Below are 72,089 nucleotides of genomic sequence, written 5' to 3'. Positions count from 1 at the left end.
GAAGAACCGTATATGACACTTCTTCCTCATTATGATTATCATAGCCATTCATCATCATATGGTAAACATACATTTGAATTGCCTTTTTTCTCTCATCATTTTATGGTTGTAAAATTTGCAGTTATAAGAGAAAAAAATTATGATTTTTTATTAATTATTTTGTTTATCATTTTTTTGTAAATTTTGTATAGTTATAAGAGAAAAAGAAAGATTATTTTATTAAAAAAATAATGATTTTTTAATTATTTTGTTTGTTTACTTTTTCAAATTCATGCCTGCCACACCACTTTTATATCCCGGCCTTGGCACCGGCCGTTTCGATAACATGGTAAAATCATTAATTGATATACAATACGTGTAAAGCGAATTATGATTTAATCGGTTATCGCCTCGGGGGGTTTAGGGCGGCCCTGAAAAGGACCTTTTTATCAACGCACAATGTAAGATTGTAAGGACATGAATCGTGACCTGCACTCATTAAATTAATGCAACACACACAAAATGTGTGTCCACAATCAATCAGTGCAACGCCACCAGACAGTTAAGACACAAAGAACACCGAAGAAAGTGTTGATCTCTTCGACATTACTTGTTACTCGCTGGACTCGATTACCTATGCGCCGTATCGACTCGCTTATGTTATTTAAAAATCTTATATCGTGTATTCGCGATCTGTTTATAGCACGCGCTAGATGTCGCAAAGCCCTCAGTATTCTTAATTGTGCGACACGTAGCGGTATATTGTCCTCTGTAATGGTGATCATGTTTAATAATGAATGCTACTAATTCATTAGCTATATATATTAGCAAGTATATATATTAGCAATTGGAAATAGGAAGGTATACGAATCGATCTCGCCACATGTTATTAATCCGACACTTGCACCTAAAAGATTGGCTCTTAGGATTTATATGAGGGTGATGCTGATTTTATTAGGTGTCAGAGTTGTCGAATTAGGTATGTGGACTGACGATGATGAACCTTTTGTAGAACATCTTTGTCGTATGCCTTCCTGTCCATTCTTTAGATAACCATTATCATTGTCATCATGATAAACGGTCATTTTAAGGACCACCCCAAACCCCTTTGAGTCGATAACCGATTAAATCATAATTAGCTTTACACGTGTTGTAAATCGATTAATGGTTTGACAATGTTATCGAAACGGTCGGTGCCAAGGCCGGGATATAAGAGTGGTGAGGCGGGTAAAAAATAATAATAATAAAGAAATAAAGATCCTTTCCTTTTTTATGTAACTATCCCCCCCCCCCCCAGAATTAATATTCTCTTCCCGTTCTTACGAAATATAATCATTTTAGAAATGAGTGTCAAAGCGTCAATAGCAAAAAAGCTTCAGCATCAAGCTCGACGTAATTACCCTACACCAAGAGTAGAGTTGAAGGGTATACAAGACCTATATCAGGCCGATGTGGTTGAAATGATTCCTTATGCTAAAACAAACAAAGGATATCGATATATATTGACGATTATTAATTACTTGCTTTTCAAAACTAGCTTTTGTTGTTGCGCTAAAAAATAAAACGGGAACCGAAATTGCTGAAGCCCTCAAACCTATACTGGATAAACATCCAATGCGTCATTTTCATGCCGATTTGGGTAAACAGTTTTACAATCCATCGGTGAAAAAGTTGATAAAATCGTACAATATAAACCACTATTCTTCACATTCGGATAAGAAAGCTTCGATCGTAGAACGTTTTAATCGCACACTAAAAACAATGATGTGGCGAAAATTTACGGAACAAAGTACATACAAGTGGTTAGATTTACTACCAAAGTTAATCACAAAGTACAACACTCATCACCGCACCATCGGAAACCGAAAGATGTGAATAAGAAAAACGAAACGATTATCTTGAAGCGTCTGAATACGATACTGTACCGAAGGCCTGTTACTGCAAAGCCGAAATTCAAAGTTGGCGATCGGGTACGTATAAGTAAATTTAAGAAAACTTTTGCGAAAGGCTATTTACCAAACTGGACAAATAAATTATTCACCGTACATAAAGAACACGATGATACACGTCCCTGTACGTATTCACTGATAGACATTCACGGACAAGTGTTGAGTGGTAAATTTTACAGCAAAGAGCTCGCTATAACTAACGGTAAAAACAACGTATATTTAATTGAGAAAGTCTTACGAAGAAAAGGTGATTGTTTGTAAAGTGGCAAGGGTTCGACGGGAAACACAACAGTTGGATAAATAAGAAAGACTTGGTCAAGTAGTATTGTAAAGCAAGCATAAATCTGTCGTAATCAAGAGGTTGGAAAGACAACATTTCGATGATGGTGGTATTGCGTTCCAAAATTTCTACGAATACACAACTGGTGGGGGATTAACATCATGAGAAAAGAGGCGGCGGCGACACGGACCTCTTTTACCACACACAATAAGATGTATTATTTGTGGTCCATCTAATTGCGATAAAACAAACCATCTCTTCAACTTGTTTTCACCGAACGGTGTACGTTTCAAAATTATTTACGTTTTCTCCAAATCATTGTACCAACCGAAATATAAATTTTTGGAATGCGTTATGACTGGTGTTGTACCCGAGATCGGTTATTTCACGTATTCTGAAAACGATCATGTTACGGCTCCTGATGAGGCCGAACCGAATTCAATGATTTTCGACGATGTAGCGTTCAAAAAGCAGCATAATATACGCAAGTACTTTTCGATGGGACGACACAACATCGATAGCTTTTACCTCACGCAGACGTATTCCAGTGTAGGAAAGCACCTTGTACGGGATAACGCCAACTTTCTTCTTGTATTCAAACAAGGCGCGGACATGCGTGGAAAACACCGTACGGATTCGTGTCAATCGATAAGGAGAGTGACATTAACAAAAGACGGTATCGAATAGGTTTCGACATTTTTGTCACAGATATTAGTTGAACGATGGCCGCGGCGCCGACGAGTATATACATCTACGAGGACGGTATTCCCTACGCAAACGCGATACATTTTAGAAAAAAACCACAAAATAATTTATGCTCGAAATATTTCAGTGAGCGTAAAACGTTTTGCGGCAACTATGTGTGTCGAAAGGTAAACTACTGTGAAAATAAAGATCGCCGGTGTTGGCGTCATGTTAAACGAATGAATCGCGGATATCCGGTAGTGATACTGTTGATGATCACCAGCGAAGGAAAGATTTACAACAAAAGGATATGGATAAAATTTTTAGAAGAACGCGACAAGTATGAGCTGCCTATCGAGTTAGTGATTTACGATAAAAATATGTTCAACACTACAGTCCGACATGGGTGGAATTTCATATCAAGATTTAGACTATCACCACACGTGTAAAAAAATCCGTTGATAGATCTGCGAAATTGACACGGATCTATAGATTATACAAATCTTTATATGCACATGTTGGAGTATGGTAGCCGAGTGGAAAGTGCGAGATGTTGTATTGTAATAACGGAACGTACGATACCTTTAAGGTCACCAAAATCTTTGTATCGTTTAGCGCTATCGTACCGTCGTGGTAAATGTTTTGTGGGCACCGCGTACGGAGTACAATTTACCGATGAAACTGATAAAATTGAAGAAATTGATAAAATACGAGATTCAATTAAAAGGAAACATCGTAAAATTACGCATGGGATAATGGAAACGGCATTTCAAAAAATGCCAAAAGCATTTTAAACCGATTGTCGAACCTTTATGTGAACTTAAGGAAACGTTTAAAAAAGAACATAATAGAAATCTTATAAAAGAAGGAAAAGTAAAGGAAGAGGAAGGAGAAGAAGAAGTGGAGATGGATGATGATAAGAAAAAAGAGGTGGAAGAGGAGGAGGAGGAAGAATTGGAGAAGGATGAAGCTGGAGCTTCTATTTCACCAACAGTTATTAGGAGACCTTTTGATACACCAGAACACAAACCTATTGACTTATCATCTCTAGGAACACATGTAAAGGATTACCTTGATCTAGCTACAACTGATACAAATAAGAAAATTGACAATGTATACGGTGTGAAAAACGTAAACAACCAATGGATGATTGGATACCGCTAAGTTGTCTTTAAAGGAAATAGAATTATTATAGACAAAAAGACTTTCAAAGGTACCAGAGGTCTATATCAATTGATATTTTTGAAGGAACCCAAAGACTATTCGCCAACAGATTTATATAATCATAAAAAGATATTAGAACATACAGAGGCGCATAAAAGTAAAATTACCGGACGAGTGATTTCTAGCAGATCCTTCAAGTGCAATAATATTATTAAAGAATTATTTCCTCCGAAAAGAATGGTAAGCAGAAGTAATGAAGTAGAAGAAAGTCCTATAATTGGATCTGGATTGCTTATGAGGGCAAAGAAAACGCAATACAGACCCGATTATGTGTACTGGGACGATCCGAACGAACTATGTGATAGACTTCGGCTTTTAATAGATTAAAATCGTGCCGGACATACTGGTCATAATAAAGAGATCGTATCCATTATCGAAGAATTGCGCGAGGCAGGATATATAACGGGTGGTAAGATTGTATTTTAATCACAGTCTTAAGATGAGCATCGACAAGTTTGGACGTTTTAGTGGAGTAGGAGGGGAAGGAGGAGGAAATAGACTACCTCCCACGCGAATTATTGAAACTTTTCAAAAAACCGTCGATGGGAATTTCAACATTCAAAAATGTCGATTGTGCAATGTAGGCAGCCCTGTTGAAGATACGCATGCTGCCACTATGGGTTTTGCGAACAAAATTTACGTACGACAAAGCGATTTGACCAATCGATACGTATCATCAAATTTACCAAACACCAACTCGTCGAGCGGACTAGACTTTTCTAATAAACGTGTCATATCAGTGAACCCATCGATAAGAATGATGCTGTTACACTCGGTTACTTATGCACTCGCCTGTTTACCGAAAAGGACGTAATTAACGCCAGAGAAAGCCGAATCGGTAACTATGCCGAACCGAAATATCCAAAAGATTTGGTCACAAAATCCTATGTGGATTCAAGAGAGTTATTCACGAGTAAAAAGGCTGAGGGAGAAATTGGTGCAAAAGGAAATGTTATTGGTAACGCAGGTGAGCCGAAGAAAAAGTCAGATCTTACAACAAAGTCCTACGTTGATAATAAACAGTCAGATATAAAGAAAATGTTTGTTGGTCTGATACAAGAGTTTTTGCATAACAAAGAGGGTAGGGTGGACGTGAAAGGAAGTATTGTTACAAACGCCATGTTGCCAAATGAATCAAGAGATTTTGCCATCAAAGGGTATGTTGACAAATATCTCTTAAGATGATTATACCGATTAATAATGAAATTAATAAATAAACTTTCCGTTCACAACTTTGATCGGAAAATGATTACAGGATTTTTAGATAGTGATTAATACTACCATGGTGATTACGATGATAGAGATTACCAAGCTGATTCACCTAAAAATAAAGAAGATCCGCCGCCGCCGCCGACATCGCCACTACAACCACCACCACCACCACCACCGCCGCCTATCGCAAATAATGAAGTACGAAGTTGAATGGTGGTAAATCGTTCAGTCTTACTTCATCATGGTCAAAGTGAGAAGGTCGAAGAAGAAACTCCAACGCAGCGGAAAAGCTCTACAGTCACTTGTGAAAATGATTAAAAGAAAAGGAAAAGGTTTGTACCTTAAATCGTTCCCTACCACCGGATCGGGGATTGGTGGTGGTAAGAGAAAAAAAATCTCGTCGTCGTCGACAACTATCATAAATGGAATATCGATTAAACCGCTGTCGAATATCGAACTGGCATTGTACGCAAAGGAACTCGGATAGTGGATTATTTCGGCAGTTTCGGTAATTTGCGTCCACCGATCGAGTTGATACGTTATTTTCCTTCAAATTCGACAATAAATTATAATTGCCAGACGAGAGAGCGTGTAAACACGGTTATTTGTGGACATTTGTCTTCAATTTCTCACCAGCGGTTATTCATCGAAATACCAGTGAGCACATCATACCTGTATACGTGTAAGCATCATACATAATGTTCTGCATAAGTGGAAATACTTCGTTAATACACTCAAGATTTTTCCCGGCTCTAGATGTTTCCAACGGTGAATGGGAATTACCATTGATAAACCTAACTACATACAACTCGATACCAAATATCGAAGGTGTCAACAACTTGTTTGCCGTGTCGTTGAAGGAAAAAACAAAACCGTGTTGGAAAAGATCGTATGAAGTGGACGACATTGCTAAAAATCTAAGCGAACAGTTCCAAGAAAAACATGGAATAACGCTGACTATGCGACCGAATAACAACACACTAAAATGTGAAATTAAATGTTCCGCGACTGTCGACTTAACATCAAAGGACAGCTTAGCACAAGTGTTAAGCTTTGAAAATACGTGTCTATCGTCCGATATATGGCACACGTCCTCGAGACCGGTCGCCATTAACAAGGTAAACACCGTACGCGTCGAATGCAATCTTATACGTGACTCCTACACAAACGGATCTGAAGGTCACGTTTTGCATGAGTTTACTCTTAGCGTCCCGCCCGGTTTCAAGATAATCGAATCGCCAAAAAATATCATATACTTGCCGGTTAATGCAAAGAGTATAAACGAAATCACATTAAAGTTAACCGATCAGAACGGAAAATTGATCAATTTTCGCGGAGAGACTATAACTGTGAGGTTGAATTTAAAACGTCGTAAAGTGGAATATGAGGATAATATATATAATTGTAGCGGTACAGTTCGTGGTTCAGCACCACCGGTGGTCAGTCGACGATCAAACGCCAAAGTGTTAACATCAAGGAACGTGCTTTTCCTTCGCAAACTCGGTTTTACAGTAAACCGTAATGGCGCATATACTGGACGTTGGTGAAAGTATTAGCTTTGACAACACAATCACTCAATTTGAATATCACACTCATCTGCCATACGCTTCACCAACTTATAGTTTTCTGGTTATCGAAGGAACTTTAACGAAAAAGGATGGTACTACATAAGCGATTGATACACATCTGTTGAATAACGTTCCGTTTCACTTTGAGGAAATACGATACGAAATAAACGGAATGGAAGTGTGTCGGGTACAAAAACTGGGAATCACCACAACAATAAAGAATATTCTTTCTCTGCGTAAAAGTGATGAAAATATCTTGGAAAACGCCGGTTGAAAGTTTAAATCGTCAGATGAATTAACTTTGAATGCAAATACTGGAAAGTTTTGCTTCTACGTACCACTACGTATGAAGACTATAAGTACATCATATTGAACATGAAACAAGAATTGGATTTGCTCCGTTCTTCGTCCGACGTAAATGCGCTTGTATCTGAAAAGATAATCCCGACTCTAAGTTGAACATATTGAAAGTCGCATGGAAAATTCCTTATGTTCATGTCACCGACAGTGTGCGCTTGCAACTATTAAAAATAGTAGAACGAGATAGACCGTTGACAGTCGCTTTTCGTACATGGCAGATCCACGAGTACCCGGCTCTACCACTTACAAACGTACACTTGTGAACGGTAAAAATATGTACGCAAATGGAGAAACCGAGATACATTATATTCGGATAGCAGACTGGAAGAAAAGACAAAAAGACATTCCATGACTCGTTTCGATATGTGCAGGTTGAAAAACATACGTCTCTATTTAAATTCACAATACTACCCGTACGACAATTTACAGGGCGACGTGAATATGAGTACGAAATATTCGCCAGATTTCGCTCGTGTTATTACAACAAGGTAGAAGATGAGTGTCCAGCTTACAGTTTGAACGACTTCTAAACGGAAGTACCGTTGATTGTAATCGATTTTTCCAAACAGAACGAATCACTTAAAACGGGAACCGTAGACGTACGTATTGATTTTGAAACCAAAGACAATATACCGGCCAAGACGGCTGCGTACTGTCTCAATATTCACGACACCATTGTCACGTACACTCCGCTTACAGGAATAGTTTTTTTTTTTTTTTAGGGCGAAAAACGGTTGGTCGTTATCATCGCCCGGAAAATAAATAAATAAATAAAAGTAATTAAAATTGTTACATAAAATTAAAACTTAAAACTACTATCACAGGAAGCAAAATCCGGAATGGGTGTAAAAGGCCCAATAACAAAAACACTAACATGTAACTTAAAACTACGTTAAAAACTATCATATTAAAAATAAATAAAACTTAAAACTAAAAAGAAATAAAACTTAAAACTATTATGTTTAAAGTCTTACAACTAATATCACAAAAATCTTACAACTAATATCACAGACGAATTTAAAAAACAAACAAAAAAAAAGATATATATATATATATAGAAAAAAACAAAATTCCGATAGGGAGTGTAAAAGGCTCTCTACTCGGATAACAAAAACAATACATAGTAATACATTGTAATACATACAATTACAAAACAATACATACTAATTAAATTTTTTGTATTAACCCTATACTACGTAAAAACAGAAACATCCGGTTTAAAACCTCCTTATCATCACGCAAGATACCACGGATGTTACTAGGTAGTTTAAATTTGCGACGTACTGCCGCATAACATACGCAGTCCACGAGTATGTGGTGCACAGTCACGCGGCAGTTGCATCGTGTGCATAGAGGTCCTCTTGTAAACAGGTACTCGTGTGTGACCCTCGTGTGTCCTATCCGCAATCGACAGAAAACTACTTCCTCATGCCGGGGTTTTCTGTTTGAGGAGTCCCATGGTAACACAGAATCTTTAATCTGACGGAGTTTATTATCAATGGTAGGTGTCCAATCACCTTGCCACCTTGCTCTTAATAATTGTTTTACATAGTTTATGAAATCAGAAGTAGCAACTCGGGTGGTGAAAGGAGGCTGGTTACATGCTTCTTTGGCAGCGGAATCTGCATGTTCATTACCTGGAATCCCTACGTGGCTAGGGACCCAGCAAAAGCTTAATTCTGTGTTGCGATTATTCAACTCAGCGATTGCGTTATAAATTTCAATGACGATAGGATGTTTAGAAAAAGTTTTTTAAGGCATGGGAGCACTACACGAGTCACTGCAAATAAGAATTTTTCTATATTTAGGGTTAATGATGTTTAGAGCCTTATTCATAGCGTATAGTTCAGCGGTAAACACACTCGTAATACCGGGGAGACCAAACATATAAGTTCTCTCATTGACAACAAAAGCACACCCAACTGTATCGTTTTGTTTCGATCCATCAGTGTATACAACCGCGTCTGGTTTCATCTTGGAGAGAACACACTGAAACATCTGCTGAAAGACAATAGATGGTGTTGATTGTTTATTGTATGTAGTCAGGTCAAAATTAAAATTTATGAGGTTTATTCTCCATGGAGGATATGAGCAAGAGTACATAGGAAAGGATGAGGTGTGTCAACATTTATATGCTGCAGCAGACGCCAGGTACGGACACCTACAGGTGCAGTACGACGTGGATGGTCCTCATACTTTCCTAGATTAGGATTTCTAAAGACTGACTCAAGAACCGGGTGATTTGGCTGTCCTCTGAGACGAGCAAAATAAGATAATAAGAGCTGGTCTCGTCTATCCCAAAGTGATTGTTCACCACAGTCTACAAGTAAGCTTGCGACAGGACTTGATCTAAACGCGCCTGTGGCAAGCCGAAGGAAAGCATGATGTACACTATCCAGCATTTTAAGCACGGTTTGACGAGCTGAAGAGTAGGCGACACAACCATAATCTAAACGGGAGCGAACAAAGGAATAGTAAAAACGTATCATACATGATCTATCGGCTCCCCAGTTGGTGTTAGTAAGGACTCGCATCATATCTAGAAGTTTGGAACATTTTGTTTTCAATTCTTTTAAATGTTTGACCCAAGTAAGACGGCTATCAAAAAATAAACCTAAAAACTTGACGTAAGTAGAGATAGTAATAGTCTCTCCATTCAGAAAAATTTGCGGAATAGAAGGGTTTCGTAGCCGAGAAAAAACTACACATTTTGTTTTTTCGGATGAAAATGTGAAACCAGTAATCCTGGACCAAGCTTCAAGGTGAGATATAGTGTTCTGCAGTAGTCTCTCTGCTGTAGGTGCTGAACGGCTTGCAATGTAGATAGCAAGGTCGTCAGCAAATAGAGACCATGAGACAGGAGCCTGCACACATTTGGTAATATCGTTTATGGCTACAGAAAATAAGGTGGCACTTAATACACTACCTTGGGGCACTCCATTCTCCAAGATGACACTATCTGAGAGCGAATCATCCACACGAACACGAGCCGTTCGGTGATTTAAGAGTCCCCGGATAAAAGCAAGCATATTGCCCTTGATTCCCCATTCTTTGAGAGTGTTAAGAATACCACGTCGCCAGGCTGTGTCATACGCCTTTTTTATATCGAAGAAGATAGCGACGAGGTGCTGCCGATTTAGGAAAGCGTTTTGTATGGCTGTTTCTAGTGACACTAAATGGTCAATAGAAGATCGTCCTTGTCGAAAACCACACTGTTCTGGAGATAGAAAGCCATGTTTCTCCAAGTACCATGTAAGTCTGCGGTTTACCATTCTCTCCATTATTTTACACAAAACGCTTGTTAATGAAATAGGGCGATAGCTTGAGGGGTTCGTCTGGTCTTTACCAGGTTTTAGTACTGGTATAATAAATGCTTCTGACCAGCCGGGTGGGAAGACTTGTTCGGAGAATAAACCGTTGAAAATATTCAAAAGTTGTTGTAGTGCCGGATTAGGAAGGTATGAAAGCATGGAAAGGCGAATGTTGTCCGGTCCAGGGGAAGTGTCCCGTGAATTTTTAAGTGCATGTAACAATTCTTCAAATATGAATGGAGTGTTTAATTCACCAACCGAATCACCAATGTTTAACGATAATACTTCTATTTGTATCTTGTACCGTTGAAAATCGTTATTATATGATGAGGTGAGAGACACCGAGCGGAAAGATTTTGCTAGACTATTTGCCACTTCCGAGGATGATGAAACATCTCCTTCATCAATAAGACCAAGAATAGGTTGTTTCGGTGATCCGAAAATTGCACGAATTTTCTTCCATTCAGTAGACGTGGAAGTAGTGCGTGAGATAGTGCTCACATATTTCGTCCATGAATTCCTCCTAGCGTCCAAGAATACTCGACGGCATACCGCTCTAGCCCTGCGGTATAAATTTAGATGTTCTGTTGTAGGCCTACGATTAAATTTACGTAGTGCCTGCCGTCGATTCCTAATAGCATTTTTGCAATCACCGTTCCACCATGGAACGAAAGGACGTCTAGGATTACCCGATGTTTGTGGGATATATCTGTTGGCATTCTCAAGTATCATGGACGTAAAAGAAGAATACTGGTCGAGGATGTTCGCTCCATCGTCATACTGAGATTGGAATGCTTTATGGTATCCGTTCCAATCTGCCTTTTCAACAATCCATCTCCGTGGCCTTCTTTTAATCTCGCAGTCTACACCGAAACCAATAATTGGTCTATGATCACTGCCGTGAAGTCATCACAAACCGACCAATTAAAATGAGGGAGCACATTCGGTGAGCATATGGAAAGATCAAGGTTAGATACAGTACCAGTTGATAAGGACATGAATGTGTGTGATCCATTATTCAGTAGGCAAAATCTTGTCTCAATCTGTTTATCATATTTCCTCGAGTGGAGCAGAAGGTTGAGCCCCAGGAAATATGATGGGCATTGAAGTCTACTATTAACGATGGAGATGGTATTTGTGTGAGGAGATTTGAGACATCTAAAGCACTGAACTCAGTGTTCGGTGAGAGATACAGATTGCAGATATGCAATTTGAAAGGAATAGAGACCTTTACTGCAATAGCAGGAATGACAGTGGTTAGTTGAATTCTTGTAGCTGACACCCCATTCTTCATGAAAATCGCTACTCCACCACTCTCCCTACTGTCTACTAGGCAGTCGTATCTCTCGCAGAAGTATCCTCTGAGTGTAATTCGGTCATGTTGTAGAAGGTGAGTTTCTTGGAAACACATGATTAGTGGATCATGTGTGTGCGCTAGTACTCTAATATCTTCAATGCGGGACCGAATACCTCTAACATTCCACTGAATAATGTTCATAAGTGTAAAAAATAAATAAAAAAATAAATTTCGGAAATTATATAAAAATTAGTTGTACGTGATTCGGTTTTTCTTTTTTGTATTTTTTATTTTAAAGAACTCCGATGCCCTAGGGTCGGGTGGTTCTTCAACCATATCCTCCAGTATATGAGGTGATGGTGGAGGAGATATATTTGAATGGGATGCTGTAGTTGACATCCCAGAGGAGATAGTTATGTGGGTTCCCTTTATGGGGAGCTTATTAGGTGGCTTACTGCCAGCTGTGATAGTCGCTATTCGTGGCGGTACGACTTTGGGAATAGGAACTTTCGTATGTATCATACTGTTTGATTCACTAGCTGCGACGGAGGACTTTTTATTAATTTTTGTCAGCTCTGAGATAGTGGCTGTAAGTGAAGCTACTTGATCAGATAGCATCTGAATAAGTTTTTTAAGCTCATTGCAGGATCCGCACTGCTGATTATTAACATTTGTAGGAATTTGTTTAGATGTAGCGGTGGCAAAAGATACGTCTGGTTTAACCAGGTTCCGTGAATTGTTTATCTTTTTATATTCTCTACGTGCAGCCGGAAAAGATAGTTTTTGCTCCGTACAGATTTTGAGAATTGCCTTTTCTTCTTTAAAAGTTGGGCAATCTCGGGAGCGGGTTGTATGTGGACCACTGCAGTTTGCGCATTTTTCACTTTCTTCGCAATTAGTGTCATTGTGACCTTCTTTAGCACATCGAGCACAGATCTCAGTTTTTGTACAAGATGTTGTAGTATGACCAAAACCTTGGCATCTGAAACATCGCCGTGGGTTGGGTATGAATGGTTGTACCCGAACCGAGAGGTAACCCACTTTAATCTTCTCTGGTGGAACAGGGAGATTGAATGTTAATATAAGAGACGGTGTCGGTTCTTCTGTTCCGTTCTGCCGTTTCATTATACGTTTCACTTCAACAACATCTTGGTGGCAAAGCTCATCAACTATTTCCGAGATATCTATATCTAGAAGGTCTCTACAAAAAATTACACCCCGGCTCGTATTTAACGTTTTGTGGCATTCTGCAATTATATTTATACCACCCATATTACGGAGACGTAAGATAGATCGACTCTGTTCATCGTTGAATGTTTCAACCAGAATCGATCCGTCGCGTAATTTCCTGATATTCTTCGGGGAGCCACTTGCACCTGTTATGGTTTTGTTAATTAAGAAAGGTGAAACCTTTTGAAGGGAGCCACCTTCCTGACTATTTCTAAGAACAACGAATCTAATATTTTTATATTTCGATTCTAAGAAGTTCTCTTCAGTAGGACTTTTATCCTCGTCAGACTAAGCTGATCGAGGTCTCTTCGCAAGACTTAATTTGGTGGTTTTTTCAGATGGACCACCAACCATCTTGGGATTAATTATAGGATCAGGAATTTTGGTCCCACGAGTACCGGCGAAAAATGGACCACTCCAGCAGAGCGCACGCGTACTGGAGCTAGAGCTAAGTACAACTGGGTTCGCCCTGGTGCGCAGAGGACATCGTTCAAGACTCACTACGTAGAGCCATTCACCCATCGGCACGATTTGTTCCCACCTTGGGTTACGGTTGCGTTTCGTAAGATGTCGCAACACCACCGAGTGTTAATGTAAGAAATATCAGTGTAGGATGTTGTTGTGTAAGTGTGTATGTTGTAATTTATATAGTGTTCTTGGTGTAGTATATGTGTATAATGTAAAGTGTTCCGCAGCTCATTGTATAGTGGGAAGGAAAGCTGCGGAGGCTAGGCCCGTGGGGACGCCAACCCCCAAAGTCTTAAAGAATAAGACTTCCTTTTACAGGAATAGTGAAAAAGGTTTTATATTGTTTATGAACTTTGAACAAGAAGAACAGAAGAAGAAAAATATATTTCCACGAAGATGGTCATCATGGTGGTGGTTAAAACGATGGTTTATAATCGTATGCACATTCAAAGCGGGCATTTTATGTAGAATTATTTTAACACTATTATCGAGCAGCAGCAACAATAAACCCACCACGTTTAATCCGTAAAGGTGTACAATTGCTTTTTCACCGGATAACAGCAAAACTCCTCCGATAATTTTGTATAATTCGTCAAAGGTAGAAACAAGATTTTTCTACAATAACAATACTCAAGAACAACCTATCGTTAATAGTTTAACAGTGACCGGTGAAAACAACACCGTTTGGTGTTTTTTTCACCACACGTTGTTTAACGTTACCAATTTCTCATTGGTAGCAACAACAACAACATCGTTACCATTTGGTAACTTAACCAATTCCTCCTCTTCATTGCCTAAGAAAAGGTTAACTATTTTAGATGATTATGATTTAGAAATGTTTACGTTGGTTATGGAGGAGGAGGAGGAGATAAAAACCTTCAAGAGCTCTACTGTTAACAATACGCTTGATATTATAAAGAATTAGTCGATTATTTAAAAGGCGGTGAAAATCCCCCCACTCCACCATCCCTTTTGTGATGCAATAAAGGTATATGAAGATCGTGTTTGACCTCATTCACAGTATTCAGCCCAGCAGAGATGCGTCCCGAAAGGCAGCCATCACAGAAGTGGATGAAGAGCTTCTACTCAACCTCTCCTTTTAAAACTTACATTTAAATTAACTTAAATCAGCAATTGCGACTCCTCCGGAGAAGGGGGCGCATTGCTCCCTCCATACAGTTAGTGCCCCGTTGTGGCGTATTCCTGCTAGTCTATGAAGCGTTAGCACCGAAAGGACTTCAGTGGACGGTCTGAAGGGGAATTACGTCGGGATGACAGGTTTCATAAGCCTAGCCTTCCGCGGTCGGCCCATAAAATGGGTTCGATAACGCTGGTTTAACAACGGATTGGAATGCAATTAAATCTGTCCTTTAAAAACACAAAATATTAAATAAGACAAAAATTGAAAAATTAGACTCGTCACTTAAAATAAACCTTTAAAAACACGCCCGATAGAATCATCCAGCAGTAAGGGACACTGTCCAGGTTCTGCGATCCGTAGGGAGAATCTATAAACTCCCGCCAACTTTGCATTACATTCCATTCCATTCACAGTTTAGAGTTATCGAATATCACGGCTTCCTTGGCAATCGTGGTGAGTTTATACAGTAGTTAAAGAACTTGCCGTTGTCAGCGAAGGATTCTATACGATTATTCATTTTCGTTCGTTGTACCCAAGGTCAGAGTTGAAATCCAAATACCGAAGGATGGCCGCTTGGTTAGAGAGGAACTTTCACAAAATAGATTGGGATTATGGTAACGCTATATTCACCGACGATGTTATGAAGGCGTTCTGTTTACAGTTTGCTACAATATACACCAAGGGACTGGAGAAAGTGGAATTTCTGCGTCGATTTCATAAATGTTCGGATGATACCGGAAAACTCACCGAAGCCGACTTCGAATTACATCGTAAATTGTCCGTACCATAACCTCCTCAATGTGAGCAGAAAATGCGCTTTACAAACCGGTTGTTTCTACATGGGGTGGTTAAAGTTATGTAAAAAGCAGTTGTATCAAGTCAGAGAAGCGGATCGCTTGCGTTCGTTTGAAAAGACAAACGCAGAAAACAAAGAAGAATTGGCCAAGAACGGTTTCTACTATTCTTTCAATGACTTGTGCATAAGATGTTGTTGGTGCAACGAACCAATTAACTCACACAATTCACCACAATGTAAGAACTGCGTCAAGGAGAACATTCCGCTTTCATTTGATTCTATTGTACCACGAAAACGACTACTGCTGTAGAACTCATTCTGCTGCAAGATGTTAATGTGTGGCTAGAGGTCTCAATTATAGTTGTAGCCATCCATTTTGTAAAAAAAATAAAAAAATTTTAAAAATGGTAACCAAGCATTGGTATACCTTAAACCCCCGTTCAGTACTCTATAAAAATAATTCACGCACACAAAACACTGAATGAAAGGTCCCAAGGCCTGTGCTGCGATCTATTGGTTCTCTCTAACAGATCGTATCACGAATGGTGAAGGAGGTGTACGATGTTTGGTCTTAGTCTCAGTCGTCATGATAGATCAGACGGAGAAGCATGTTCTGTCGGTTGACACACATTTAAATGTGTCTAAATTCATAATGGTTGGTTTGATTGGTAGGCTTGATTTTAAAGCGGGAGTAATATTTACTAATGGATCGAAGAATTTAATACTAGATGGGTTTTTATGGAACAAGTTGGTAGCATTATCTTTCGATATAACAGCTTATATAGAACTACACGAGGAGAAGAAGAAGCAGTTAATTTTGAAAAACGATAAAGACGAATTTTGTATCGGTATTGATTTAAAATCCATTTTCGGAAAATGGTATGTTCATATATACGATAATATGTGTACGCGAATTCATTTCACATTTGTAGAGTGGAAACATTTAACGGAAGTGATGCCAATGTTTTCTAATTACTTGGATAATATAAATCGTGATGTTGTACTTGAATATATACAAAATCACTCTTGTTGTTGAACGACAATGAAAAAGCTTCTCCCCCTCCAACAGTTCTTAGTACACTTTGGGCAGAGCTGTTGAGAAATGAAATAAAGTTGTTGGTTACAGGTAAAAAATAAACTGTGAATATATTATATAAGGTTTACGATGGATCGCCAGGGTCGCAGTGTAACAATGGACGTAGATTTATCATCATCGGTGTGGTTGATTAGATATTACTCACTATACCATGTAAGAACTTTAAAATATCTGATTAAGATTGTGACTAAAGCTTTTCCGCACGCTTTAAATATAAATATAGATGTTGATCGGTTCAATACTTTACAAATACAGCTAAAGGTGTCAAACTGTTTACACCATCTACGAATGTTATTTCACTTGGGGGATTACAACAGAATGCACAGTGAACAGAAATTATAGATTCACAATTTGTAAACTGCCAAACACAGAACACTTTCTGTTGTGGGGGGGGGGGGTTTGCTATCTTTTCTTGTAGTACTTTCAAGCAGAAAGTACAGGAAACAGTTTATCAGATTGTGCACAGCTAAAACTGTTTGAGTTTCTCTTTCATTTCATATATAATTTAATCAATGTATGTGAAATTTGAGAAGTATTACACAGCTTTAAAACTTTGATATTCATTTTGAAACACACAGTAACTTTTCGATTTTTTATAGATTTCACAAAATATCAATAAATCAAACAAAATAATTCATATAAGATTTTTAAATATATATTTACAGTTAGGTATATATTACAGTTAATTTTTCGTTCTTGAAAAAGTTAAAATGGGTTTTTTATGCTTATTACACCAAAAGACAGACTTAAGGAAAGTATGGAAAATAAAATTTGAAGAGGAGGAACCATACATACTAACAAGTTGATTGAATACACAACACGGAATTTTTCATCGAGTAAGCATCTTGAAACAAATGTATGTGAAATAAGAATTAAATGTCAATGTAACATTTAATAGACCAATTTCTACAAGTTACTAGACAGATTTTCAATTGGCTACCAAATTACACACAGTTATTATTTTTAACCAATGCGATAACAATCAATATCTCAATACCAACAACTTAAATCATTTGACTGACAGAATTATCAAAGCAAGGTCATAAAGTCCAAAAATTATATTTATCATTAACAACAATCATAAGTGTTCAAGTATGTTATAAAATGGAATGTATAAAAACCCAGAAAATATTTGCTGAGAGGACCACAAAGTGTAACAGAAATATACTGTAGCACAACAGATGACATATAATTAAAAAAATATTGTACTTTAATAGATGATCCTGCAGGATGTAGTTAGTACAATTAGTTTTCCTTAAAATCCAAATCGCTTCCAAAATTCTGTAGCTAAAATATATTTATAAAAATATTTCTAAAACCTAAGTTAAAACATCATACCTAATTGTAAAATTATAAAATCAATTTAATTTAAATTCAATTATTTAGTTACTAATATATGCAGAGGTTAATTTAATATCAGTTATTAAGACATAAACCCATTACACAGAAGTAACAAGTTAACTACATGAGGTTGATCTAATAGTTCCCCAATTTTTTATACTTAATTACATCACTGAAATAAAATAGAAAACTTTTCTCATCTAAAAGAGTATTTAACCCTTTGGCTCCCAGAAAGTTTTTAGAAATATCTTCCATAAAATCCCAAGGTTTATTATTGTGATATCTGCATAAAATCCCAGCCCTAATAGTCAGAAATTTGTGTTGTAAATTAAAAACTTTCGGTTTTGCAGAGAGGCCTTCATCAAGTTAGGTAAGAATGGAATTTATAACTCAATACAGGTTTTAGCACTGCTGAAAAATTTTTATAAAAAACATAATTTTTCAATAACAAAAACAGTTTTATTTTAATGCAAAAACATCTAACCTACATATTATACAAAATAACTATATAGTGTGTTTGAGGAAGAGTAATTCTAGCATTTGTGTTGTGAATAACACATTGTACGTAGACCTTTTTTGCACTTGGCACATATAAAGGTAGATTTTTTCTTTTTCCACCCATTCTGGTGCTAGTTGCACTGCAAACACAGCAATTCTTTTACCTTTTATTGGGCACGTTTTTCAATAAAAATAACTACAAAAGTGTCAGCATCACTTGCTCTTCGACATCATTATCAGTCACCATGTTTTCATTTTTCTTTAAATCAAACCATTCAGATGCTAATAATTAACTAATGCAACTGTAAATTTACATCTAGACATAGGATTTGTGGTATTTTCTTTATACAAAATACATATATTTAATCACATTCTTGTGAGCAAATTAGAAGTTATCTTTTTCCAGAATTTAACACTTTTACAGTCATTCATGTATTGAAGTAACATTTGATCATTACAGTCCTCCAACTCCCCCATGTAGGAATTATAATCGCATATTACTTTAGGTTTACTAGTAATATGTAATTTATTTCCTCTTTTTCTTTTTTTCTTCCTCAGCTTTAGCATCAGTTGACAACAATAATACTGGGTTCTTTTGTATTTTCCTTTGCCTGTACTCTAACATCAACATATTATTTTTTCATTTGTATTTTCTATGACTGAATAATTTACTTTCAAAACTGGAGGGATACTATTTCTGTTTTGTCTAATTATATGGGTCAAAAATGTAAATTTGGTGTACAAACCTTTGGCTAGTCTAATTGAAGTGAAAAAATTATCCACAACTGTAGTACCCTTTATTTAGATAACCTGCTACTTCTAAAATTTTCAAGACTACATTGAAGCCATGTCCTTTTTCTTTCACTTCTTGTGCATCAAAGTGCTTGGCATCTTTGTAAATAAAAAAATTGAGACAGTAGTTGAAACCGCATCGCAAAGCATCCACAACTTCACACCAAATCTATGGTGTTTTTTTGGTAAATATTGCATGAGAGAGTTGTACAAATTTGTTGTATTATACTTTCATCAGTAGAAAGGAATTTCCCAGGTGGGTAGTGGTGTTTCAATACCCAGTAAAATGATATATGTCAGGTTGAACCCTAGCACAGGTGTCATAGTTTGATTCCTTTGGCTTCGGAAGGTTGTTTGTATCAACAGAATGGAAATATTGTAATACCTTAATCTTGAATAATATCATATTATTCAAGATAATCTTTTATCGTAATCTTGAAATCAATTTTGACTGAACATTTTATTGTACTACGCACAATACTGAATGTCAGTTGTCCACCAATAACTGACTATAGTTGGTTTTTTATTCAGACCCATGTTCATCAGCACATAAATAAACGCCTGAATCTCGGCAACTGACTCCATATTTGCCAGCTATCGTTCAGCCCTAATTTTGCATTGAAAGCTGACATTACTTGTTCAGCATATTTGTTTATATACTTCACATACATTTTAAAAAAACGATGAAATGAAAAAAAAAACTTACAATAATCTAAGACAGGGGATTTGCTAGGAGGACAGTGCTTCACACCAGATTGAACAAAAATGTATGTAAATGCCAAAGGTCATTATTATTTTCATCACTTCAGCCCAACCATCCTCGTTTTCCCCACTTGAGTAATTAATACTAATAGTAGTCATAGGCTCACACTGTCTACCTCTATGTCAAACAGTTGGAATATGCTTCTGATTATCTACATCAGAAAAATTTCATTACCACTATCTGACAATAAATCAAAACTTACATTTTTCTGTAAAAGCCTTGGAAAAAGTGTGGTCTGTTTATCTGGATCATAATCCAGATTATCCTTGGTATCATCAATAAAAGATGAGCTTTCACATTCTGAATCGTCTAGTTGAGAAAAGTCTTCACTAGAAAAAATGTCTTCCTCAATCATTCTCGTAATAGTATTTTCACTAAGACGGGAACATGCCTGCTTCATTTTTTATAAACTAAATGAAACTAAAAAAACTATAAACTACTTGTACATGGAAAATTAAGATACATAAACAAATAACGCAAAGTACTAGCAAAGTTATAAAAACATAGAACAGCTGACAGCATTACAAAGAAAAAACTGAATATGCAAGGCCAACGTAATTACGTTCTCACAGCCAACTAAACTCCAATCAAATTGAAACATTGAATATGTAACATTTTAACATATATGGAAAGATTATTTTTTCTTCATCATTTTGATATCTAATAAGTATACCATTCTCTTCTATAATAGACAAAATAACCTTAATTTAGTAAACATCTGAAAAATCAGATGTTGGGATTTTATGGAGATACCCAAACATCTGTATATATGAACATTCAGGATCCAAAAGGTCAATATTACAAGAATCACTACACATTACTAACATAATTATTGTTACTATATTACTAATGCTATGCAATTCTACTACTAAATACATTTACAAAATATAAAAACATTTACTGTACAACTACAAAAATAGTTTTTGAGTACAAATCCATGTCATATATTTTACAAAACCAAATGATAACATTACCATTTTACACACCAATACAACCAGTTTATTTTAGAAATAACTAATTAATCAATTACCATATCAAATTAATTTTTTAAGTAAATACAAATGAAGCGATAGTAAAGCATAAGTCAATTATAGAAACTACTATCATAAAGTGCTGATACATCTGTTTCTAGTTTGATTTTAGTAAACTTTATAGAACTGATTTATAAAACGGTGAGAAGGAAATCCAAGACTCCAAGACATGAAAGCTTAAAGTACATTAAAAAAATTTAAAGATAATTTGAAGTACATTAAATTGCATAGTACACAGTTATAACTTGATTCTTTTACGGGTTGAAAACTTTCATTCTGCACTCAATTTTGGACATAAAAGTTCAGTTTTGGTTCTCACCCTTCATGGTTTCCAGTAGTAAATTCTACAGGCTTTGAAATTGCACACTTACAAAACAGTGACCAAGCAACAACTGAGACCAGGCAGCTAGTGAAACGACCAATGTTTATGTCAACAGTGATATAAAGACACAAAAAAATTATCAAAACATATAAACAATCCACAGCAGATCCACCAAAGAACATTCTACTCATCCAAGGTACAGAATGGTTCACAATTTCTGTATTCCAAATCTTAGGTCTGTACTTCTTTGAAGGCAGTGAGACTGACATCCAATAACTAACAGGGCCAAAAGTACACATGTTAAGTGATTTTACAACCTGACTTTATAGAAATGACGAACTATGAACAGCTATGCTTTTAGTAAGCTGGAGCTACGAGCTGCAATGCCAGACAAAGCATTTTCAATTTACATGACTTGTTTCCTGGCAATCTTACCTCCATTTTCATGATGTTTCCTGGCCTAGTCACTCTATATCTCTTAACTGATTATTTTTTCCTATGGAATTGTAATATATAAATCTGAAATATATAGATATATCAAATATATGGCTCTCACACTTTCAGTTAAACATAAGGAGAGGATAAGCTACAAAATAAAAACACACCTGATGTCTGTCAGGACATCAGGTGGAAAGTAGTGGACAACTTCAAATATTATTTGCAAGAGTGCATCAAGATAGAAAGAGACTGTTTACACATAACTTTCAAATCGCAGATAAGAAAAAATCCACCAAATCTCATTGAAAAAAAAAGAAACATTTTCAATGCATTAGTTTTTTTTGGCAGACCCTGTAACAGAAAAAAATCAGACAATTTCAAAAATTGTTTGCTTATTTCTGGAAAAGCTTACTCTCTACAGGCTTTCTGATTTAATAATTATATAAGAATTACATAATTATTTCTATAAAATTATGTTACGTGTGTATTTTTTGATAATTTCTGTTGTATTAAAGGAATACAAGTGCAGCATTAGAATTAACGACAGTATATTTTCAATTAACACAACAGAATTTTCTTCTTGTACAGTTGCGTTACCCTCACTCCTTTATTGAGGCTCACACATTCCTAACACGAGTGGTACAAAACAATTTGGAAACTACTGTCTCAAGGAATAACCAAGTGTTTCATAATCTACATTAAATTTGTGTAAAAAATAAACACAATGTGTAAGGATACACAGATTCAAATAAATCAAACTCAGTAGCAAGTTTAAAAAGCACCTGACAAACCTTTATAATATAGAAGATATAAAAAAATTCAGTGGAAGTATTATAAGAAATCAAGAAGAAACAGAATTTACAACAAAAAAAAAATTTACCTGTTAATTGTACATTTTATTTATAAATAACATAACATATGAATGATTATTCATCATTCCCACTCAGAGAATTTTTCATAATCTTTAACAGTTTCTCTGTTTTCCCTACGTTTTCTCATAACTGCACTGGCTTCACCTTTAGCCATACAACGTTTTTTAACAATAGCTTGTTCTCTTTTGTCTAAAGCTTTTTTGACCCTATCCCTTATTACATCAGGTGGAATTGTAGAAGCCGTAGTAGAATTAGTCCAAGCAACACTTACTAAATCAGATTCTGCATAATTACTCTCATTATCACTAAAATTACCATCAGACTTCAAACTTTCTTCAAGTTTTTTATTGTTACTTTCTGATATTTCTATGCATTTTTCAACAGTAATAAAATCATTACTTGCTTGCAAATCTTTATTACTTACAATATCATTACTATTAACTGAAATATTTTCAACCTTCTCTTTTAAGTTTTCAAGTTCATTTAGTTTATCAATCTCTTTATTATTATAATTATCAAGCTGATTTGAACTAATATTTTTTTCACTTTCTAATAAGGACTGTTCAACAGACAATCTTAATTTTTCAATTTCAGAACTTTCCTGATCTTTATTGTTCTCTTCATCACCCTCTTCTGTTTCATTATCATCATCACTTCCCTCATCAATTCCCATTCCAATTAATAAATGTTTTTCCATTTGTTTAGTAAAACCACTAGCAGAAACTTCAAGATCCATAGCATCTTCTCGGCTGTACAAAAAAATAAAATATCAAATTATAATTTTTTAATACAAAAAGAAGCAATGTAACAGACAACTAAAATATCTGCTTTATAAGGTAGAAAACAACAGTAAATTTCATCATAATAAATAGATAAGTAATTAAATATATAGTAATTTCATCATAATATAATAAATATATAAGCAGATATGTTAGGAATGTATGTAAGACTATATTAGCAAGGGATTGACATGATTCTTATTCAGTTGTCTAGTCTGTACCCTTCTTAGTGTGCATTTATGGTGTTTAAGAAAATCAAGACAGCATGTAGACATTCAGTCGAATTTGTTTCCTGAAGGCAAGGAACATTAAATCAGCTGAAATTCACAGTCAGATTTGTGATGTTTATTAAGAAAATCCAATGAGTGATTCCACAGTATGGAGATTAAGCAATGTTTAATGATGGATGTGGTAATTTGCATCAAGATGAACAGAGCAGACTATCTTTGTTTACCAATGATTTGATACACCCATTAATGACAAGATTCAAGAGAACAGATGATTCAAAATCACATCTTTCGGTGGATTTCCCAGAAATTTCATTGCTTCTATATAAAAATTTGTGTCAATAAACTGAATCATCAAAAATGTGCATGAGTGCCAAAGAAATTTACAGAAAATTGCAAAATGAATAAATGTTCAATGAATTCTCAAAATCTTCTTGAATTCGAAAAATATTTGTGTATCAAAGAGCAACAAAACTTTATACAAGAATGTTCTTGATCTTTCTTAATAGCCCTTCGGAACTTTGCCAGGCCGCAATGTGCGGCCTGGCATTGTCATGGAGAAGAATGACATCTCTGATGGGCATACCCATCTTTTGTTTTGGTAGGTGGCTTTTGTTGACTGTAGGATCTGGCAATAGTAAGCCAACTTCACCATGATGAAGTTGGCTGATTCTTCACCATTGTTGATTGTGAAGAAAATCAATCTCCCCCCAAATCAAAAAAATACTGCAAAAACTTTTCTGGCTGACAAACAGGTTTTGGCTTTTACTGGGCATCCCTCATTCTACCTTCACCACTCCTTAGGTGCCATTTTTTACTCCCAAGTGTAATGATGGATCCATGTCTCATTGCACATCATCACATGTGATGATGTGCCTCAAAAAATCATCCCCTTCTTGCCAAAATCAATTCAGAAGTCTCTCACAGACCTACAGACTGACCTGTTTTTAATTTTCAGTCAATAACCTTGGATCCCATCAAGCAATAATTTTTCTAAGGCCAAGATGATCAGTGATAATGGATTGAGCACTCCCACAGCTGATAACGACTTCTGACGTGATTACTTCAACAGTGAACCAGTGATCACCTTCAATAAGCTCTCGAATGGCACGGATGTTGTCAGCTGAGACTTAATCTTGGGTGTCGATCATGACTTTTGTTTTCTACAATTTCTCACCCACCCTTCAAAAAAAAAATTGTCTGGCCCAAGTATACAATTGGTTCTGGGACAGTATAGCGTCCCCAAACTGTACCTTCAAAAAAATTTTAATTTCCGCGGGTTTTACACCTTTATTAATTAAAAACTTTATGATTATACATTGTACAACAGACGACAAACCTCTTGCTCACTCATGGATGTACTATCAACAGAACAGAGCGGAGGAGCTAACCAAGCTTGTTGCCCCTCTCTAACACACCAAACATTAACCCCCCACTCTGCCATCAGCTTGGAACTGCTTGCTGCGTAGAATAGCAAAATTACATTTAAATCTGATTCAACCTCGTTTATCTAGTCTACAACTATTCATAAGCATTAAATCTCTTATCTGCCTTCATCCCAAAGCAAATCAAATACCATACAGGAAAATTATCATTATTATGGTCGAGAGTAATCTCCTTTGTTATAGATGAAAATAGTTAAATTTAAAAATGAAAATATAGCAGTATATAAAAAAATTTATCAAACAGACTTGTACTTACAACCTGTACATCTTACACATAATATAGTAAATGTTTAAGTACTTTACAACAAATATTGAAATATTGAATATACACAATAATATTGCGTATAGATTTACATAGATTAATTAATTTAAAAAAACTTACTTAATTACATCAAATGTAGGAAACATTTCACTTTCATATCCAAAACGTCTCTTGAAAAAGTCACGTACACAATTAACATCTCTTTCAAAATACCTAGAAAAAAAATTAATAACTAATGAATGTTATAAATAGAAGTAAATAAAAATTTTTAAAGAATTAACAATTTTAGTGGGTGGTCTGATGAAATTTCATTAACAGAAAAAGATTATTTATACTTTTACTACACAGTTTTCTTAGGCCCAATTAGGCAAATTGCTATCATTACTTTTTTCACAGAAAGGTGATTAAATAACTGGTATATAATAATAATTAAGTGATTCATGTGAACTACATAGTTACAAAATGAGTTTTTATTGACAAGGAGAATGCAGAGAACTGCATACATTGTTCATTTACAAAGTATTAAACGGTTCACAAGGTCATGATCTGTTGTTAATTACGTAGATTTTAAGCAGATTAAGATAGCATTAAAATGGAATTTATCTAGCTTGGCCTCAAGTAGGCCAAGTTACATGAGACTTGTATATCTACATGTGTAAACCTTGCACACGGGAAGACAAGAATTATCATCTAATGAACCAACTGACATTCAGTAATTAATTTAATAATATACAGGATCTGGTAAATAAGTTGAGACAGTTTTGAAATGACAATAAGAGAATTTGTAAACTGGAATAATTTATTAATATAGAAATACAGCCAATTGTATGCTAATTTTACTTAAAAATGTTCATTTTGTTTTAAAAATCACATACTTCAAATGCATTACATTCAAATGCATACATTCTTCCAAGTCTCTCCCAGAAGTTGCAAGTTATCCTTTCCAACATCTCCTCTTCAAATCAGCAATTTTTTGAGATATAGCAAGCTTGAGGTTGTCAACTGTACAGGTGTTTTGATGTAAACTCACGACTTCAGATAACACCACAAGAAGTCACAAACAGAAGTACGGATGCTAGGCTATATCACCAAACCAGGAAATGATGTGGTCTAGCAAATTGTGACAAGAATTATCATAGAGATTTGAGCCACATGAATTGTAACACCTTCTTGTTGGGACCATATTGCCTAGTGATTGATATGACAAACTTCTGGTTTAAGCAAACTGTTTATCTTTCAAGAACAATCAGTATTCATAGTCACAGCTGCCTACTCTTTATTTAATAAAGTAAGGATTTATAAGAAATGACACTAACTTGACCTGTATCATACCAAACTGTGACTCAAACAGTGAAGTTTTCAAATATTGAACTATTTTTGACGCTGATTTCATATAAGTGGTTTCTTTCTATATTGTACAGTTTTTTTTAATTACCATTTTTTGTTGTAAGAAAAAAGCATTGTGACAATAGTAGAACAATATTATATATGCATATTTCTCCATGCCCAAAATGTGCTTCTTTTGGATTTTCTGGTGCATTTTGCTGTATGTACATCATTCTTGAGATTCCAGTAATAGTCAGTCAGCATTTGAGTTCAATTTTTCCATGTTTCCAAGTGAATATTTTCTGGTGAAAGTGTTATCCATGTTTGTTACTCACAGCTACAATTTTGGTAGAGAAAAAATCCAGATGACAATCTAAGAAGAAGAGGATCTTTAATGACATATTACATCGAAGTGCTTTATATTTTTTAAGAAGCTATAGTTCTCTGTAGGTATCTGCTTTATGGTTTTCAAGGAAGTTGTTTACAACTTTTTTTTTAAATTTTCACACAGCAATCTCACAGTCATTCAAACTGTCTTCAAATTTGTTATCATTCATTAGTTTTCTTATCTGCAGTTCAACAAACATACTTCCTTTATCTTAGCATCGCTTATATAAGGAAATTTTTTTTTTAGAAACTGAAATCCAGTCCCATCACGATCCAATGCTTTAACAAAATGTTTTATTAAATCTAGCTTAATGTGTAGTTCCAGAAACTAATAATGAAACTGATCAGAGATTCTATACACACAAGCAAGCAACATTTCATATTAAATTATATACTATTTTCTCAAGAACTAGTCAAGAATTAATTATTTTTTCCACCTTTTTTTTTTTAATTTTATACTTGTTTGGAATATTCAAAATAAAATATATTACTCTGAAAATCATTTATAGATTTGCTAGCATTTATTTAATAAAATTAATAACACATTTAATGATAATAAAATATTTATTACAAAAAATAATTAAATTTTGCTAGTTTTCTTACATACACATTCCCAGTTCTCTTACCATCTTCAGTTCTTGCTGTTAGCGCCCCCTTGAATCTCTAGCGCCTCCAAGGGGCTATGCAAACTACAAACTAAGACAAGCATGGCAAATCTTATTACACTGTACAATTTTATTCATTATGTTTTTGTAAACTACACTACAGTTGTAAAAACTTTATTTGTTACTTTAATAATTGCAAAACCTAGAAAGTTGAAATTCTGCATATTTATCCAAAGTGACAAGTAATGTTTAAAATTTTGAATCATATTAAGAATAAGTTTGTAGAAAAATAAATTGTATTCATACACAAAAGATAACATATCATATTACACATTCATGTGGTTTTAACTCAGAACAGATTTCTAAAAACTACAACAAACCTGGTTTTCATACCCTATAAACTAATACATAAAATGGATTTTTTTGTAGAAAATATAAATTTTTCAGGTTAAAAACTTGAGAACATTAAATGAAAATGGCAGTTCACACATTTTTATAACAGTACTGTAAGAAATTAATGAAATGAAATGGTTTTAACAATTTTTCATTTCGGCTTTACAAAAAAAAAATTTTAATGAAAAAATTATGCAACAATTGATTTTAATATAAAAATTGAATCTAGAAAAACACATCATTTTCTGAAAATATTTAATGTATATTAAACAGGCCAAACCGAATTTTTACAATTAAATTTAAAGCAGACATAAATTTGTTAAACAAAGAATATGCTATTAACAAAAACTGAGATTACAAAAACAAAAAATTATTAGAAAAGATTAAAACAAGTTTTACTTACATTTGGGCATTTATATGACAAGTTGATACCATTTGTGGAAAATCAATTAAAATAGGTTTACCACCAGGAGTAATCATTAAATTGAATTCATTAAAATCACCATGTATAACGCCACAATTACCAAGTTTTACAATTAAATTCATTAAGTCATCATAAAGTGCTTCAATATTTGGTACTTCATGCACTTGGCTCCTAAAAAAAATTGGAATCAATCATTACACATAAGAGATTCATCATTAATCACAATATAAATTAACGTTACAAAATTTTACAATGAATGTCATACAATAAATATTTACCATTATATTGTTAAAAAGAGTCATTTGGTTCCAGGTAAAAATTATAAAATAAAATAAAAATCAAGGTGTTTTATTTAATTTTTAGGTATAATCGTTTCAATTTTTGTTTCTTGAAAAATTTTTCTTTAATATCTATCCCCATCCACTAAATTAATGAAAAGTGTTTACCTCATGAGAGGAAATTTCAAAAAAGTCACATAAGAGACACTAGAAATTCAATAAATAAAAAATGTTATATATTTATTACTTATAATGCCATTTAAATTACCAAGTTTTATCCTTTTAGTTTTTGTTTAAGTATACCATCACAAAAAACCTAAGTGTTACTGTTGCAAGGAGGGGGTGAAGCCATTATTAAAAATGTCTTAAATTGAGTTCAAAATGGTTTATAGTTTTCCAAATTTATTTTAAATTGATTTATCAAAATCTTTTGTTAAAATGCATTTTTGGTATGTAACTAAAAAAACAAAACCAGTTTCACCAAGAGAGAAGATGGACCTCTTGAAATTTCTTTTTTTGTAACTATATATATATATATATATATATATATTACAAACAAAAATTAATGAGTTAAGAGCCCCCATTCAAAATCTCATTAAATACTCTAAAAATTAAAAATGTTACTGCAAATATAACGCAGAGCTTAATTTTTCCATTAAGGATTTTTCTAAATCTATTTTGAACAAATCAAAGCCAAAAGTATGACTTTTACGTCAAGAGGAAAATTTCCTTTAAATGTTTCAAATTAATACAATCATAGGATCTGAATCAGAGTTAACATAGGTTGAAGGTAAAAATCAGTTCGGCTGTTCTTTCATGAAGTCCAGAAAAATAGATATGAATCATGATAAAGTAATTTCTTTCAGTTTTGTAAGAAACACAAAGATAATTAAAAAATAATAATAAACTATTTTGTTGTAAACTGTACAGACAAAATTAAAGACAATGCATACGCAGAAAAGAAATTAAATGTTTAATAAAGTAAGAGGGGCTCTCAAAATGTTATCTACCTACCTTAGAAAAAGTGGTGGCAGAGAAGTAGTGTCATTTTTATTTTTCAATATATGTTCCTTGCACTTCCACAAACTAGCTCCATTTAGCCTGCACAGAGGTTATGCCAGAGTAAAAAAATGTTTATCTTGCTCCTCAAAATACCCTCAAACAGATGCATTCAGTTCATCGTTGCCGTAAAAATCCTCTGCCCCAAAGGTTTTTCTGTTTCTGAACAGGAAAAATCACTGGGAGCCAGAGCCAGAGATTACAGGGAGGATGAGGAAGTTCTTGAAATCCACACTCCCTTAATGTTTGCTTTGCAATGTGCATTGAAACAGTCATGCAAAAGCAAGACACCTTTGGATAGCTTCCCTTGCCTGTTTTTCCTTTATTGCTGCCCATAGCTTCTCAGATACCAAGATACTCAGCGCAGAAATTACCAGTGACAGTCTGCTTGTGCTCCATGTATTCAATCAACAAAATTCCTTCACTATCCCAAAAAATTGTGGCCATGATCTTCCTAGCCAATGGCTGGGTTTTGAATTTTTTGGATGTTGGGGAACTTTTGTTTCCACTGCATGGACTCTTGTATGGTCTTCAGTAATGAATTCATGTTTCATCACTAGTCACCAACCTGCTGAAAAAAATCCATAGGATTCCTTTCACACAGCTGCAAGTTCTCCGCAATCAACTACACACAACATTGCTTCTGATGTGGTGTGAGGTTTTGTGGGACCCATCAGGAACTGATTTTTGTCATGTGTAAATGGTCATCAAGTATTGTTGTAATGATTCCTTCAGACATCCCACATTCTGTAGCATGTATTGCAACCCTAACACGTCTGTCTTCTATAACAGTCCGTCCACTTTCTGGCAGAAGGGTGTGGTTGCTTCCACAGGTCTTCCACTGCAGGGATCATCTTCTATGGATTCCCTGCCCTACTTAAATTTTTTGGACCAAAATTTCATTTGGTATTGTGAAGGTGCATTATCACCATACACAGTCGCCATCCTACTATGGATGTCCTTCAGACATTTCCCTTCTTTGGTGAGAAACTTTATGACTGATCAATGCTCCAATTTACACAAATCTACTGCCATACGCGGGTTTTACTAACTTCAGAGGACTACTGCATTAACACATGTAAAAGAAATTCAATCACAATTAGGTCATAGCACACATATTATGAACTACATATAGATATCAAACGCATCTCAATATGTAACTCACAACAGCCCTAGGTAGATAACATTTTGAGTGCTTCTCGTATTTACTTTTAACATTCTTTTTTCCTTAAAATTTCACTGAAAAAGCAAAGATGATCTACATAGCCCTAAATTAAAAAGCAACTGAAAAGAATATTAAGTACACTTTGATGTATGACTAAGGTATAATAAAGAAAGGGTTATGATCTACATTAGACTTGGAGAATAATATTTGGCAGCTTAAAGTGATTGTTTATAAAAGTATACATTTGAAAGTTATAAGATGTTATTTTTATTAATGTTTTCAATATTCTTCTTTTTTACTTACTCATTAGTAAAGCATTTAAGGCAGATACAAAGGAAAAATGTCACAGGGAATCAAATCTGGAGAATATGATGACTACTGTATGGAACTAGATATCTCCACCAAATTTTCAACTAATTTTTTTCAATTAACCTTCCTTTTAAAAAGCATACAGTATAAAGTATATTCCATATGAGTTGAAAGTTGCATAACAGATGAAACCTTGTTCATGTACATTCTTTTTAAACAGAAAATAAATTAACTAACTTTTAAATTATTATCTTCTATGACCGCATAGAATCATTTTAATAAGTCCATTATCCAAGTCTCTTTGATGGACTGTTTGGGCCTTGCAGTCCTTCCAGTACTTTTTCATATGTTCCGATCTTTGTGCTTTTTCTAGTACTGAAAATGTTTGTGTTGTGAGTTTTTTCTTGTGAATATGAAGCGAGTGTTTTTGTTCTCGATTTTCTTGTTTAATTTTATCTTACCTGTAATGTCTTCTGGTGTGAGGACAATTTCCTTCGGATCCTCTCTTATTTCTCTGCATCCTGTCTTGGTGTTTTTCAAGTCGAGATTGTACTGTACTAGCTGTTTCAGAAGTCTACCATCTTGCATTCTCATGATATATCTAAAGAATCCTAGTCCCCACTTACACATGGTATCAGTGATGGGTTCTAACTCATTGTACACAACTTTGTCAGGCACAATCTACCACTGCTTGCCTTTCTAGTACTTTTTACTAATGCAGGTTCTTCAAATTTTCTGGAGTCTGTCTGTTTGTTTTTGATTCTTCTTCCAGGTGGAAGTGTTTCTGCTCCATAAATGGCTTCTGATTTTATAACTTTGTTGTAGTATCTTATTTTTGCATTTATTGATGGGTATCTTTTATTGTAAGTATACCATGTTAATTTTTGAGCTTTAAGTAGTTTGTTACATCTTATTTGGATCGAGGTTTTTTACATTTAGATTGTTTGTTATTATTTCTCCAAGGTATTTAAATTGGGTTACTATTTTTATTTTATTACCATTTATGTTTACTTCTTTTAATAGTGTTGAATTTTTTGGGGCATAATTTCTGTCTTTTTGAATGATACTTTGAGACCAATTTTATTTGCAATGTATCTGTGATTTAACTTCATTGATGTAGGAATGCAGTTTGCTAGTAGTGCCAAGTTGTCGGTGAAACCATGATATTTATCTTATGAATACTATAAAAAAATAAAATTTCAATCATGTATAATTAAACCAAAAAAAATCATCATTTCAACAAATTGAAGTTGATAATCGGATAACAGTACCATTCCTAACTCAATTATGAGTTATCGTTTCATCATCAGATGTAAATCATTCATGAACAATTCCATCAATAGGAGTTAAAATAGACGCAATCCCAGGTACTTTCGAGGAGCATTTTTTGAGCTATTCCCTCATTACCATTTCTAGAGCACAGCTGATAGTAGTGGTGAAAGCCCATCCCCTTGGCGCAGACCTGTTTTGATCTAAAATGGTACCAGGAGCCAGCCTCTAAATTTTAGCTTTGACTTTGTGTTTGCGAGGGTCAGTTTTATCATATTTATTAATTTGGTATGTAGTCTGAGGTGTCTTAGAATTTTTAGTAAAAATTCTTTGTGAATGCAGTCATAAACTTTCTTAATTTACAAATGTTTATCACCATGTCTCTGTTTCTTTTCCTGTTGCAATCCATTAATAGCTTGAGACTCATGATCTGGTCTGGACAGCTCCTCCCGGATCTGAAACCTCTCTGGTATTCTCCTAGTTCTTTCTCAAGCTGCAAACCGATCCTGTTGAGAATGATTCTTGAAAGAATTTTGTACGTTGTGTCTAGGAGTGAGATTCCCCTGTAATTTTTAGGGTCTGTTCTGTCCCCTTTTTTGTGTAGCATATGGATGAGGGCTGTCGTCCAGTGCTCTGGTAGTTGTTCTTTGATCCAGATGTTGACAAGCTGTTGTAAAAACTTTTTGCTAATCTTCCTGCATGTTTCCAGATCTCTACAAAAGTCTTATCTTCTCTGGCTGCTTTGTAATTCTTCATCTCATACAGTACTTGGCAGACTTCTTTTAAGGGGGGGGCTGATGTTTTCTGGTGGTATTGTTATTGGGGTGCTGGTGTTGAAGTTTAGGAGTTCTGTCGGTTCTTCACAATTTAGGAGTTTGTTGAAATATTTGGCTAATATTTCCGCATTGTCTCCCTAATTACAAAATTATACAAATTACCTTTGTAGAGCCTCCTTGAGATTCTATGGTGTCCTGGTTGATGTTTCTTATTTCCTGCAGACCCATGATGAAAATTTTATGTTGGTCCATTAGAACAGATATCATTTTTAGTTTACAAGTCTGCATGAGCAAGTTTACATTGTCTATGGAGATGTAGGTGAATTGCTTTGGTTTGATTTTAGACTTAGACTTTGGACAAGTATTTTTCTTGTCAGCGAGTGTAGTGTTGGGACATTACAATGCTTTTGAATGCATGTTTTCTTCTGAATGGCAGCCTACCGTACCTGAATTGTTACCTTCTCTGAACTCTGGTGTTGCTTGGTTCAGCAGGTGGAATATTCCTTAAAACACCTCATGCAGTTGACTGTCAAGGGGTCACCTTCGGTGGGACTAGGTTCTGAGTTACAACTCCAAATGTGATCTAGTGAGGTGTGATTTAAGATAACTGAGATAAATGATGCTGTGAAGTTGGTTTAGATTCAGTTCACCAGATAAATTTCTCCTACTTGTTCCGGATATATCCAGGTGTACCTCATGGACACTCAATCCGACTTTTGTTAAAGTTGTTACTTTGGAGAAAAGTTATAAAGTATGATCATAAGCATTACACCTCCTTCTTACTCATTACTAATGTAATAAATAATAATTTTTCAATCTTTTTCTTCCATCTTTCTAGATGGGTAAGTTTCTTTCGCTTCTTGACACTCACCTTATTTCAGTCAGGTAGATTGTATGCATCAAATTATGTCATTCCTTTCATTTAAAATAGTTTTTCAGTTAAAACATTAAGTATAACATTAGAAATGCATCTTTCATAAAAATTAACAGTCTATATAACATATTCCCAGATAGATCTGGGAGAACTTTTTAATTTTTAACTACTTCATAAACTTCATACATAGAAATTTCATTTTGAAAGAAAAATCTGTGAACTTTTCTTGTGATGGAGATTTTGGATACAGTGCCCAAGTAGTTTATAGTGCTGACTATTTTTTTTTCTTGGTTGCAGATTTTATAAAGCCTGATCAATTGTGGCTTTCTCTCGTTGCATTATTTTATAAAACAAAGCTAATTTGTACAGCAAATTTTTAAAGATTTGTAAAACAAAGCTATTTTTTAACACTTCAGGAATTACTTTCGCAATTCTTTTATCCATGGGATATATGTTTTAGTTGGCACTGTGTAGTCTTTCTTCTATCAAGTACAAACTGCTGCAATTGTATGCCTATAATTTATTACAATTAACTTGTTTATTTAGGAATAAGTAATAAAGATTTACATGTTTATTTTTATGTTATGTTCATTGTTATTTTCTAAATTTAAATTTACTAATGAAATAAAATTATTTTCATTGATTATTAGATATTTGATAACCCTAAACAGTAAGAAAAAGATTTGTATTTTACTACTTGCACTAGGATGTGAGTTTAGTTAAAACTGTGAATATTTGGACAAGAGAACTGTAATTGTACGAGCACCTTTCAAATTTATATCAATCATGCATTTTCATTTTATTTTAATTTCAGATTGTTAATGTTTCAATAATCGAACAGTTACTTTTATATTAATGATAACAAACATTTTACCTGGTTGCAGTAGAAAGTAATATTGCACATACTCCAGTAAGGTGTAACTAAAATTGTAATAAAATAGTGTTTCTGACAACCAAAAATGTATAAGAAATTTTGTTCATTCAAATTTTATTACAACTTTAATTAAACAACAAAGTGGTAAAAATTAGCAACATCTAGAAATATAAATAATTAGTTCTGCAATACCTCAACACCATTTATTTTCTTATTATGCTGCCTACGTTGTAATCCTAACTATACTAAAGCAACTTATCTTTTCTATCTTGCATGAACTACTGCTGATTATCATTTAGAAATAGGCAACAGTAATTTTCAACCATTACACATGTGTTGATAAAATTTCATGCAAAAGAAAAACTCAAATATTAAACCAAGGAATTTCAAACAACTTAATTCAAATCTAACTACTAACCAAAAACTAACACAAGTAAAGAAAACTAAATAAACATCATTGGTAAACACACAATATTAAATTATGAGAAATTTATCTGATGAATCCAAGTAAGATTGAATTTGGAAACATCTCTGGACATTTTCAAATGATTTACTAATGTTATTTTACTATAATTTTAAATCCAAGTACGATTAAATTTGATAATTTCCTGAAAGTATGTATTTTTCTAGTAATATAATTTTTTTGACGTTTCCTATTCTCCAAAGAATTATATACCTGCCATAACCATGTACTTTTACTTTAACAAATGCATGTAATCATATCTTTGACCAATAATTAATTTTTCTTCAACATATATGAGAAACATTAATATGTATTAAAACCCTTGACAAAAAAAAATTAACAATGCCACAGACATGAGCACACAGGAATATCCATAATCAGTAAAATTAAATGTACTCTCACAATAATTAAAATAGAATTATTAAAAACACAAATACTCACAGTGGATAACCATCAACAAGTTCCATAATAACACAATGTCTATTACAATCAATAGGTTTTGGAACAGGAAATTGACGATCATGTAATGCCTTCAAGTATGCAAATTCTTTAGTAGCAGATATTCTTGACAAATAAAGCCATGATGCCTTATGCCGGTGTTTATGATAATCACGCTTCTCCTTTAAGTTTCGGAAACAAATTCTACCAAGCCTGAAAAAATTAAAATGTAATTATTACTTCAATTTAAAAATATTACCTTAAATGGGATTGTTAATCATAATTTTTTTGTTCCCAAACATTTTCAATAAGTACTTTATTACCATACATATTTGCATTATTTCTAAGTGTTTAAACTATTTACATTTCCAGACATTCTTGCCTGTATATAGTTTATAAACAGAAAATCTTGTACTGTCACAGTGGGCAATCGGCAATCTGCACTCATTGTTTAAGTGGTTTAGAATATTTTTAAATTATCATTTCCTTTTAAGCAGAAATGTCTAAAGCATTACTAAAGTTCTTAGTCAACAGCTATTTTTTATGTAAATAATTAACAATTACCAATACTGTTTTAGTGTGTTTGTCATACATAATTACCTTTTAGGAATAAAACCTAAGGCACCGTGTAAATTAAATTTGAAGTTCAGTTCGTTAACAAAACTCACATTTTTTTAGCATTCCTAGGAAAAAAATTCTGATCTTTTAAGAAACTTACTGATAGTCATTAATATAAAGTCATACAACTTTATGTCACTTAACCTTTTGAATAAATTATATAAGTCAGAACTAACCCTGAGTTTTTATCCAAGTTTTATGACCTATATTTCACTTTTTTCCCTTCCAAACATGTATTCAATTTGTTTTACACTTGCATGGTAATGCAAGAAAAAAAACAAAAAATCTACTAATACCATTTGAAGTGAAAAGGGGAGAAACTAAATAGATTTAGTTGAATGTTGAACAATTTATTAACAACGTTGAACATGGTTGAATTTTGTACAATTTGACTGCAATTATTTATAAACATCAAATATGATGAGCCTATGTTAACCACTCCATTGTAAGAAATAAGCGTAATTTGCATGCAAAAAATTGAACTGTAAAACAAATTTACTCCTTACTCTACATAAAATATACTATTCATAAGAACTTTGTACACTTCATTACCTGTAGTTTTTTCTAATTTTCTTAGAAACCCAATTTTTTACAGAAAATATTTTTTTTTAGAAGAGCAAGGATGTATGATACTCTTTTAAACACAGAAAACCTATACAGGCCTACATCACACATAGTGTCCTTTCTTTTTGTTTATTCACAAGCGTGGCACTGACTTCATCATTTAACTGCTGTTTGAAAAACTGGTTCTGAAAAATGGCTTTAGCATTTTCTTGTGAAGAAAACTGACCTCTTTGGGCCAAATTAAGGCTGGCTATACTTGTCAAATATCTACTTTAAAATTTCAAATTTTAAATTTATCCTCAGAAGCCTTTTTTTGGCCTTCATTTGACAAAGGCAGCAAGAATTAGTTGTTACAACCACAAGATGTATACACAATTTGATATACCATTTCATATATTTTTAAGAACTAATACAGCTACTCTACTGAACTAATTGAATCACATTAACAACAGCATTTTTTAACCTACCATCTCTAATGGATGGCAAATAATACATAAAATTGATCTTTTATAAAAACTTCTCCCTCTATGAATCATGAGACCTTACTGACGGTGAGAGGTCTTGAGTGCTCAGTGATACAGAGTAACTGGACACAAGGTGCAACAATATCAGAGAGGTATCTGTTAAAGAGCCAGACTAAGGAATTATTCCTGGAATTAGGCAGCAACTCTTTCAGTAGTTGTTAAGGACATAGGTCAGGAAGACTTAAACAGGCATATCAACATCACTCAGTCTTCTGAGTACTGCGCAGCTGAAAGCAATGGAAAACTACAGCTGCTTTATTTCCAAGAAAATGTAACTCACTGTATTTTCATGTAACAAAGATGGAGGCGCCTTCCTAGAAAATATATTCCGGAGGTAAACTAGTCCCGTTCAGATCTCCAGGTGGGGACTACTAAGCAAGGGGTCACCAGAAAATTAAAAAATAATCTATGAGTCTGAGCGTGGAATGTTAGAAGTCATGTAGATGTAGTAGGAATTAGTGAGGTTCAGTGGAAAGAGGAAAACAACTTTTGGTCAGGTGATTCTGGAATAATTAACTCAGCTTCAAATAAAAGGCAGGCAGGCAGGCAGGTTTCATAATGAACAAGATAGGGAAGAGAGTAGAGTATTTCAAAATACATAGCAACAGAATCATTGTAATAAGGATAAATTCAAAACCTAAGCCAACAACGATTGTAACGTCTATATTCCTACAATTGCCCATGATGATGATGAGTTAGTATGTATACAAAAAAATTGATGAAGCAATAAACACACAAAAGGGGATGAAAATTCAATAATAGTTGGATTGGAATGCAAGCATCGGAAAAGGGAAGGAAGCAAATATTGTGAGTAAATACGGGCTGGGCAAAAGGAATGAAAGAGCGGACTGACTTATAGAATTTTGCACGAAGTATAATTTAGTAATTGCCAACACTCAGTTTAAAAATCATAATAGAACACACACATGGAAAAAGCCAGGTGATACTGCAAGGTATCAGATAGATTATATCACGATTAAGCAAAGATTTAGAAATCAACTCGTTGACTGCAAAGCTTACTCTGGAGCAGTCACTGAGAGCAACCATAATTTAGTGATAATGAAATGTAGATGGGGTTTAAAAACCTGAAGAAAGGATGGCAGACAGATGAATCAGCAGAATTTAAAGAAGCTTGAGGAAGAGAAGGTAAAGAAGATTTTTGAGGAGGACATTGCAAGAGGTCTGAGTAAAAAAGATAAGGTAGAAGATGTAGAAGAAGAATGGGAGAATGTTAAAAAGGAAATTCTTAAACCAGCAGAAGTGAACTTAGGCGAAACAAAGAGAACTGGTAGAAAACCTTGGATATCAGAGGATATATTGTAGCTGATGGATGAATGTAGAAAATATAAAAATGCTAGTGATGAAGAAAGTAAAGCAACTATCGACAATCAAAAAACAAAAGCAACAATACTGAGATCTGGATTTAAGAGAGCATTAAAAGATCTGAATGACAGAAAGGTTCCTGGAATAGACAGAATACCTGCAGAATTACTGCACAGAGCAGTTGAAGAGGCGATAGATAGATTATATAAACTGGTGTAATATTTATGAAAGAGGGAACGTTCCGTCAGACTGCAAAAAAAGTGTTATAGTTATGATGCCAAAGAAAACAGAAGATAAATGTGAAGAATACAGAGCAATTAGCTTAACTAGTCATGCAACAAAACTAGAATTGAGAGTGGAAGAAGTGTTAGAAGAAGACCAATTTGGTTTTAGGAAAAGTATAGGGAAGAGGAAAGCAATCTAGCGGTCAGATTAATAGTATAAGGAAGATTAAAGAAAAGCAAACCAACATACTTGGCATTTATAAACCTAGAAAAGACATTCGATAACATAGACTGGAATAAAATGTTAGCATTTTAAAAAAATTAGAGTTCAAGTAAAGAGATAGATGAAAATTGCTAACATTTACAGGAACCAAACAGCAACAGTAAAAGTAATAATTGAAGAACATAAGAAAGATGCCGTAATAAAAAAGGAAGTCTGACAAAGATGTTCCCTATCCTTGTTACTTTTTAATCTTTACACAAAACTAGCAGTTAATGATGTTAAAGAACAATTTAGATCCGGAGTAACAGTACAAGTTGAAAAGATAAAAATGCTACGATTTGCCAATGATATATATAGTAATTCTAGTTGAGAGTGAAAAAGATTTAGAAAAAACAATGAATGGCACGGATGACGTCCTGCACAAGAACTACCGCATGAAAATGAACAAGAACAAAATGAAAATAATGAAATGTAGTAGAAATAATGAAGATGAACCACTGAATATTAAAAAAAATAAAGAAAAGATTACAGAGGTAGAAGAATTTTATTATTTGGGAAGTAGAAATACTAAAAATGGACGAAGCAGGAGCAACATAAAATGCCGAATAGCACAGATTAAACGAACCTTCAGTCAGAAATACAATTTTTTTAAATCAAAAATTAATTTAAATGTCAGGAAAACATTTTTGAAAGTATATGTTTGGAACGTAGCTTTATATGGAAGTGAAACTTGGATGATCAGAGTATCTGAGAAAAAAATACTAGAAGCTTTTGAAATGTGGTGCTATAGGAGAATGATAAAAATCAGATGGGTTGATAAGGTGACAAATGAAGAGGTGTTGCAGCAAACTGATGAAGAAAGAAGCATTTGGAAAAATATAGTTAAAAGAAAAGTCAGACTTCCACATATTAAGGCACCCTGGTATAGTCAATTTAATATTGGAGGGGCAGATAGAAAGGAAAAATTGTGCAGGCAGGCAACATTTGGAAGATGTAAAACAAATTGTTAGGGATGTAGGATGTACAGGTATACCGAAATGAAATGACTGACATTAGATAGGGAATCTTGGAGAGCTGCATTAAACCAGTCAAATAACTGGAGACAAAAAAAATCAAAAACTTTTAATGCAAAATTGTTTTACAATAGTCAAGGTTTTAAAAAATCTTTTCAGATATTCATTTATGTTGGAGATTTTAATTCTATACAAGTAGCAGTTTCATTTTTGTATACAAATTGGAAAACATGTAAGATTGTATACGAACTACGCAATCACAAATTATGCCCCTGATATAATCTCAATAAACTTTCTTTTTCTTTTTCTGTTTAGCCTCTGGAACCACCAAAAGGTATTACCTCAGAGGACAATATGCATGAATGTAAATGAAGTGTAGTCTTGTAGTCTCAGATCAACCACTCCTGAGACATGAGGTTAACTGAAATCCAACCACCAAAGAACACTGGTATTCACAATCTAGTATTCAAATCTATCCCAAAAAAAAAAATGGCATGCTAAAAGCAGATTCCAAATTTTCAGTAATTTTTATTTCTGCTTCACTTCTAGTGAAAGGTACAACATAAATAACCCATTTCAAGATCACAAAGTATAACTTTATGTGACAATGCTGTTTAGTCATATTATATTGTTTTTTGTATAGACTTTTTTCCACACAACAAAGTCTTTTCATCAGCATTTGAATACAAAATTTATAGTAAACATAAAAATATTTAAAAAAACAAATAAAAATTAATTTAAAAACGTAACAGTTATACTACAAAAACAAAACACAGATGGAAAAAGCCCATGACGTATATTAAAAGCAAAATAAAACCACAGTAAACACTAATTAAAAAAAGTAACTTAAAAGAAAAAAAATTACCATTCAGCATACACCAAATGGTATTTTTTTTTTTTTTTTTTTTTGGGTGGGTGAAAACACTTTTGCATTATCATCACCTGGGAAAACCATAATGCAGTATTATAAAAAACCATTTTACAAGAATTATTAAATAGTCAAATACAGATGCCCGAACTTAAGATATTCGATAGCATCCTCTTATTGTTTCAAGAGTATACTGGAGGTTAGCTCCTAATTTAAATTTACGACACAAAGCCAGATACACAGTATATCTGAAAAGTTCCCAAACTAAATTAAATAAAAAAGAGATTTAAAGATAAAAAAATTTACTCACGTCAGCCCTCTACATAGAACCCTTCTCTAGTTATGCACTTGTTGCAGTGCCAGTAGAGTCTGTCAAATGCTCTGGAGAAATCACTTTGTGGAATGCACAAAGTGATTTTGGTGCAAGCCTTTTGGATAGCCGGAATGTCATTGAAAAAGCGGCCTTTAATCTTCAACTGAGTTTCAGGAACAGAAAACAGTCTGCTGAAGCCAAGTCAATTGAATAGGGTGGGTGGGATAAGACAGTGATTTGATTCGTAACATATGTTAAAACTGTTGGCACGTATGCTGGGGCATTGTCATGCAAGAGAGTCCAACTGCCCGGATCCCAGTACTTGAGCTGGATTCAACAAATGTGACTCATCAGGCATTTCATTACTTCCAAATATAATTTAGAATTCACAGTTTGACCAGTTGGGACAAATCCATGATAAATCAGGCCCTCTGAGTCAAAGAATGCAATCAACAACATTTTCATTCTTGATTTTGGCTGCCTGACTTTTGCCCTTCTTTGTGCACTATGACAGTCCAAGCAGCAGATTAACACTTTGTTTGCAGATCTTACATGAAGCACCAGCTTTCATCCACAGTTACAATTATTTGCAAAAAAGTTCGGGTCACTAATGTAGGTTCAACAGTCTTGAGTGCAAGAAAGACGCACCTGTTTTTGTTCTTCGGTCAAGAAGTGTGGAACAAAACAAGAGCACACCTTTCAGCAGTTCATTTTTTTTGTTAGAACTGTACGTACCATGTCATTACTAGTGTTTTGCTCTGCTATGACCAGAAGGATAAGATGAAGTTGTTCGAGCAGGAGCACGCGCACTTTCGCAAAGTTTCATCGTTACCAGCTGTTGACGGCCTCCTGCTTTGTTCGTCATCATCCAACGACTCTACCATCTTTAAACCACTTCCACCACGTATATGTTGTAGTATGAGATGCAGCTTCATCACCAAATGCTTGCTGTATCATAGAATAAGTTTCAATGAAAGATTTTTTAAGTCGAACACAAAATTTTATCGCACTTCTCTGCTCCATGTTGCAAGCTCGCACAAGGTCACATGAACTCAAGGTCACCGAATATAACGAGACTGGAGTGATGAAATGTGATGAGATTTTGTACACAAACTCATGAGACATCGTACTACATAGTTCCTTAGTTGTCAGAGAGGTGGCACTTGTATTGACTACAGAAATTTAGTTCGGGAACTTTTCAGACCTACTGTATAACACACAGTCCAAAAATATGTGGTGCATTGTTAGTTGGCAGATGCCGCAATGGTCAGATTCATTAGGCATCCATGAGGAAGGTTTGTTTGTCTGTCCTATTTGCAAACCACAAATAACAACCTCTCAATGGTTATTCCTGCATGAAGAGTTCCATGGAAGCACAATATCCTTGATGTGTCAGAGTTTATAATTTACTGTAGCAGTCTAGTCATCTTGCCACTTTCCTTTAAGAGTTTGTTTAACAGAATTAGTAAAATCTATAGTAGTAACATGAGTACTGCGACAATTGGCTACATGTGCATTTAGCTGCAGAATCCACATATTCATTACCCGGGATTCCCACATGGTTAGGGATCCAGCAAAAACTCACTCGTGTGTTGCCACAGTTCATCTCGCGATTGCATTAGGATTTTGGTGATGATAGGTCTAGAATACAAATCTTCTAAAGCTTGAAATGCACAAATTGCTATAAATAAGGATAAATTTAATAAGGATAATTTTGGGTTAATGATATTCAAAGCCTAATTAATGGCATACAGTTCAGCATTGTACACACTTGTAACCCAAGATCGACTGAACATATAGGTTCTGTCACTTACAACTAAAGTGCATCCAACGCTATCATTCTGTTTCAACCCATCTGTGTACACTATTGCATCTGGGTTTGTCTTGGATTGAAATAGGTAAAACATTTAATGAAAGACAATAAGAGTAGTTGATTTTTTATTATATATGGTAAGGTCATAATTAAAATTTATGGTGTTGAATATCCACTGAGTATATGAGCAGCGATAGATTGTGAAAATAGAAGGTATATCAAAATTTAAAAGGTACAATAAACACCAGATGCCAACACACTCATTAGTACTGTAAACGAGGATCTTTTTCATACTGTTATAAATGAGGGTTTGCAAGGACTGCTTTACAAACCGGGCGATTTGGTAGTTCTTTAAGACAGGCACAGTAAGATGCTAGCAGCTAGTCCCACCTATAACAAAGTAATGGCTTACTACAATCAACAAGTATGCTTGCAACTTGATCGAAAGGCACCTGTAGTAAGTCGAAGAAAAGCATGATGTATAGCATCCATCATCTTAAGCATGGTATAATGTGCTAAAGAATAGGTGATACATAATCCAAACTGGGCCTAACTAAAGAATAAAAACACAACATAAATGATCATTTCATACATGGGATTCCACTAGCATTGGTTTCACTAGCTGCTACAACTGACCTCTTATTCATCTTAACTCCAAAACAGTGCCCATGAATGAGACAACCTTGTTCAGATGTTATCTGAAAAAGCTATTTTAATTCACTACAGGATCTGCACTGTTGATTACCCACATTTGTAGGGGGTAGCCTTATTGTAGCGGCTGCAAAAGTTTTTTCCAGGTTCCACGACTTCAGCATCTTTTTATACTCTCTTCTTGTGGCCGGAAAAGACAGCTTCTGCTTTTACAAATTTTGAGAACTGCCTTCTCTTCGTTGGGCAATCTCATGAATGAGATTCCCCACAATTAACACTTTTTCTTTCTTCTGGTAGTTAGAGTTGTTGTGACCTTCATTTGCGCATCAAGCACATATTGCAATATAATGCAAAAGCAAGATGTTGTACTGTGACCATATCTTTGGCATTGGAAACATCGCCGAAGATTGGGAATGAATGGTCATATTCGAATAGACATGTAACCTCTGCTTTCATTTTCTCTGGTGGTATGGGAAGGTTTAATGTTAGTAAAAAACAGGGTGTAGGTTTGTCTTGTTTAACTAACTTGTTTCACCTCTACAACACCTTGGGGATGAAGTTCAGCAGCAATCTCACTAACATCAATCTCCAAAAGGTCTCGACAAAAGATTACTCCTCGGCTGGTATTCAAGGATTTTTGGCACACTGCCTTTATGTTGATATACTACCCATACTGGTGTGATGCAAGAGTGATCGGCTTTGTTCAACAGTGAACCCAGCATCGGTCTATCTCTTAACTTCCTGACATTTTTCAGTGACCCACTTGAACCCATTACCACACTGTTTTTCAGCAGGGGGTGAGGTCTTTTGAAGGAAGCCTTCTTCCTGATTGTTTTGAAGAACTAAAAATCTTACATTTTAATATGGTGGATGTGATGCGTCACCAATTCTCTACAATACAGATCTTATCCTCATCAGATAACACTGAGTGAGGTCTTTTCACATGACACTGAGTGGTGTTTTTTTCAGATGGACCACCAACTCTCATAGGATTTAAATCAAAACTAATAATTTTGGTCACACGTATACTGGAGAAATACAGGACCACTTCTGCAGAGCCCATGAGTACAGAGGCTAGTGCTACATATAACTGGGTTCACTCAGCTGCCCAGAGGAATTGTTCGAGACTCACCATATAGAGCCATTCACCCTTGGCACGATAATTTCCATTTTGGGTTACAGTAGCATTTCATAAGGTGTCGCAATATCACCACGGGTAAGTGTAAGAAGAAAAAGTGTAGGATGTTGTGTACAAGTATATGATGTAATCTGTGCAGTATTTGTGGTATAGTATATATGTATGGTTTAAAAGGTTCAGCAGCCTAGTGTGTAATGGGAAGAAAAGATGCAGAGACTAGAGCCATGTGGATGCCAACCCAAAAGTCCTTAACAGTAAGGTTCCCCATCAGGGTTTTGTATAGCTAATATGAATGAGGTTTCGTATATCTGGTTTGACAATTAATCTTACCTTTTATAAGATCAAAAACTTATCAATAAGAGATTATTTTTATTAGACCTTAAAGAGAGAACCTTAATAACAGAATCTTAATCCTTAATAAGAGATATAATTATTCCTTAGAATAAACTTGTATTTGAATTTTTTATGGAGTGGTCAATTACAAACCGTTTTTATATAATTTTTCATTTGGAATAAAAGATGAATTACCACAGTTCTTAAAAACATTTTGAAGTTATCTTTAGTTGTAATGTTCAAAAAAATTCATTTTTATAATTTTTTAGTGACACCAATAGTATTTTGATACCGTTTTTCTCTTTTTTATTTTTTCTACATTAACATTAAAGTTATAACTACCATTTTATATTGTTATGTATTTCATTTATTTAATTTCTTTTTTCTTTAATACAAATAACATTACTAACAATAACGTATTTGAATTTAATATCTAACTGATCTTGTATAGAATGAATTAATATCCTAAAAAATAACTCAAAATAATTTATTTCTTCCAAAATCAATCGCAAAAAAAATTAAAAAGTTTTGACAGTAAATTTTGATCATTGTGCCATTACATTCAACAAATGTATAAATTTTTTTTTTTACATTTATAGGTAACTTTGTTGTTGGCACACTAAACCCTTATTGTTACCACATAATATAATTGCTTTTTTCTGAATACAAACTTGCATTTTCATCCACAACAAACAGATCTTAATTTTCATTGTCATCATTATTTTCAGTGTCAAAAATCACCATTCACTAGAAAATGTAAAATTTCACCCTGAGTGTATGGTGACTCATGTCACCAATTATCAACCACGTTTATGGTTCTTGATGTAAGTATATACAGACAAGAACACAAAAACTACACATACAAAAAAAATCACTTAATGAATGTTATGTGATGAAATTAAAAAAAAAAAAGATTTTTATAAAGAAGTTTCAAATAGCTTTTGTTTTGCATAGGAGTTAGACAAAATTTTAGCAAAATAGTACAAACTATTCACATTTTGTATATAACAGTACAAATTTTAGGGTATAAAAATATACCCTAATGAAACAATGAAAAATATTTTATTTCCAACTTTCCTGCCAATAAAATGCAAGCTTATATAATTTAACGCAAGATGCTCTGATATTCTATGAAAGCACAGTTCTGCCCTTTAAAATATTTCTAAAAGGGTAAAGTTGATTTCATACGTTGAGATCCAACTGTAATAGAATGTAGATTTCAATTCTGAAAATAGCTGCAACAATATCTAAAAGTGAAAAAAAGTGACACTTCGTTTTTAACCAGCCTGAAGTGTGCGAAACAAGATAAGCATGAATTTTCTAATTCCCATGGATTTTTTATTTTCTTTTTTTGTAAATCATTTGATGAAATAATGGTGATACTTACAGTAATCCCTCAGTATTTGCAAGCATATATTCAAGAATGAAAAATAAAAACTTATAACTCTGATTTTAAAAATGATGAAATGTCCTTCTAACTTACATCTGCAGACTGCTTATTAATAAGACATTTTGCAAAGAATCATAAATAAATGACCAACTGGAATTTTTATTTATTACTGTTACTAATGTACACAAATGTGTAATCATAAAATTTACGTTTATTTTTCTTAATAAAAAGTTTTCTTGAGTAAATTTATTTAATGTAAATTTATATAAAACATTAAATAAAATGAAAATCTGGTTCATCATTTTGGTTTGTCTACTGTTAAAGGATTTCGTAATCTCAGCATTCTTCCTTTCTTTACCACCACTTTGGTCAGAGAAGTCACTGCCATTTCAAGCTCTCTTTTAAATGTTTACATCTGATTTACAGCAGGAATCTAACTCTAAAACTTAACTAAACAATTCTGTTTTAAAGTTATTTTATCATTTATATCTACATCAAAGCACTTCTTATACGTTTAACCATTATTCTGAATCCACTGTTGCACATTTTTTCTACAAAACTCCTTCACTATCACTTCAAATAAATAGCAATATCAAATGATTTAATACATTAAATCTGACAACTATAAACAAAGTAGAAACAAGTCTAGTAATAATCATTATTTCATTATCCGTTTTAATATAAAGTCAAACAGACTGAACCAGCTCACCCCATATCATGCACAGCCTAGTTCTCTAATTCAATATTACTTTGTTCCAACTGTCTATATTTGGCTGTATTCTACCACAAAAAAAAAATATATATATTTATATAAATTTTTGAAATGTATTTCCACAACTTTAAATCTACATTTTATTTTTTGTAGCTTTTGAAATTGTTTAAAATTTTACTTATGCAAGATTTTGATTCATTTATGTAGCACTCCTCCTCTATGAATCATGAGACCTTGCTGTTGGTGAGGGGGCTTGAGTGCTCAGGGATACAGAGGAGCTGGACCGAAGGTGCAACCATATCGGAGAGGTATCTGTTGAGAGCCAGACTAAGGAATGATTCCTGAAAGAGGGCAGCAGCTCTTTCAGTAGTTGTTAGGGGCGTGAGTCACAATGACTTTAACGGCCATATCAACATCACTCAGTCCTCTGAGTACTGCGCAGCTGAAAGCAATGGAAAACTACAGCTGTTTTTTTTTTTCCAAGAAAATGTGGCTCTCTGCATTTTCAAAAGCAATAATGGAGGCGCCTTCCTTGGTAAAATATTCCAGAGGCAAAATAGTCCCCCGTTCGGATCTCCAGGTGGGGACTACTAAGGAAGGGGTCACCAGAAAAGTAAAAAATAACATTCTACGAGTCGGAGCGTGGAATGTTAGAAACTTAAAAAAGGTTGGTAGGGTAGAAAATTTAAAAAGGGAAATGGATAGGGTAAAAGTGGATATAGTAGGAATTAGTGAGGTTCGGTGGGGCCAGATATTTTTACATGGATTTGAATACTAGATCGTGGATACCGGTGTTCTTTGGTGGTTGGGTTTCAATTAACCACACATCTCAGGAACGGTCGAACTGAGAATGTACAAGACTAACACTTCATTTACACTCATACATATCATCCTCATTCATCCTCTGAAGAATTATCTAAACGGTAGTTACCGGAGGCTAAACAGGAAAAAGAAAGAAAGAAAGTGAGGTTCGGTGGGAAGAGGAAGGCGACTTTTGGATAGGTGACTTTAGAGTAATTAACTCAGCGTCAAATAATGGGCAGGCAGGAGTAGGTTTCGTGATGAACAAGAAGATAGGGAGGAGAGTGGAGTACTTCAAGACGCATAGCGATAGAGTCATTGTAATAAGGATAAAATCAAAACCTAAACCAACATCGATTGTTAATGTCTATATGCCTACAAGCGCCCATGATGATGATGAGGTAGAATGTGTATACGAAGAGATTGATGAAGCAATTAAACACGTAAAAGGAGATGAAAATTTAATAATAGTTAGAGATTGGAATGCAAGCATTGGAAAAGGCAAGGAAGGAAATATAGTGGGTGAATACGGGCTGAGCAAAAGGAATGAAAGAGGGGACCGACTTATAGAGTTTTGCGCGAGGTATAATTTAGTAATTAACAATACCCAATTTAAAAATCATAATAGAAGAATATACACTTGGAAAAAGCCAGGCAATAGTGCAAGGTATCAGATAGATTATATCATGGTTAAGCAAAGATTTAGAAATCAACTCGTTGACTGCAAAACTTACCCTGGAGCAGACATTGATAGCGACCATAATTTGGTGATAATGAAATGTAGATTGGGGGTTAAAAAACCTGAAGAAAAGATGTCAGATAAATCAGTGGAATTTGGAGAAGCTTGATGAAGAGGAGATAAGAAGATTTTTGAGGAGGACATCGCTAGAGGTCTGAGTAAAAAAGATAAGGTAGAAAATGTAGAAGAAGAATGGGAGAATGTTAAAAAGGAAATTCTTAAATCAGCAGAAGCAAACTTAGGCGGAATAAAGAGAACTGGTAGAAAACCTTGGGTTTCAGACGATATATTGCAGCTGATGGATGAACGTAGAAAATATAAGAATGCTAGTGATGAAGAAAGTAAAAGGAACTATTGGCAATTAAGAAATGCTATAAACAGGAAGTGCAAACTGGCGAAAGAAGAGTGGATTAAAGAAAAGTGTTCAGAAGTGGAAAGAGAAATGAACATTGGTAAAATCGAAGGAGCATACAGGAAAGTTGAGGAAAATTTTGGGGTACATAAATTAAAATCTAATAATGTGTTAAACAAAGATGGTACACCAATATATAATAAGAAAGGTAAAGTCGATAGATGGGTGAAATATATTGAAGAGTTATACGGAGGAAATGAATTAGAAAATGATGTTATAGAGGAAGAAGAGGAAGTTGAGGAGGATGAAATGGGAGAAACAATACTGAGATCTGAATTTAAAAAGATTTAAATGGCAGAAAGGCTCCTGGAATAGACAGAATACCTGTAGAATTACTGCGCAGTGCAGGTGAGGAAGCGATTGATAGATTATACAAACTGGTGTGTAATATTTATGAAAAAGGGGAATTTCCGTCAGACTTCAAAAAAAGTGTTATAGTCATGATACCAAAGAATGCAGGGGCAGATAAATGTGAAGAATACAGAACAATTAGTTTAACTAGTCATGCATCAAAAATCTTAAGTAGAATTCTATACAGAAGAATTGAGAGGAGAGTGGAGGAAGTGTTAGAAGACCAATTTGGTTTCAGGAAAAGTATAGGGACAAGGGAAGCAATTTTAGGCCTCAGATTAATAGTAGAAGGAAGATTAAAGAAAAACCAACATACTTGGCGTTTATAGACCTAGAAAAGACATTCGATAACGTAGACTGGAATAAAATGTTCAGCATTTTAAAAAAATTAGGGTTCAAATACAGAGATAGAAGAACAATTGCTAACACGTACAGAAACCAAACAGCAACAGTAACAATTGAAGAACACAAGAAAGAAGCTCTAATAAGAAAGGGAGTCTGACAAGGATGTTCCCTATCTCCATTAATTTTTAATCTTTACATGGAACTAGCAGTTGATGATGTTGAAGAACAATTTAGATTCGGAGTAACAGTACAAGGTGAAAAGATAAAGATGCTACGATTTGCTGATGATATAGTAATTCTAGCCGAGAGTAAAAAGGATTTAGAAGAAACAATGAACGGCATAGATGAAGACCTACGCAAGAACTATCGCATGAAAATAAACAAGAACAAAACAAAAGTAATGAAATGTAGTAGAAATAATAAAGATGGACCACTGAGTGTGAAAATAGGAGGAGAAAAGATTATGGAGGTAGAAGAATTTTGTTATTTGGGAAGTAGAATTACTAAAGATGGACGAAGCAGGAGCGATATAAAATGCCGAATAGCACAAGCTAAACGAGCCTTCAGTAAGAAATATAATTTGTTTACATCAAAAATTATTTTAAATGTCAGGAAAAGATTTTTGAAAGTGTATGTTTGGAGTGTCGCTTTATACGGAAGTGAAACTTGGACAATCGGAGTACCTGAGAAGAAAAGATTAGAAGCTTTTGAAATGTGGTGCTATAGGAGAATGTTAAAAATCAGATGGGTGGATAAAGTGACAAATGAAGAGGTATTGCGGTAAATAGATGAAGAAAGAAGCATTTGGAAAAATATAGTTAAAAGAAGAGACAGACTTATAGGCCACATACTAAGGCATCCTGGAATAGTCGCTTTAATTTTGGAAGGACAGGTAGAAGGAAAAAATTGTGTAGGCAGGCCACGTTTGGAATATGTAAAACAAATTGTTAGGGATGTAGGATGTAGAGGGTGAAACCCTCTAGAAATGAAACGACTAGCACTAGATAGGGAATCTTGGAGAGCTGCATCAAACCAGTCAAATGACTGAAGACAAAAAAAAAAGAATATGTAGCACTGATCATAATAGTGAAAGTGATAAATAAAATGTAAAGATAGTAGAAAGTAAAAATAAATAAATATATCAAAATGAAATATTAGCAGACTCCAAGCACATTTCAATTTTTTTTTTCTTTGTCTTGAGTCATTTGACTGGTTTGATGCAGCTCTCCAAGATTCCCTATCTTTTCAACAATTATGAGTGAATACAAATTTACGTAAATAAAGATTAAATTTTTTTTTTAAATTGTTATTTAAGCATTTAAAGTTTTTTTTTTGTTTTTTTTTTTACCTTACTACAAACTGCAATCTTACACTAATTAGATTACTGCAAGAAATCAAAGAAGTTTATCAAATTGGAATAATTGTGCATAAAAAGTATAAATATGAACCATTTGGTAATTATTTTTCAAGAAAAAAATTAATAATTAAATGAAATTACATAATATTTCTTGTCAAACTAATGCTACAGTTTAAATAACTCTAAACCAACAAAAAAGTGAGAGAGCAATCTTCTAACTTTGTATTATTTATTGAATTATCAAAACCAACAGATTTAATCACTATTTTTCAAAATGCTATAACTTTTTTTCATTGTGAATTACATATATTTTGAAAAGAACTCAGCTTCTAAATAACAAAATGCATAGTAACAGTAACCATCAAGGAAAAATGTAGGAAATAAATAGAGAGGAAAAGAGAGAAGTCTATTGATGCATTTACCAAATGCATAAAATAAATTGATACAAATATATTTTATCAAGGTTTAACTTTTTATTCTACTTTTACATTTTTCCTTGAATGAATTAAGCAGTTTCTCACAAAAAGGGATAAATTAATTTGTTGCTTTATAGCAACTGTCTCATCTTACAATTGTGCCACTTATCAGAATACTTTATCAGAGTAATGATGTTCCCTGCACAGCCAATCATAGTGAACAGAATAAACGTAAAACTTGTAGCACTTACTATCACCAACCTCTCAGTGGACTTGCCATGTTGATTCACATAACACATTTGGTGGTGGAAAACAATTTCATTCCTCAATATCTTTAATAAGCCTGGAATAAGATGATTATTATTTCAGGGAATAGTTTTTCCGTTTTTAGGAACTACTACTTGTCTCATGTCAGATCAGCAAACAATCATTATAGTTAAGGCAATTAACACAGACATTTTAACATCTTGCATATTTAAAGCTTAAGAAACGTTTATCTGTAACCTTAAGACAGAAAAAAAAAATAGAAAACAGGGGGAATAACCAGATGCAAACTATCAATGTGTAATCATGAACAGCATAATGACAGGGAAACCTACAAACAAGTTGTGGTCACAAAGCTGCCAAAGGAAAAGACAAAAAAAAAAGTTATACCTCTAATCAGGAAAATCAACCTTCTTGATAAAGTGAAAACTGGTTAAAACATAGCTTCAATAGCAAAATTGTTTAATGTTAATGAATCAACTGTTCGCTACATAAAGAAAAATGAAGAAATGATATGGACAAGTGTAATGGTGTCAAATGTTAAAAAGGGTACCTCTTAGTTCAGTTCTTATTCAAGATAAAGAACAATGTTGTATGATCACTTCATTAAATCTGAAAATGAAAGTAGGACCAGTGCATTTGCATTTTCTGCTAGTAAAGGCTGGTTTGAAAACTTCAAGAAAAGTTTTCCCTGTACAATCTAAGAGTAACTGGAGAAGCAGCATCAGCTGACCATGAAGCAGCACATTCATTTCAAAAAAACTGCGTAACCTCATATCAACAAAAGAAAAGGTTATTTAGCGGACCAAGTTTTTAACGCAGATGAAACATGCTTATAATAGAAGAAGATGCCTTCACAAACCTTTCTATCAAAAAAGGAAGAGTCTGTTTCAGCTTTTAAAAATCTAAAGACTGTCTGACAGTCCTGTTTTGCTGCAATGCTAGTAGTAGTGACTTCATGCCTAAACCACCTCTTGTTTACAAATCATTAAATCCAAAGACACTGAAAGGTAAAGATAAAAATCATTTACCTGTTTTATATAAATCAAACCAAAAAGCATGGGTAACAGGACCTCTTTTTATTGAGTGGTTTAATTTTTTTGCAAAACATGTTACTTATCTTAAACATGTTAACTTATCTGAAAACAAAAGTGAAATTATGTACTTAATTGATAATGCTCCAGGACATCCAGAAGAAGTAAAATATTTGCATCCTAATGTAGAAGTGTTATCTTTGCCACCAAATACGTCAGCTCTGATTCAACCTTTGGATCAAGGGATCATCACTGCTTTCAAAGCCTCTTAACTGCAGCAGACTTTCAGTAGATTGATAAGTGAAACAGAGGTAGATAGATAATTCACTGACTGTGAGTAAGTGGTGGAAAAATTAAACCATGGCATATTGTACTGCAAACATTAAGGAGCGAGTTGATGAAATTAAACTATCACGATCAATGCTTGTTGGTGGAATCTGTGACCTGACACTGTTAAAAAAATATGAAAACTGAAAACACAAAACGCACATAAAATTCACAGTGAAGGTTTTACGAGCTGATGCACAATGACAAGGAAGAGTTCATGGAAGAGCTAACACAGCCTTCACCTCCTCTGGAAGATGAAGCCAAAAATGAAGAAATTATGAGCAAATTGGAAGTCAAGAGTTCCAGCGTTCAAGTCCTAGTAAAGTTATTTTTACACAGATTTTAATACTAGATCATGGATACCGGTGTTCTTTGGTGGCTGAGTTTCAATTAACCACACATCACAGGCACAGGAATGGTTGAACTGAGACTGTACAAGACTACACTTCATTTACACTCATTCATCATCCTCATTCATCCTCTGAAGTATTATCTGAACAGTAATACTTCAAATGAACAGTAATACAGTAGTACCGGAGGCTAAATAGGAAAAGGCAACTAAAAACAAAGGTTTCTGAAAATGACCATTTTGTAGAGCAGTCATTAAATTTTAAACGACAGCTTGAAGCAACATTAGCACCATACTACAAATTACCTAAAGAAGTAAAGAAAAATATAAAGCAAACAAAAATTACGAGTTTTTTTTTTTAATGAAATAAGTTAACATAGGCCTACATTATTACGTAGTTAGAACATTCTATTCTTAGTGTTTAATGTTTATGGTTTTATACATATTGTACATAAGTTTTTCATAGTTCAAAATAACATCACATGAATAAAAATACAATACTATACGTAAGTAAAACATACTTATTATAACTACACTCATTCATAAGCATATAGTATGTTAATACACAGTTTTTTAATAGATACTATAGTGAACGAAATTGACATTTGGGTTATTTAAGAATGTAAACTTCTTTTTGCCATATAAGTTTGGTTTTGGTATTCGCAGTTTCGTTATTCATGCTATTTATGTGGAATAGAACCCCCATGAAAGGAAAGGAATTAATGTATACACATATATATAACAAAACAAATTACCTGTGCAATTTAAGACAAAGGGATTGACCATCACCATTAGCAACTACATACACATTTGATTCCTTTCCAGTTCCGATCTGATTACCAAATGATACTAGTGATCCTCTAGATGTTAATGTCTTTAAAGCTAGGTAATCATAACCACCATTTGTCAATCGATAACCATCATCTGAAAACAAAATTATTTAAACACTTCAACAGCTGCTAGAGTACACAATTAAATTAGTTAAAACAAAAGAGAACTAGGCATTCTGTAATTAACGACTAATTAAAATAAATAAAGTTGTAAATATGTAATACACAATAATTCAGACACACAAAGCACTCACAATGATATGTTTACTGGTTCACTACTATCTCACAACTGGCATTGTTCTGATGAATGTCTGTTACACAGATTACATTTGTACACTTCTATAAACGTCTGAACCTACACAAAAGTAGTAACATTACCCTTTGAGTTAACTCATTTGGTTCAATCATATTTACAATGCTCTACGAGCTTTTACTTTACAATGTACAAATGAATGAAAAAATGTTTTAAAATATTTTAAAAAATTAAAATAAAAAACTATGAGTGATGGAGAAATTCTGAATACATATTTGAAAACAGGATAAAAACCTGCATTAAGTAAACCTACTGGTACTCGTGGAGATAAAAATCATGTTGACCAATGTTAGTAATCAATAAATTTTTTTTAAAAATTACCGTTTATATTGATTCACCCTCATATATATATGTATATGTATAAGGAAACCCCAATTTAAGTAAATGATATTTTCATACCTCAAAATGTAAAGAAAGTTCATTTTCAACCCCAATCCTACAATCCACATGAAAACATACAATGTAAGCTCAAATTTTACAACCCTCAAATTTCAACTTTAAACTGAGCGTAACTCAAGAATAACTCAATCAATCTTCATCAAATTTTCATAAGCACAATTTCAGATACATTACTACAACGGAATAACTAAATTTTAATGAAATTAAAAAAATAAAATATATACTACACATATGAATATGAATACATACACGAGGATCATCTCAAAAGTAAGTTATACTGTTTTTTTAAATCCATGCAGTAGGCGGGAGAAGTCCAGGGAACTTTTGTCTGGTTGTAGTGAGAGCAATGTAAAATTTCTATGCATCTACCTTTACCTTTTCCTAACAGTCACGCGCCAGCAAACAAGGAGACTTCACTTGCTCCTACCACCGATTGTGAAGTTCATGCTGTTATTCATTTTTTTACGGCAAAAAAATAAAAGTATGACTGAAATTCATCACGACTTGTGCAGTGTGTATGATGAAGACATTATGTCAAGGCCAATGGTTTCTTGTTGCCATCAATCATTCATTGAAAGGAGAACAACGTTACAACAATGAACAAACCAGCTGACCCTCCACTCACCGCACTTCAAATGTTGTTGATCCGACTAAAGGGTCATGGACACTGATCAACACTTACACTTGATAAAATTCTTTCTCCTCAGAATATTGAAAGAAGCCATGCAACACTTTTCAGGATCATTTCTGAAGATCTGCGACTATCACAAGTGTGTGCAAGATGGGTTCCACACCTGCTTTCAGAACAACACAAAGAGCAGAGAGTTGATGCTCCACTGCAATTTTTGCAGTTTGTTGAGAATGAGGGAGATAATTGGTTCCTGGTCACTAACAATAGTGACTGGGGACAAGATATGGATTCATCACTGGACGCCCAAATCCAAAAGAAAGAATATGGTGTGGAAAGGAATGAACAAGCCAATGCAAAAAAAGGCAAAAGTTGTGGAATCTGCTGGCAAGGTCATGGCAAGTCTTTTGGGATTCCAAGACTGTTGTTAATCAATTACCTGTTCCATGGGACACAAACAATCACAGCTGCTTGCTATTGTGAAACCTCAGAAGGGTAATTTGAAACAAATGGAGGAAGGTTGAGCAGTTTTTTTGTTCCATGATAACACTTGCCTACATGCTGCGCGTGAGACTCAAGCTCTACTTGAGCAGTTTCAATGAGATATCTTCGGTCATCCACCTTACTCTCTTGACCTTGCACCGAGCAACTTCTACCTTTTTCCACAGCTGAAGCAACATCTTGGGGGAAGACGCTTCACAAATGAGAATGAATTAAAACAAGAAGTGGAAAGATGGCTACCCAGTTTGGCTGGAGAGTGGTTTGACACTAGAACTGTTATCATGGTACCAAAAATGTATTGAGATCGAAGGAGGTCATGTAGAAAAATAACTAGTAAATGTATTTTTCAAAGTAAACCCTTTTTTAAATTTTTGAATGTTTACTGATTTTTTAAAAAAATAGAGTAATTTAATTTTGAAATGACCCTCATGGTATATATATGTGTGTGTGTGTGTGTGTGTGTGTGTGTGTGTGTGTGTGTGTGTGTGTGTGTGTGTGTGCGTGTGTGTGTGTGTGTGTGTGTGTGTGTGTGTGTGTGTGTGTGTGTGTGTGTATAATGGAATGAGGAATTTACAATTCGTAACTAGCCTAGTTACGAATTGTAAATATATATATATATATATATATAGTAACTAGCCCTATTATATATATATAGTAACTAGCCCTATTATATATATATATATATATATATATATATATAACAGGGCTAGTTACGAATTGTAAATTCCTCATTCCATTACACTGTTCACAACATTGTTCAGAAGTGGCTCCGTTAGCAAACCTACAAGTTACAACTACTTTACCACCAACCAAATGATCACTGCCTATGATACCGGTTTACTGCAGAGGTAACCACCATGTCAAAAACAATCCTAATTATCTTGATATATTGTTATTTAGTGATGAGGCAACCTTTCATACATGCAGGAAAGTTAACTGAACTGATACATATGTCAAATTTGCTGTATTGAAAAACCCCATACAGTAATCAATGAAAAGAACACACTGAAAACCAATGTCTGGTTACGACTACACAAAAATGGCATTCTGGAGGCCACTGTGACAGGAAAGTGTGGTGCTCCACCACACTTTCATCAAGATGTTACCATGTTCTTTCACTTTTCCTGGAAGCTGGATCAGATAAGAAGGTCCAACTGCATGGACACCTAGATCTCCAGATATCACTCCTTTGGACTTTTTTGCTTGGGGGGTTTATTCAAAGTTGTGTGTGCCAAAGAAAAGTTCAAGATTTGGATGATTTAAAACAGAACTGTTGAAGCTGTTGGTCTAATAATGCTGCAGATGCTCCTAAACACCTGGCAAGAGTTAACTTATCATCTAGATGTCTACTGAGCTGCAAAAGTGTACACACTGAACTTGATTAACCTGCATTAAAACTTTGTGGGTAGCTGTGGTTATTACTAATAAACTTATTAAAATATATTAACTGGTTCTCTTAACATAAGGTTACTTTTGAATATCTTATTCAAAAGAGCATGAGGAGTACAGCCACCCTATATGTAAGGAAACCCTTATTTAAGTGAAAGGTATTATCGTACTCCTCATACCTCAAATCAAAAAAAATCCATTTTCACTCCCCACTCCCACCACGTAACCAAAAGTAATGAAATATTTTTCTTCAAAAAGCCAATAAAAATTTTAATTTCATTTAATATAAAATTATTATTTTAGTATTAACTTATAAAACGATCTGCAACATGTTATTTTGTAACAATTAAAAGTTATTTTAACAACTCTCTTTCTTGTATATTATTAGTATTGTATAGTCACACTATAATTGTTTACATAAATAATTCACAAGTAATTGTTTACAAAGCAATTTCCTGAATAAATATATAAAAACAAACAGTTATATATACACTAACAATGTTTTCCTCTTTCATAACTGAGTAGTCGATGTTTGCAAAGTTCTCGTAATACTTTATGTACACCACCATGTCGCAAGTTAGCTATTGAAGCAGCAAGAGATGCGGGAACCAACTCATGATTTTTCATGCCCATCTCAATCTATAACAAAAAAAAATATTCTACTAAATAAACCACTGGTGTAGAACACAGAGTAAGACATACCTTACCTTAATTTTTCATCAAAGTACTTTCGCAGGTTCCTGCATCCTGTCATGATTGAAATAATTCCATTATAAACATAAATAAATCCAAACAAAATTTCATTTTGATAAACCATTAGACAAGTGTTTGAAGGAGATGGTCTTATAAAAACTGGAAAAGCACTAGTGTAAATTATACCACACAATTTTCATTATTTTTATTTTTTAATTTTTATTATGTATTAATTTTCACAGAATCCGCAAACCCTTTTCATGAAAAATTAAGGTAAGAGGTATCTTAGCTCAATATTCTGAACTGAATGGTTTATTTCATAGAATTTAAATATATATATGTACACTATTATATAAAGAGAATGAGGGTTTTTGTTTGTTTGGGATAAACAAAAAAAAAACCAATCCATCGCAACGAAATTTTTACCAATATGTTTCTTAGCATAACTGAGAAGGTTTTTAGATATATTTCATCTCAAAAAAAAAAAAAATATTTATATAGTATGTATGGAGATTTGCTGGTTGAAGCACTAACTTATGAACTGTGAGTCTCTATCGCTGGGCTAGTTGGGTTTGAACTGAATGAATTAAATCAATCAAATGAATGTTACAAAAATAACAGAATTAAATTTACATTAAATAAAATAATACTAAATAAATTTATAAAACTTCTGTTTAAAAATAATGGGCCTTCTGTGAGGACTGCGTGTGAGGTTAGAATGGTGAGGTACACAAGCCCCTTGTGGGAGGCTAGATCAATCATCACCATCAACTGGTAACAAATGGGGTGCCCCTAGGATGCACATGTGTGCATGCGTAGTACAAAGATACAAATCAGTAGTTAAGAAATTTAAGAATATATATAACACTGTATGGGGCAGAAATATGATAGTTGAGGAAGAAAGATGAGGAGAGATGATGGTGAAGGAGATGGATGTTCTGGGAAGAAGTGTGGGAGTTAAACAGTTACAACATATTTGGAATGAAGAAATCACACACAGGGTACCAGTGTCAAGTACTGTTTTGGAGGATGTCGATTTTGCACCTCTGCACAGCCATATATCAGCCTTACTTGTTCCATCCTTAGAATAGCTCCTATATTTAAAATCTTCAACACTTTTAATAATATTACCACAGACTTTTAAATCTTCCACTTTCCCCTCCCCTGCAACCATACATCTGGTCTTGTCGAAATTTATTTTCAGATCCCATTTCTCATATACTTCCACCAGCTTCCTCATCATGTATTGAATATCATAATCATCCAAAGTTATAATCACCTGATTGATAATCTGCAAACAATGGTGAATGTATATAATCATCATGCACCTCCACCTACATACCTCCAAATTTTGCTTGCCACTCCTCCAAATCTTACCAATGATTGGATGACAACCAATTACCCACGTGGACCGTACTCATCTGACCATCCAGCAAGTTTAAAATTGCATTTAGATACTTATGATGAACTGAAATGAAGTACAATACCTAAAAATAAATATTTTTTTTTAAATATCAATAATGCCAACACAAAAATGAACAGTCTATTTAACTGATTGAAAACCAAGCCAACTTAGATTTAACAGTTGCAATCTAAAATGGTTATTAATTAGTTATAACTAAGATTTTTTGAAAATTTTTAGTAAGTTGTTAACAAAGCAGTTGGTTTGTATTTATCAGCAAATAATCATCTTTCATATAACAAAATTTCAAAAGCACAATTTCCTTTTTAATTCTCAGAGTTCAAACAAAAAGTTAATTATAAGACCTAAAGATGTTGCTAAATAATCATGGAATTCTAATAAAATAAAAACAAAAAAAAAGTTGCATCACCATCAACACATGACTCTTTAGTTTAAAATGATTGATAATATAAAAACAGACCTTACTGATAAAATATGGTTAAGAAACACTATCGTATCACCAAAATATGAAGAATGCAGGCTGAAAAAAATCTTTTACTATGAATAATTCACTACATAAGATCAAAGGCTATTACACAAATATAGATGTAAATTTTATATAATATGGAAAAATGCCACATCTTACTAGGATTTGAACCTGAGATCTTACAGATGAAAGACAGAAATAATGTCACTGAGTTGTTATTGAACAGCAGAAGTTTGCTGATTAGTGAACACTTATACTAGTACATTCCTAAATTACAATCATGGACATCTTCTTTTTACAATTTTACAAAGTATTTTTTTACAATTACATATATAAGAATGATTTGTGGGAGTAAACTTCTTGAAGGCATCTATGAAACTGAAAAATAAAAAACCCGATATTCTTTAAAACAGAAAATCAACCCTAAAATCAAAAGTGACTACGAGAGGAGTAAGGTGGGTCAGAACCTTCTTCGTAGGTTACAAGCTTCAAATTTTGTGAGTAAATCTCTATACAAAACATGAATGCAGAGGTATTTAATAATTAAATGCAGTTATCACATAGATGAATGTATGCAAAGGCCCTCAAATTATTCATAATTTTTGGTAAAATAACAGGTGAATTTAATTTCTTAAATTCCACTGGTATTTAACAAATATTAATTATAAATAAACTGAGATTGTTACAAACTGTAGTTTGTACGTTAGCGACTGTCATCAAATCATGTTGCTACTGAGCTAACTAAATAAATGTCGGGTTTTAAACTGTGATATCACTCTGTAAAATATCAGTACTCATTAATATGGAGCCTGACTTTATATAGTCAGGCTAAATGTTAGCGAACTCATTTCTTGACCCCGTCCATTATGTGTAAAATCGAGCTACTTACGGCAGTCAAAACTCGGAAATCTTCTTTACTCAAATATCGTAGCATGTTAACATTTAATTTCCCCATTTCAAGTTACAACCGCAAGGCCAATCAACTAATACTAATTTCTATTCACCAAAAATCTCCTAGTCACATTTAATTCAATAACAAATTGCACACCACACGTTTTTAATCTACTCATGCACGAGGTTAACGTAACAGAATTTATTTGACGGACTCGAAGATATATCATCGAGATATTACAAGTATCTATCGATAAAATCTTTTGACAACTATCGATGTGTTATTGTGTCTGTTTTTCTGATTTCTATAAATCTGGATAGGGGATACATGGGATTGGTAAATTTAAAGCATAAACTAGCACTACAAAATGAGTAATAGACCCGATAGAACTAAATAAAATGAAATGGCGCATGCAGTTTAGTAGGGATAAACATGAGTAAAATAAGCATCCCTTCCTTACTATCACGATTATAGTCGCGCAAGCGTAAGGTAGATTTAGTTCTCAGCATTTCATTCTGTAGCGCTGGAGTGAGCTTCAATATATTGAACACTTAATTTTATTTTACGCCAGCTCTCTATCCAGTTACATACAGATTAGCGTTTCTGTTACTTGCGCTGCTGCTACAAACTTCCTATTTATTAACTGACTTCAAAGAATCTGATATGGACACCTCATAACTTCCTTGTACGCCTATTAAATTACATTTTTTTATTGAATTATTAAATCATAGGTTAATTATTATTATTAAATCAAATCAATCAATATATCTAAATTAAAAAAACGGAAATGTCGGATTAGAGCCGATGTGCCTTCCCCTTGTAAGACCCAAAAATTTCATTAATTAAAAGTTTATTTGGATATAACTCTTGAACCAATGATAATAAGTAGCACTTATGATATATTGTTGAAAATCTCTCAATGAGGACTTACTACTGCTGTTGAGAAAATATCCAAAATCCAAATTTTTTAAATTTTGGGCTATTTTTGGACACTTTTGATTTAGTCAGTTGCAATCAAAAGGGGAGCTGCACAACTAGATGTTACAACGGTCCAAAATCCAAAATTTCAACATTCTACGGCTAATCGTTTTTGAGTTATGCGAGGTAGAGACGTCACGCCGAAACTAGCCAAACTGGATAACACTCTATATGATCAAGGTAGCCAAAGCCCTCCAAGTATTTTATCCCAATTTGACTCATGTGACGTGGTTTTGCTGAAGAAGTACGATCCACGTTTGGAAATGTAAATAAATTGATTTCATCAACAAAGAAAGTGTTTCTTAAGGCACTTCTCGCAATAACTCCTATAAAAAAAACTGCCAAATGTACCTTTACCTCCCGAACCAGTGCTAACTCATGGGGAACATGGATTGAAGCTGTACTGTTTTACAATGAACATTTCGAGGCGATCAAAGGTATAGTAAACACTTCGATAGTGCAGGGGGCTATAGCAGTTTGTCAGCCCAAGGAAGCATTTAACGATTCTAGTATAAAAAAGAAATAGCTGTGATTAGCATTCATTTTCCCCACATACCAGCGAGTATTAAAAAGCTTGAAACTCAAGGTTTGGCGTTGACTGAATCTATTCAGTTAATGAATAAAATCCGCCAAATGAACTTCGCATTGTCAGCGATATTCCTGTGTAAACTTAAAGAAAAATTTGAAAACATTTTGAAAAATAACCCAGGCTTTGAACCTTTGTGTCAAATTGATAGTTTTATTAGTGGAACGGGTGAACTTTTGCCAGAAACAATAAGTGCTAACATAGTACCCAAATTCAAATACTGCCCAGTTACCAGGATGTAGAATGATACTTTTCCACTCAAAAATAATTTGAGTGATCGAAGACACAATCTTACTACCGAATATTTGGAACAGTACATGATTGCTTACGTTTACAAAAGTAACAAAATGTTAAATAATTGTTAATTATCGAATTTATCGATATGTTATTCAACTACTTATTAATTGTATGCTGATTTTGAAATAAAAAAATAAAAATTACAATTTTTTTATTATTTAAAGTTGCATATTTTTACACTTTTGATGCATATTTTAAGCATTTTTCATCTATATTTACACACACATTTCAAGCTTTTTATGTTGCATATAATCGGTCTCTATTAATAAAAGTCTACATTATCGTTGTTTAGTCTCCGTGGAAATATTCATGGCATTTCTTTATCTATTTTTCTTCCATAAGCAATCATTCCTTTTTACTTCCTTGTACGAAGTTAACGAAGTATTGTGATCGCGAAAATTTTCGGTTTTCAGATTTCAACGGAAGTATCCACTTTGACTAGTTTCGGCGTGGCGTCTGGTCTGTACGAATGGATCTCTCAAATTTATCACTCAAAAACGATTAGCCGAAGGATGTTTAAATTTTGGATTTAGGGCTTTTGTAACATCAAGTTGTGCACCTCCCATTTTGAATGCAATCGACTGAAATAAAAGTGTCCAAAAAAAAGCCCTCAGTGAGAGATTTTCAACGATATATCATAAGTGGTACTTATTTTTATTGGTTCCAAAGTTATTGCCAAATAAGATTTTAATTAAAGAAATATTTGGATCTTAGGGCAGGGACATCGGCTCGAATCGGACTTCATCTCCTATTTTTTAACTTTTTTTTTTTTTTTAATTTAAATATACTGATTTATTAATAATTATTAACTACTCACAGCAAAAAGACTTTTACGATGAATAATAATTCAATAATAAAAAAAATATTTTTTTTAAATAGAGCAGAAATATAACAGAAGTTATTAATGAAATAAAATTATGTAATTTTCATTTAAAAAAAAATGTGTATATGTAATTAATAGGCGTACAAGGAAGTCATGTGATGTCCATATCAGATTTTTTTCCTTCGCTACTTTCCTCTAAACTCAATATAAATAAATATTAAATTTACATTTAATATCTATATAAAATGGTGAAAAAGTGTATTATTCCTTGTTGAAAAATTATAACATAAATATTATTATTCAATAATAAATTCTAATTTTGCAATATTATTTAATAAATAGTCATGCAACAAGCTCCCAATCGACATCACTCTGTATGAAGCAAGTTAAATAATATAATTTTGAAATAAATAATATTCTACAATTATTATAAATACTTCTTTTAACCGAGTACTCGCAAACCTTGTCCTAATGCCAGCTTCTGTGACGCAAGTGGTGGCGTCCTGACTTTTCATCCGGGGGTCCCGGGTTTAAATCCCGGTCAGGTATGGCATTTTTAATATGCTACAAAATTCCATTCCATATCCCACGCACAAGCTTCAAGCTTATATGGCGATATCATCAAGCAGAAAAAAAATGTCTACTCGCAATAATGAAACCTATAAATTAGATAGATTACTGAACTTCATCATTTCTGTTACAGCTTTCTCATCATGTGGTCTTTTAATAACTTATTTGGGTCCAAATCAGGCAAAGCAATGCTCTGTAAAATTTTAACTTGACTAAAAGCAACATAAAAGTGCTCCTTGGCAAAATTTTCTTGCCGAGGTCTATCACTACCTTGTCAAGAGTTGTACCCTGCAGTTTGTGAACAGTTATAACCCAGCTTAAAATTGGAGGGATGATTCTGCGCCCAACATCTCCGTATCCCTTTGTCGCTTGGAATGTTGTGCAAACTGGTGAAATAACTACACAACCATCAACATTTTTCATTCTAAGACCAATAGTCTCATCATCAAATTTTTATGAGTACAGCTTCTAGTAACTCTCCTTCCTCATGTATCAAGCTGAGGCAGTCAGATCGTCGCTCTTGTGTTTCATTTGACAAAAATTTGTGTATTAAACTGACATGATGAGCTTGACTTTCCGACTTTTATTCCGTAAGAATGGAGTGTTGTATATACTCATTAGGGAGAGTCTACACTGTCGTTGTTGAGAAGCCTCTGCGGAAATATTCATGCCAATTTTTTCTCTATTTTTCCTTAAAGAATCATTTTCTTTACAACTTTCCTTTAAGCATCGCTGTATCATTTGACCAGCACGTTTAGTAGGCCTTCTTATATTTTAATTATGAGTATAATAATGTACATATATTAAATATGATATATTGTAGTTATAATATAATGTATTAAGTATAATATATATAGATAATAGATACCACTAAAAATTTGAGAACGTGAAATGGATAAGGAAGACGTATTTAAACCGTCCAGGGTGCTGGTGAGATCGCCGACACGGGGAGAGGTGTCAGTTTGACAACGAAATGGGACAGCGGCCATTGAGCCTGTTGAGAAGGAAATTAATAACTGCTGACAAAGAAAGGGGATGAATAATGCGTGAAGAGAGCGGAGAGAGATAGTCCAGAAATCCCCAAGAAGGCTCTTAAAATGGGTAAAGTGAAGGCTCTGGACTTTCCTGATCTTGTTGCCCGACTCCAGATGGTGTCTACGGAATTTGATGATGGAGTAGAAAAAACACCAGTAAGACACTCAAACGAATACAGAAAGAGTTGACTAATTTGGTCGGGGACTTCGTAGTATATCAGAAGGAGAAGCTGTCACGGGCGGATTGTGCCATTCAGACTGATAAGAAGGTTAGCCAGAGTAAGGTGTTGTAACTACTGGAAGATGGAGTGCATAATGATTACATAGATGAATTAATTATGATGCGATAGCCAAAGGGATACCCATATGACTGAGAAAAAGGAGACCTGTTTTGGTGAACCCGATGGTTATATGGCGGTCATCTTAGACCTCGCAATGTCGAAGGGTGCATTTGCAGCCTCTCTTTATAAAACGGTCCCTGTGGTTAGAGTCTGGATGACTGGGGGCAGTTGACCGCTGACCAATTGCCGGCCTTTACAGCCTCCACGAAGGAGCTTCTGGGGGAGAGTTCGGAGGGGTCGGACAGGATGATTTTTGTCCTACTTTTGGATTTCTCTATGGATGAGAGGGAAGACTCTCGCAATTGAAGAATGGTATTAGAAGCATTTTCACTAATGCGAGGAGCGATGTGGTATTTGGAGTAGAGGAGGATATGTTTGGGCGCTCGTGTAGGAAGCTGGTGGAGTACTCAACTAGGAGAATGCACTGGACCACGTATATACATATACATAGGGCTCAGCAGAAGAAAGCGGGAAGATCAGAACCTAAACCTCGAAAACGATAGTTATAAAGGCGACTGAAACGAGTCGCAGATATACTAATGTCCTGAAGGACATTAAGACTGAGGTTAAAGAGGAGTCCTTAAAGGTGCTGTCGGTCCGTAAGGACAGGAATGAGGAGGTCCTATTTCAAATAAGGAATGATGGACAGAAGGCTGATAATTTATTCACGAAAATCCAATGCCATGTGGCATGCAGTGGGTACAAGTCGCTTGGAGAAAGAAGGAGAGACTGAGGAGGGTCTGTATAAGGGATACCATGGCGTTAACATCACAAGAACAAGTTGTAAATGCTGTTGCGGAACTCATTGTGTTAGAAAAATAACGCAAGTCCTTAAACATGCGGCCTGCTTACTTTGGTACTCAGGTAGCAATCTTGATGGTGTCGAACAATCAGGCCGATATATTATTGAAGAAGGGCAGGATGCTGGTGGATTGGGTCTCCTGCAGGATGTCCCTAAGCATCGATGAGAAAACGTGCTATAAATGTTGGGACATGGGGAATATAGCTGCTAAATATCAGGGCCCCGATAGATCCCGATGCTGCTTCAATTGCGGCAAGGAGGGACACTTTAAGGTAGGATGCAGGGAACCCACAACCAGCAAGAAGTGTGATGCGGAGGGCCACCGATTTGGCAGCCCTCAATGCAAGTCATAAGAATTCTGCAACTGGACACCTGCTGTAACCCACAGCAGGCTGTGGCTGGGGATATGGGAACGGATTTGCTCCAAGTCTCTGAGCCTAATTGTCGGGCTGTTGCAGACGATAGATGGTACAAGGATCTAGATGGCACTTGTGCGGTTACTATGGTCACCAGTCGACTGGCTGTCATCAACTGGGGAAGAAGTAAGGGATTTGTATTGGCGATTGTGGCGGGGAATACATGTTATAGTTGCTACGTCTCCCCAAACATAACCCTGGGCGAATTTTCCGAGGTGACAGAGGGATTAGCCTTGGAGATTAGGAGTACGCGGGTTCCGACTATCATTAATGACAAAGAAGCGGCTCCGTAGAGCCATCAACGTGAGCAAGGCACGCTGCTGGTGAGAACTGACGGAGACCGTGGATGCAGACCCTTGGGAGCTGGGTTACAAGATAGTAACTCGGCGATTGAGGGTCCCGTGGTCAGCAGCTCCACTAGACGAGGCTAAAGCGGAGCACGTCGTTAAGATGTTGTACCCGGCCCACTCGGTCCGTACCGAGCGGGACTTCGGCGACGTGAGCAACTTCCCGCTCTTCTCGATGGAGGAACTGGAGGGAGTCCTACGGTCGCTGAAAGGCAAAAAAGCCCCTGGTCCCGACGGCATACCGATCGACGTACTCAAGTTAGCGGGGCGTTTCAGGCCCCGTCTTCTACTAGACATGTATAATGCATGTCTGAAGGCTGGGTCTTTTAGCGCCAGGTGGAATACCGCACGTCTTGCGCTAATTCCCAAAGGCAAAGAAAACCCAGAGTCGCCGTCCTCCTACCGCCCATTGTATATCCTTGACACAGCTGGGAAGGTATTGGAGAAGATGTTAAAGAAAAGATTGGTTGCGGCGATGAATGAGGCAGGTGGCCTGTCACCTAACCAGCACGGTTTTCTGGCAGGGTCGGTTGACCCTAGACGCAATTCAAGAGGTTGTTGAGGCAGTGCGGCGAGCAGAGGACCACAATCATTTTTCGCGACGTGTGGTCCTCCTCGTTACGTTGGACGTTAAAAACACTTTCAACTCCGAACGGTGGAGCGGTATGATTCGGGCTCTGGAACATTCGTTCCATGTGCCTCAATAATTCCTCAGAATGGTGGACGCATACCTGAAGAACCACAGTCTCATTTACGAGACCGCAGCAGGCTGGCGAAGGACTACGATCACGTCAGAGGCGGCACAGGGGTCAATTCTCAGCCCTGACCTTTGGAACGCCGTTGATGATAGCGTGCTGAGGCCGGAGATGCCTGAAGAATCAGTCTTGGTTGGGTACGCTGACGACGTTTCGCTATTTGTCGCAGATCGCGACGTGAAGCGCGCTCAACTGAGGCTCAGTCGAGCCTCAGTACAACAGTAGGTGCCTGGCTGGACGACCATGGATTGTCTCTAGCCCTCAGCAAAACGGAGATCGTGGTTCTAACGAAGAAGCGTATCGATATTCTTTTCTTCCTGTGGGTCGGGGTAGAGGTTGTCGAGACCAAGCCGGCCGCAAAGTACCCCGGTTGAAAGCAGACTGGAAATTCAGCTTTGCTGAGTAGCTTTGTAGAGCCGCCGACAAAGCTGCGAGAGCCGTAGCTTCTCTCAGCCGGCTCATGGTGAATGTCGGCGGACCGAAGGCCATCAGACGGCGATTTCTGATGTCCACGGAGCATTCCATCCTGTTATGGTCGGAATTGTTGGCCCAGGCATTAAGAGTTGCAAGAAACCGGAAGCGGCTCGCGCAGATGCAACGAGTCGCTTCCGCGTTTCGGACGGTCACCGAGCCTGCAGTACTTGTGATTGCCGGCGTCATACACATTGCTATTTTGGCAAGGGAGCGCCAGGTGATCTACGGGCAGGCGAAGACCGGGAGACCATTGCCAACGAGGAATGCACTCTCACGTTCCTCGCATGGCAAGAGACCTGGGACCACGAGACCAGAGGACGATGGGCCGCAAGGCTTATCCCTCTGGCCAGACCGTGGACGGAGCGACGGCATGGAGAGGTGGAGTACTACATAACCCAATTTTTAACGGATCACGGGGACTTCCGCGCTTACCTCCATGTCACAGGGAAAGCGCCGTCTCCCGACTGTCTCTATTGCCCCGGTGTACGGGACGACGCTGAGCACACCTTTTTCAAATGTGAGACATTTGAGAGACATCGAGAGACAATAGAGGCGGATCTCAGAGCACTGAGTCCCCACAACGTGGTTGCGATGATGCTCCGTGACGTGAGCATCTGGGAAAATGTAGCCCAATTCGTCGGCAACATTCTCAGGGCCAAAAAGGTTGACCTGGATAGTCCTGAAAATTAGGCTAGTATAAAATTATGCTAATCTAATAGTCTAGAAAATTATGCTAATCAGGCTAGTATAGGAGGACTCGACCGGAAGTAATGGGTCAACGTTCTGGTTCCGGTTAATGAAGTAACAGTTTCGAGTACTGGTAGGAAGGGGGATGGCTTTAGTTGGTAGTCTGCTGATAGTGATTGGATAATACCATCAGCGGGAGCCCGCCACACCGTGCAAAAATGCATTTCCACCTACCTAAGCAAAAAAAAAAATTATTATTATTTAGTATATAATAGTTTATTATATTATCACTTTAGTATTATTTTCCTGTCTGTCTTAGCATGATAATACATGTTTTAGTCTGTTTATCTAATGGTTTTTGATTCAAATTCAAACGTCAGTTACAGATTGAGGTATTAGTTTTGGTTTTTTTTTTTTGTCTTCAGTCATTTGATTGGTTTGATGCAGCTCTCCAAGATTCCCTATCTAGTGCTAGTCGTTTCATTTCTAGAGGGTTTCACCCTCTACATCCTACATCCCTAACAATTTGTTTTACATATTCCAAACGTGACCCCCTACACAATTTTTTCCTTCTACCTGTCCTTCCAATATTAAAGCGACTATTCCAGGATGCCTTAGTATGTGGCCTATAAGTCAGTCTCTTCTTTTAACTATATTTTTCCAAATGCTTCTTTCTTCATCTATTTGCCGCAATACATCTTCATTTGTCACTTTATCCACCCATCTGATTTTTAACATTCACCTATAGCACCACATTTCAATAGCTTTTAATCTTTTCTTCTCAGATACTCCGATTGTCCAAGTTTCACTTCCATATAAAGCGACACTCCAAACATATACTTTCAGAAATCTTTTCCTGACATTTAAATTAATTTTTGATGTAAACAAATTATATTTCTTACTGAAGGCTCGTTTCGCTTGTACTATTCGGCATTTTATATCGCTCCTGCTTCGTCCATCTTTAGTAATTCTACTTCCCAAATAACAAAATTCTTCTACCTCCATAATCTTTTCTCCTCCTATTTTCACATTCAGTGGTCCATCTTTGTTATTTCTATTACATTTCATTACTTTTGTTTTGTTCTTGTTTATTTTCATGCGATAGTTCTTGCGTAGGACTTCATCTATGCCGTTCATTGTTTCTTCTAAATCCTTTTTACTCTCGGTAAGAATTACTATATCATCAGCAAATCGTAGCATCTTTATCTTTTCACCTTGTACTGTTACTCCGAATCTAAATCGTTCTTTAACATCATTAACTGCTACTTCCATGTAAAGATTAAAAAGTAACGGAGATAGGGAACATCCTTGTCTAACTCCCTTTCTTATTACGGCTTCTTTCTTATGTTCTTCAATTGTTACTGTTGCTGTTTGGTTCCTGTATATGTTAGCAATTGTTCTTCTATCTCTGTATTTGAACCCTAATTTTTTTTAAAATGCTGAACATTTTATTCCAGTCTACATTATCGAATGCCTTTTCTAGGTCTATAAACGCCAAGTATGTTGGTTTGTTTTTCTTTAATCTTCCTTCTACTATTAATCTGAGGCCTAAAATTGCTTCCCTTGTCGCTATACTTTTCCTAAAACCAAACTGGTCTTCTAACACTTATCCCACTCTCTTCTCAATTCCTCTGTACAGAATTCTAGTTAAGATTTTTGATGCATAAGTAGTTAAGCTAATTGTTTTGCATTCTTCACATTTATATGCTTCTACTTTCTTAGGTATCCATGACAATAACACTCTTTTTGAAGTCTGATGGAACTTCTTCCCCTTTTTTTGTAAATATTACATACCAGTTTGCATAATCCTTTGCTTCCTCACCTACACTGTGCAGTAATTCTGCAGGTATCCTTTATATCCTAGGAGCCTTTCTGCCAATCAAATCTTTTAATGATCTATTAGATTCAGATCTCAGTATTGTTTCTCCCATTTCACCCTCCTCAACTTCCTCTTCTTCCTCTATAACATCATTTTCTAATTCATTTCCTCTGTATAACTCTTCAACATATTCCACCCATTTATCGACTTTACCTTTCGTATTATATATTAGTGTACCATCTTTGTTTAACACATTATTAGATTTTAATTTATGTACCCCAAAATTTTTCTTAACTTTCCTGTATGCTCCGTCTATTTTACCAATGTTCATTTCTCTTTCCACTTCTGAACACTTTTCTTTAATCCACTCTTCTTTCGCCAGTTTGCACTTCCTGTCTACAGCATCTCTTAATTGCCGATAGTTCCTTATCACTAGCATTCTTATATTTTCTACGTTCATCCATCAGCTGCAATATATCGTCTGAAACCCAAGGTTTTCTACCAGTTCTCTTTATTCTG

At 34.8% G+C, this 72,089-nt stretch overlaps 1 protein-coding gene across 1 annotated transcript; it reads right to left on the bottom strand.

Annotated features, from left to right (window-relative positions):
• Nucleotides 1-22,545: 22,545 nt before the first annotated feature.
• Nucleotides 22,546-61,971, bottom strand: RIOK2 (RIO kinase 2). Its single transcript, XM_075368558.1, has 7 exons — nt 61,639-61,971; nt 58,665-58,806; nt 54,863-55,031; nt 36,009-36,218; nt 28,480-28,671; nt 25,486-25,578; nt 22,546-23,401 (listed from the first exon to the last, which is right to left on the bottom strand). The coding sequence occupies exons 1-7, from the start codon at nt 61,702-61,704 to the stop codon at nt 22,714-22,716; spliced, it is 1,560 nt and encodes a 519-aa protein (XP_075224673.1). The 5' UTR covers nt 61,705-61,971; the 3' UTR covers nt 22,546-22,713.
• Nucleotides 61,972-72,089: the final 10,118 nt, after the last annotated feature.

This window comes from Lycorma delicatula, chromosome 1, assembly GCF_047948215.1.
Source record: "Lycorma delicatula isolate Av1 chromosome 1, ASM4794821v1, whole genome shotgun sequence".
In the NCBI taxonomy this organism is placed as follows: Eukaryota; Metazoa; Arthropoda; class Insecta; order Hemiptera; family Fulgoridae; genus Lycorma; species Lycorma delicatula.
The sequence above is the reverse complement of the archived record's forward strand: the minus strand, read 5'-3'. Positions and strand labels throughout refer to the sequence as shown.

Coding starts and splice junctions, on each gene's coding strand:
- RIOK2 (XM_075368558.1), bottom strand. CDS start 61,704: ATGGGGAAATTAAATGTTAACATGCTACGATATTTGAGTAAAGAAGAT. Junction 55,032..58,664: donor TTATGAAAGAGGAAAACATT/GTTAGTGTATAT, acceptor TTTTGTTTTCAG/ATGATGGTTATCGATTGACA. Junction 28,672..36,008: donor CTTGTTGATGGTTATCCACT/GTGAGTATTTGT, acceptor AATTTTTTTTAG/GAGCCAAGTGCATGAAGTAC.